Source organism: Humulus lupulus, chromosome X (assembly GCF_963169125.1).
Source record: "Humulus lupulus chromosome X, drHumLupu1.1, whole genome shotgun sequence".
Taxonomy (NCBI): Eukaryota; Viridiplantae; Streptophyta; class Magnoliopsida; order Rosales; family Cannabaceae; genus Humulus; species Humulus lupulus.
In genome coordinates, this window is record NC_084802.1 from 135,658,823 (window position 1) to 135,730,911 (window position 72,089).

Consider the following 72,089-nt stretch of genomic DNA (forward strand, 5'->3'; position numbering starts at 1 on the left):
TCATTGATTTTTGCTAAAGGAATGGTATTATAAAAAGTTTTTCATCAGTTGCTCATCCACAGGCCAACGGACAAGTTGAAGCCGTTAACAAGACTCTAAAGGACACGCTAAAGAAAAGGCTAGAAGAAGCAAAAGGGGCGTGGCCAGAGCAATTTCCATAAGTACTCTGGTCGTATAGAATAACTCACTGAACAGCAACAGGCCATACACCATTTTCTTTAGCTTACGGGTAAGAAGCCATGTTGCCTGTTGAGCTAAATCCACCGTCGCATAGAAGGCTAACATACGACAAGAATACAAATAACCAATTATTGATGGAGTCTTTGGACTTAGTCAATGAAAGGCGTGAGCAGGCTCAACTTCGAGTAGTAGCTTACCAACAAAAAGTTGCTCGATATTTTAACTCTAAAGTACACGAAAGAAAGTTTAACATGGGAGATTTGGTGCTTAGAAGAGTTTTTCTTAACACTCGCAACCAGAATGCTGGAGTACTCGGACCAAACTGGGAAGGTCCCTATCAAATTGAAGAAATCCTTCACTCAGGCACGTATAAACTTGCTCGCTTAAATGGAGATATCGTTCCTTGCTATTGGAATGGAGAACACCTGCGCAAGTGTTATCAATGAACAATTCTTTTTAAAGAATTGGCTTGTATTAAGTTTACTTTTTACAAGTTTATGAACAAGGGCTAGTCAGTAAAAGGACTGGTCGCTTATAAGTGTAAGATCAATCTTTGATCACTCGTACAGACACGATTTTGTCCATTTTATTATGAGAAATAAAAGGAACTGCGCAGCCAGTTATTCTTGCCAATTATTGTATTTATTACAAGTATTTTCTCATTACGTGTGATGTTTTCCTATATTGTCATTAATCTTTTATAAGTACGCGAGCAGAAATGTTCGAGCAGGACTTGGTCATGGCAACTGACTGAGAACCTTAAGCTCCTTGATCACTTGGGGGGCATATAAGATACTAAGTAAGCAAAGCATATCAACAGACATATGTAAACACACGAGCAAAATAAGGGAAAGCATATTACGACACTTAGAATATTTTGCACAATTTTAGTTAATTTTGTGAAATATTAATAAATTGTTATGCTAATTTCGGTCATACGAGCAGATGTTATAATAAGTATGTTATAATATCACAACGAATTGTCTTTACACCGTGAGCAATTGCTGCTCGGATGTAATTAAAATATTAAAAGGAAAAGCCGCATTATGCAGCAAAATTGTCTCAACATCACGAACAGCTGTTCGCGTGTTTTAATTACATAAACAAAAAATTAAAAAAATTATTGTACAACTGGAGGAGGATCTTGTTGAGACTGCTGGTCGACTGTTGTTCCAGCATCTTCTTCAGCCCCATCGATGCCTGTCGCCAGGGCAATTTCAGGAGACTCCTGAGCATTCCTTTCCTCTTCTAGGTGAGCAACGTATTTCTTGAGTTTAACCTGCCTCATCTGCTTGGGAAGATAGTCGAAAATGCCCCTGGATTGTTCTTCCATAACAGGTAGAAGCAATTAAAAGTTTCTCCTCTGAACCTCTCTAGGTTTTGGGAATTTGTTTCCTCGAGCAGCTTGACCCGCTCCTCTAGCACAGTAGCCTCCTTCATGCTAGCCACCAAATCCTCCTGAAATTTGGCTGCTTCTTTGAAGTTGTTCTCCGAAGCTTCCTTGAACTTCTCCTTGGCAGCAATGGCTTTGGCCAGCTCTTCTTGGGTCCTCTTTAGCTCCTCGGTTAAACTGGCGACTTTGCCTTCAACTGCCTTAATTTCCTCGGCGTGTATGTCCTCGATCTCCTCAGCACGACGACAACCATTGCTCATGGTCAGGATACCCTGCGAATAGAGAAAAAGTGAGTTAGAGGCAATTAGAGAAAATGTTGCTTGACTTAAACAATGTAGAAAAAACACTTACACTGAGGACTTCAGTAATCCTGCGACTAAGGATCTGGCTGTGCTTCAATGGGGGAAGATAGGCAAAGGCTTCCTGGCTGCGATGATGCTTGGACAATTTTTGCAGTTTCTCGTAGGTACAGTTAAAAGCATTGTTCAGCAAGTCTGCGACCAAGGGTCTCCCTACCTGCTCGGAGGAAGGGAAACTGCGAGGAAGAGGAGGAGGCATTCTAGTTCTGGACGGAGTAGGAGCCGGAGGGTCCTCTGGTCGAGCCTTTTTCTTGGAAGGCTCACTACTGTTCTCCCCAAGATGTTTTCTGCTCGACTTTTTCTTGCTCAAAGGAGCTTCAGCAGAGGCGTACATATCAAAAGCGTCTTCAGATGGCATGACTACAAAACATAAACAAACGAGCAAATATGTTTAGAAGTGGTTTGGAGCGATAATGGAATAATGTAAAGAGAAATACTAAGTAGTATACCCAAACTATTATTACTGATCGATATATTATCTAAAGAACTACAACTACACTCACTATCTCTCTCGAATAGGTCCAGGTTAAAATTACTGGTCGTAAGTTTAAAATTGTCATCCCTATCAAATAAATGATAGGGGATGGGCAAAGTATCTAGAAGTGAGAAGTCTATATCGTTCTCATCTGAGGACTCAAGTATAGGATGGACATGTTCTGGTAGTTTTTGTTTTCCCCTCCCATGGTGGGCAGGGACAGCGGTAATGAAAGGGTTGCTGGATGGCTCTCGGATGGTCACTCTCGTTGGTCGTCGCCCCTGGGGTTGTGACACATGTTGCGGCTGCTCGGGGATTTCCTGTGACGCCCCACGTCACTATGGCTCCTTTCTGGAATGACGACTGGCCGTACAAACCAACACGAGTCTTTTCAGCGTGCTTTGTCCTCACTCACATGCTTCCTAGGAAAACTTCCCAGGAGGTCACCCATCCCTAGATTACCCCAGGTCAAGCACGCTTAACTTTGGAGTTCTCAAGTGATGGGCTACCGAAAAGAAGATGCATCTTGTTGATATAGGTAGTACCCATCAATCTATTTAAGCCCTCTTCAACTGTGTAGTCCCATACCTACACAGTCTTAGAATCATCACACTTGACCTTCCCCAGGCAGTGTGGGATTGCACAGCTTACCCGGTCTTTCCCCTTACGGATCACGGGATTCTGACTGTCACATTTCCTGTCCTTCGGTGCTCTCTCCAATGGCACTCCCCACAATGGATTCCCTCACTTCTTGATGAGGTTCCAAAAGGCCAACCAGCCTTAGGTTGCTCTCCGTGACCAGCTCATTGAGGCTCTTTTCTATGTTCTTCATGTTGGCTAGGGCGATGGCCCTTATCTCCATCTTTGGAGTGGGGTCTGGTCGATTCCATGGACCTAAGCGCAACACCAAATTACTAAAGGACAAGAAAAAAAATGAACGAATAGAAGTTCTGACCAAAGATTGAAAAGTTTACCTCCTCGTGTGAAGGCCAAGTTGTCAGCAACTAGGTCTGTAATCAGGAAGTACTCTTGGAAGTATTTTCCTACGTTGGAATTATGGGTAACATCACTCAGGAATATGCGAGCAGATTCGTGGTGGCAGAAGTGGAAAAACTCCATGTTGTTTTGGTTTGGGTTGGATTTAAGATCGAACATATATTTGATCTCATGTGGGGAAGGCACAAGCCATTTTTTGTGGTTATAGAGGATATAGAGTGCTGATAGGACTCTATATCCATTGGGTGTTATTTGGAAGGGGGTGACCTCGAAATAATTGGCCACCCCTTGGAAAAAATTATACAAGGGCAAGATTGCCCCTGCCTCTATATGATACCTTGACCAGGCGCTGTAGTTGCCTCCAGGCACGTTTGCCCTCTGGTCGGGTGTGGGTTTGTATAGGGTAATCCTAGGAAGCCCATACTTCTTGAGATATTTTGCCACCATCCTGGCCGATATGGCACTGGGAGGGGCAATGTACCAGCCAACTTCTGCTTGAGGGCCATCGCGAGGATAGGCTTTTGGCTAAATGTTTGGTGGTGAAAAATTTAGAGGTTGAGGGTTGTTTGAAGGACCCTCGGTATTGGTTGTAGGCTGGTTAGAAGGTGAATTTGTCGTTTTCTTTTTCTTACGAGCAGTGTATTTGACATTACCCATGTTTGGTTGACTGGCTGAAGGACTGGTGTAGGATTTTGTTGTGAAGATAAAGGCTCGGGAAAGGGAAAAGAAGTTTGTGCTTGGTCCTCGAACAACAACGCGAGAAGATCGTCATCGATTGGTCTCTCACCTCCCCAGGGATCATGCATGAATATCTAAGAAGAGTAAAGGGGAAGTGAGAATCTACGACCAGTAGTTAGAAGAAGGAGAAAAGCAAGGATAACGCTACTCGTGTATAAAAGTTAAGCTTTTATACGACCAGCAGCATCCTGATAAAAAAACACAATAAATGTGCGAGAAGTTTGAAAAACATATCAAAAAGAAAAAGTAAAAAGTTTTTCAAAAAAACTTTTCAACTCCGAAAACAGGCGGGAAAAACCCAGTTTTTTCGAAAAACTTAAAATCGAATTTTTACTTCGATTTTGGACCCAAAATCAGTACTCCTATATCCCACATTTATTTCTAAGCATTGCCTAGTATTTTATACTACCTAAAATCCCTATTCTAGCATAATTTTTTTTTTATGTATCTTTGTCTAAACTAGATTACCCAGAAACTTTTTCTCAAGAACAATGGAGACGCAATAATAAAAATTCATGAAAGCAATTCTGGATTACATAAAAGAGAAACTGGGTTCGAAACTTACTTGGAATATGAGTTGTAGGAGAAAACACAAAGATTTTTGCTCAGAGTTTGTCGAGGAAGTCTCGGATCACAGAGGTTTTCTGGATTTCCCTGGAGGTTTTTTCTGAGTTCTTGAGGAAAGAGAAAGTTTTGGTAAAAAATGAAAAGGCTGAAGAGTAACTGCTCAGGGCGTTATTGAAGAGTAATGATGGGGATGGGATTTCGATGTATGGGGAATTGCAATAACCATCAAAATTAATTTGGGAAACTGTAAAAATCATAATTGCTTGCTTTTTCGAAAAGGTGCTGACAGACATGACAAGTCAGATGGGTTGCTGGTTGAGTAAGTTTATTAAATGCTGATTGCAGTAAAATAAACTTCGGGGGCAAATATTTATCCTAAAAAATACTACTCGCTAACGTGGCAAGATTTGTGTTCACGTGGGTTGCACGTGACTACTTAGTGACTACATTCAGGTCGACCAACGACCAAGATACTCGACCGTGCGGCAGAGGCTATGCTGATATGTACGACCAGGCCTGGTCGTGGTAAGAAAGACACATTTCAAATACAGTTACATATAAGATATTTGATCCTATTTTTATGTAAAGATGATGTTTTCCATTATTTTTAGATATGCTAAAATAAACATGTATGTAAAGCCCATATGTATATCCTGGAGCCTATAAATAGGACTCAAGAAGCTCAGAAGAAAGGGGGATCGATTTTGGAGAGAATCAGTGTTATTGGTATACTAACTTTTGTACTTTTTTGGAGCTTGTGAAACTCAGTAAACCCTTATTTGCTTATCGAAATTTTCATAATACGTCAATATAAACACTAAGTGGAAGTAGGTTATTACCAATATCTGGGGCCGGACTACTATAAAATTTGGTGTTTATCTTCTTGAATTCAATTGATCTTATTTCTATCGTTTTGATTGACTCCGCGTCGTTGACCAAATTGAGGAACTACAAATAGAAAAATAAATTTTAAAATTTTTATAATTAAGGGAGGCATAATTTGGTAGTTGACAAATTTGGGGGGGGGGGGGGGGGGGGGGGGGGGGCAAAAATGCTAATTGTTTTATGCAAATCGTAACATAGGATGCAATCTGATAGTATTAACAGTTCATGATGAAATTTTAATAGATTGTATATTTTAGAAGGCACAATCTAATAGTGTTAAAAATTCTGGGGACAAAAATATAATTTATTCTAAATTAAATTTCAGCATTATATACTATTTACATTTTACCAAAAATAAAATAAGAAAAACTCATGCATATTGAAGACTAGACAATAGACATTGAGCACTGTGAATTCTATCTAGCTAGGAATTTTGATGTCAATATTATATATCTAGGTTGTAGCTTTTTTAAAAAAAACAAAAAAACTTATATATATATATATTTTGTAGGGTCTAGAAATTTCATATATATATATATATTCTATATAACGGAAATTTTTGGTTTTAACGATTTTTTTTATTTTTTTAATGTTAATTTTAACTGAATATTCTTATATTTAATAGAATATTATTATATTTAATAGTAGTTTGTAAACACTTAAATTTAAATAAAATAAAATAAATAATTAAAAAATTAAAATAAAATATTTTTGAGATATTTTACAATGATAATTATTTAAAAATAATAAATAATTAAACAAATTAAAATATGATATTTTTCAGATATTTTACAATAATTATTTTAAAATAATAAATAATTAAACAAATTAAAATATGATATTTTTGAGATATTTTACAATAATAATTATTTAAAAATAATAAAATCATACGTTTTATAACTTAAATAAAATTTAATTAAATTTAAACTCACTTATTAGAATAATATCATATTAAACAGAATATAATCTACCGTGAATTAGTAATAAATTATTTTATTTTAAAAAAACTAGCAAGAAACTTAAATTTAAAATCCACGTACAATATTTAATACTACATTAAATATATAATATATAATCTCTCGTTGTCACTCCTAAATTAAAAAATAGAACAAACATAGACTTAAACAAAAATAAATAAATTATTTAATTAAAATAGAATATTTATTTCAAAATTTATATAATATTAATACAGTTTTAATAAATAATTAATATAACACTAAAAGATATAAATATATATATATATATATTTATAAATTAATTCAATACCTTCTTATATATCTAGTTATGTATCCGTACCGCCCAGCTAATACATGGTGGATTAACAGATCTCAAGAAAATTAAAGGAATTGAAACACGTATAAATATTATTGACCACTAAGAGAAACCCAATTATATATATATTTATTTATTTATACTATATACAAATAAGGTGTAATATGCATTTGTTTAGTTTTATTTATAGAATTTATTAATTATTTTTATTAAATTTATATCAATGTTATATAAATTTCATAAAAATATCATATTTTAATTAAATAATTTATTTATTTTTGTTTAAGTTTATGTTTGTTCTAGTTTTTGAATTTGAGAGGGACAAGAAGAGATCATATATAATATATTTACTGTAATATTAAATATTATGCGTGGAATTTAAATTTAAGTTTCTTGCTACTTTTTTTGAAAAAAGAAGTAATTTCTGGCTAATTCACAGTAGATTATATTATATATTTAATATGATCTTATTCTAATAAGTGAGTTTGAGTTTAATTAAATTAAGTTATAAAACATATGATCTTATTATTTTTAAATAATTATCATTGTAAAATATCTTTAAAATATTAAATTTTAATTTGTTTAATTATTTATTATTTTTAAATAATTATTATTGTATAATTCTAAAAAATATCTCATTTTAATTTTTTAATTATTTATTTTATTTTATTTAAGTTTAAGTATTTACAAACTACTGTTAAATATAAGAATATTCTATTAAATATAAAAATATTCCATTAAAATTAACCTTAAAAAAATAAAAAATTGTTAAAATCAAATTTTTTTATTATCTACACACTTATTATATAAAATATAAATATATATATATATATATATATAAGCAAGACAAATCTTCTCATTTACTTCGAGTACTCATGAGGACTGATAACGTTTATATTAACGCCAGTAGTAGAGAATTTCTTCGCACTGATGGAAAATGTCAACTTATTTACTTTTTGTTTATAATGTGAGATTTTGTCTTGCTTATAGGCCAACACACTTTGATTTTCTTGATTAATACAGCTACATACTTACCCAAATTCAAAACATGTCAACCAATTCATCCTAACGAAACATGGCCATATATATATATATATATATATATGGGAATTTTTTAAAAATATGGCTTTTATACCACCAATGTGCAAAAATATGGGAGTTATACTTTTCTTAATTTGTATGAGAAATTTATTAAAGAAAATGTTAAAGTATGGAAACACAATTAGTAGCTAACTAAATATATGGAAATGTCATATTTTTTTTATCATAGTTATGTTTTCTTTGATTTTGAATGTAATTTTATTTTTATTTTTTTCCATCATTTTTTCTTCCAATTTTTTTCTACCAATTTTTTCCTTTCTATTTTTTCATTCATCTTCTTCTTTTTTCCATTTTTATTTATTCATCTATTTTTTTCTTTCATTTGTATTATTTTGTTTTTTCTTCATTTTTGTATTTATTATTTTCTCCTTCTATTTTTTTTTTCTTTTTTCACACATATGAGATTTTTTTTCATTTTTTTCTACCAATTTTTTCATTCATATTTTTTTTCTTTTCATTTTTCCATTATTTTTCTTCTTCTTCTTTTCATTCTTATTTATTCATCTATTTTTTTTCATTCATCATTTCTTTTGTTTTTTTTTCATTTTTGTACTTATTCTTTTCTCATTCTATTTCTTTTTTTTTTTCAATTTTTTCACACATATTTTAACATTATATAATTATTCTACTATTTTTTTATTTATTATTGTTGACCCCGTTTTTCGTCAACAGTGAAAGAAGAGCACGTAAACAATAAACAGTGATGACCAATATAAATATGATAATACAAAACACGATTTTTACGTGGTTCAGCAGTTAAATCTGCCTAATTCACGAGTCTTTGTTATTAAACTCAAGATGATCTCTGAAAATTCTTCAAGCATGAATTCTTCAGAGATTTCTCCCAAGATCCAGAAATTCGGTCCTTTACAATGGTGCATGATTTCTCTATTTATAGAGAAAAATGCAGAATACTATCCCACATATTTTGGGTAGTTACTCTTTATTTGCAAATAAATCAAATGGCTTTAAATGCCTATAATCCGATATAAAAGGAAACGTTCCCTGAAGACCAGGGAGCGTATAACTAATCAAATAATATCCCATGATTTCAGGGGATTTACATCAATAAATGTACACCACGTCTCTTATGGACAACACTTGAAGATGTTCAAGGTTATTATCATATATCTCCAAGGCCGTATTCTCCCAGGTCTCACATCAACTTTCGAGCTAATGACATCTCCCGAGGTCACATGGCTTTCGAGATCGTACTCGCGTCAGGCTTGGAACCCCTGATCCGAGGTCATCCCTGAGGATAGATGCATCTCGGGTGCTACCCTTCGAGATCGTGTGGATTTCGAGGCCACCATATTCGAAGTCGTCTCAGCTTTGCAGGCTCGATGTCTAATCTTGAAACATACTTCAGACTTTACGAGTTCATTCGCTGCGAATCCAGCTTTCGAGGTCACATTTAACATGGCTCGAAATTTGGGTATAACGATTATATTTTATTATTGTAATTTTTTTATAGTGTTTTCCACTATATGTAAAAAAAATTCAAATCAATTACTGTAACACTTATAGGAATACCAAAATTTGGAAAGAAAACTAATAAAAATATGACAACGTGAATGGGTAACTAGTTACCTTCACATTCTTTGTGTGTATATTATGAGGATAACTGGTTACTTTCACGTTCTGGTGTGTGTATATTTATGGTTTCTTTATGGTAACTAGTTACTTATGCTACTGAAATCATAGTTACTTCTTCTTCATTTTTTAATGAAGTGTTCTTCCATTTTTTCCTTCAAATTTGATGTTTCTTTTCATATTTAATATGAGTAACTCGTCACCCCTCTTAGGTAACTGGTTACCTCTCTTATGACAGAAAATTACTTATCTCAGGATAACTGGTTACCCCTCCTGGTGTATGTTATTTAACTTAGCTCTACGATTTGTTTTTTAAGATCAATCAAGTAACTGGTTACCCTACCCAGGATTTGAAAAAAAAAAACGTACAATCTTAAAAAAAATGTTTATAATAAATAAATAATAATTTTAAAAACAATACATATTACAAAAAAAAAAATTGTAAAATAACCAAAGAAAAATTTAATATAAAATTAGTAATATAAAAACAATATAAAAAACAAATAACCTAAAAAAATAATAATCAAATTACAAACATACCCTTCCAAATTTGATTAAGAGTAAAACTATGACATAAACTAACTTTTATACAAAAATATGGGAAAATAAACCCATAAAAGTGAAAATTCTTAAAAAAAAATCATAGATTAACTTTTTTTGAAAAAAAACCATATTTTTGCACACTCTATTAAAAATCTCATATAAAGTGTAATTTCCTCTTTATATATTACAACTGTAATCAATTAACCACATTGCATATGGTGAACCCATTATCAATTCTCTATAGTCAGCTCCATTAAGGAATTACCATCATCTTCTCTCCTAAACGCCAAGCTAGCAAATATCTCACTCTCATTCTTTTTAATCCAAAATAAATTTTAAACAAAATATAATATCTTACATATAATATATATACTAGGTAGAAGTAACGTCCAACACATTTGATTAGTTTTAAAGTTGTAAACCTTCTCTATAATTTTAATAAAAACTAGTTCACTATTTTTTTAAATATATATATATATATAATAGAATGAATTATAGTTCTATAGTATATATAAATATTTATATCACATCTAAACACAACATTGACATAGATATATATTTACATAGCTACATGAAATATATATAAAATACAACAATATTTAAAAAAAAATTAATAATAGAAATAAAATAAGAATAGAAAAAGTTACAATATAAATAGTAGTATACATGCATAAACTATTTTTAGATTTTAATGTATCTTACAATGTACTTTGGTGAATTTGATGAAGAAAAATAGTTCTAATTGCTTGATAAAAAAACAAACTATCATACAAATTTATAAGATAAAAAAAAAATGATATATGCATTTATTATTTTTAAATAAATATGATTTAATTATTTAAATTATCTTAAAAATATCATATTTTAATTAATTAATTTATTTCTTTTTGTTTAAATTTATGTTTGTTCTAGTTTTTTAATTTGCCAGTGTCAATAAAAGATTATATATTATATATTTAATATAATATTAATAAGTTTAAATTTAATTAAATTTTATTTAAATTATAAAATATACGGTTTTATTATTTTTAAATAATTATCATTGTAAAATATTTAAAAAATATCCTATTTTAATTTGTTTAATTAATTAATTATTTTATTTTATATAAGTTTAAGTCACATTTATAATCTACCATTAAATATAAGAATTTCTGTTAAATATAAGAATATTTCGTTAAAATTAAGAGAAAAAAATAAAAACCGTTATGTACGCCCTAATTTTCCACGGGCTATTAGCGAGCTGAGATATGTAATAATAATATCAGCCATGTGGGTGCCACGTGGCCGGAGCTGCTGTTGTCAGGTCCTACCTCTTTAGCTCGAGGTAACCAAAGGTTTACCAAGATTATTTAAGGGCCGAGTCAGGAATATGAAGACCGAAGGTCAAGAAGGCATCCAACTCGAGGCACGAGTTGGAGTTGGAAGCTGTGACCCTTTATAAAGTCAACCACGCAATATAAACGTGCATATATCAAACATCACGTGTCTGATATATCCCTGAATTCTCGGACACGCAGCATGAACGTGCGTGTTCAGGCACCCACGACTGGGTTGGGTCGTGCGGCCCATTATCCCCCTTACCTACTGATTAGACCACACTTCATTTGTCAGGATTTAGGAATTAATCATGAATGTCACAGATGTGACATGATGGGTAAGAAGGTCACGGGATGACCCCCCTTACCAACTTCCAGGTGCCCTCTCCTATAAATATGGAGATCCTGGGAATTGCAAAGGGTTGGATTCTATTGTATAATGAAATACCTTGTAAGAAATACCAGAAATATAGCAATAATATTGGCTGGTGGAGTAGAAGGATTTTAACCTTTGAACCACCTAAAAACGTATTCGTGTCATCAGTCCATTTTAAGATCATTCATCTGTTTCGGTTCATTATTCAGCACTAATCCCTTTCTCTTATTTTCTTAATTACCTGTTGGCGAAGAACCGCGTCAACAGTTTGGTGCTTTCATTGAGAGCTTGTTAGATTGGTGCTATCGTAGTTATCCAACTATGGTGACCACTCGATCAAGACATGGTAACGAGGCGGAACAACATGATGGGCAGGAGGCCCATCATGCCGCCATCTCCGGTGAGCAAAACCTTGAAGTTCAGCAGCAGCCGGGCAAGCAGCCAATAAGCCAGGATGACACTGGAAGTTCGGCACCCCGGCCACCTAATCCAAACCCGGATTTTTACACGGCGGTAGAGATGGAGAATGCTCATCTGAGGAGTCAACTGGCGAAATCTAGTCAGCAAATTAAGGAGATGTTAACCCGACTACCCCCTCTTACAACCGACGGTAACGTCGGAAAGAGGCAAGGCGAGACTCATAAGTCCCGCCGGGGTAATCGGTCCAGGCCTAGCCGCTCGGCTAGACCTCCGACATCCAACTCTACTCCCTCATCGCACCGCCGAGAGGCAATCTTCGAAGAACTACCCAGGGCCGAGCAACAGTATAGCCGCTCGGTCTGAACTTCAACTCCCAGCTCACAGCCAGCCTCGAGCACGCCCAGGAGGGCTCGAGGGAATTCTAGAAGGAGATCCGGGGAGGGCTCACAGCAACAGCCCGTCCCGGCCAGCCATCCTGCGCCCCGCTCAGATCGTCAGGTGCAAGGCCCACAAGTTGGCAGGGTCGAAAGGCCCCTACCTAACCTGATCCGCCGTGACGGAACCAGGATTGCATCCCCGGTCAGGCATCCTCCTTCACCGATAAGACCCGTCTCCTCCTCGGCCTATCCGAGATATTTCAGCTTATGGGAGCAACAGGAGAAACTCGCCTTCCGCAGGACCTTCCCATCGTAGCAGGGCACCCAGAGAAGTCCCGGATCCTCACCCCCAGAGATGGGCTTTGAGCTTCTCTAACGGGAGCTACTGGACTGGAAGTCGCCGGAGTGACCTTTCTGGTGGAGACCTGCGCCAACGCCTAAGCCCAGTGAAAAGTCCTCAAGCCACCCCGAGGGGCGACCTACGAGATCGCCTTAACTCTCATAGGGGGGACCCGGTAGGAAGTGGCAGCCATGCTCGCTCAAGGGGAGACCTGTCCGAGGTACGTAACGGCGAGAATGTCCCAAATAACCTATCTCAAGATAGGAGGGGCAATAACACACCAAACGTATACAATGGATCCGGAGCTGTTGAACAACCCCGAAATAACCAAGGAGATCAGGACAAAACCCTTGAGCGCCTGGCTCAGATGGAGGAGTTAATGAGGAAGCTCCTGTCGGAGAAAGAAAAAGACGAATATGATTCAGGGGACGAGCTTGAGCTCTTCACCCCCAGTATAGCTGCAACGGCATACCCGCCCGGTTTCCGTATGCCGCACCTGTCCAAATTCAATGGAGATGGAGATGCGTCAGATCATCTGGGTATGTGTCAATACCCTGATGATGGCCCATAACATTGGCCCCGAGCTGAGGTGTTTGATATTTCCCTCCACACTGACTGGGCCGGCCAGACAATGGTTCAAACAAAGCAAGAAGCAGTCAATCAGCTCCTGGAAAACTTTCTCTACTGACTTCAAAAGAGCATTCCGAGCCTCCCAGGCTGCCCGCATCAAGGCTGACTCTCTGGCTAACGTGAGGCAACAACCCGACGAGCCTCTGAAGGCTTACCTGAGCAGGTTTGCGAACGTCGCCACTCGGGCTAGAGACGCAGATGACAGCTCCAAGCTCATGGCTTTGAGGACTGGAATCCTCGTCGGAGGGGGACTCTGGAATGAAATACAAAGGAAGGGAGTCAGCTCAGTAAACGAATTCCTAAATAGGGCCCAGGGGTGGATAACTTGGAGGAGGCCCAAGCCTCAGCTACAGGAACCAGCCAGGTCCCTGAGCAGCCCGCTGGAGTGGGAACGGAGGTCGTGACAGCGACCCCGAACGTTACACAAAATATCCAATTCGGTGGAGGCAAGAGAAAGGGGAACGGCGAGGGCAACTAGCACGGCCCAAAGAAGAATAAGTCCGTGGAAAAATTCAAGCCAGTCTACGCGACTTATATGGAGCTCACCCACTCTAGGGAGAACATCTTCCTAGCAAACTCTGCTCACCTCCCTTGGAAGAAGCCGGAGCCGTTAAAGCACCAGAAGGGGAAGCGAGACCCCTCCAAGTTTTGCTGTTTCCACAACGACGTTGGCCAAAATATCGACGATTGTAGACACCTGAAAGATGAGATCGAGACTCTCATCAGAGACGACCCCTTGGTTCAGTATGCGCGGAACAGGGTTCCAGCAAGCCGACCTGCTCCGGAAGTCTCGGCCAGTCAGCCCGGGTCCCGGGTAGATCAAGACATCCCTCCTCCAGTGATAGGAGGAGAGATATCCACAATCTTTGGAGGTCCTCATTTGGCTGGCACGAGCAGAGGTGCCCAAAAAAGGTACGTCAACGAACTCAAGGCTCATAATGGAGTAGAGTTCGTCCCCGAGCAACACCTGCCAAAGCAGCAGCGATTGGAAAGGCAACCAATCATTTTTACTGAAGAAGATGCCAACCACGTTCAGTTCCCTCATAACGATCATCTGGTCATAGCCGTGCAACTCGCTAATCGGAGGGTTAGGAGGGTGCTGATTGATAATGGGAGCTCGGTAAACCTTCTATTTCGATCCACGCTGGAGAAGATGGGTTTTGCTGTCGCCGAGCTGAAGGCGACCTCCATGATGCTTTATGGTTTCTCGGGAGAAGGATCAGCGACTATAGGGATGATCGAGCTGGTGATCACCTTAGGAGAGGGACCTCGGACAGTCTCAAAACTCCTTGAGTTCGTGGTCATCGATTGTCCCGCCGCATACAATGCCATTTTGGGTCGACCTACAATTATAGCTTTTGAAGCCATCACCTCCGTCCGCCACCTTGCGCTGAAATTCCCTTCTTCCACAGGGATATGCACGGTCTGTGGCGATCAGCTTGCTGCCAGGGAATGCTACATCATTTCCATGAAGGGAAAATCGAAACCCGGGCAGCTAACAATGGCCGTCCAAGGTGGAGAAGAGGAATCTCAAGAACCTTTGACTAATCCTGAGATTGAAAAACCTTAGAGTGCCGAAGGGGAAAGTATCGTCCTAAGTGAGGATATTGACACCTGAATAGGCGAGGACAAGTCCGAGCTCCAAGCTATTGAAGAGCCCGAGGAAGTAAATATCGATCCACAAAATCCTTCACGGATGGTTAAGCTCAGGAAAAACCTCTGTGGCAATAGGAAGGCGGAGCTGATTAGATTTCTGCAGGAGAACCTGGATGTGTTTGCATCGTCACATGGAGACATGGTGGGAATCAGTCCAAATGTCATCATGCACACTCTTCATTTGGATAAGAGCGTTCCTGCAAAATCCCAGAAACAGAGGCTCCTGGGAACAACTCGGGCTGAGGCCTTAGAAGAAGAAGTAGCCCGGCTCAAGAAATGCAGCTTTATTCGTGAAGCCAAGTTTTCGGTTTGGGTGGCCAATCCTGTGCTGGTCCCGAAGCCCAATGGGAAATGGCGGACCTGCATCGACTTCTCCGATCTGAATAAAGCCTGCCCCTAAGATTGTTTTCCCTTGCCAAGGATCGACCAATTGGTGGACGCCACTACGGGGCACGAGCTCATGTCCTTTATGGACGTGTACTCAGGCTATAATCAGATCACCATGAACTCGGCGGACTAGGAGCACACGAGCTTCATGACCCCAACTAACGTCTATTGTTACAAGGTCATACCGTTGGGACTAAAAAACGCCGGCGCTACATACCAGAGATTAGTGAATAGAATGTTTTCCAACCAGATCAGGAAGAACATGGAAGTGCACGTTGATGACACGCTGGTCAAGTCAAAGACTGCCGATAACCATGTTTCCGACCTGGAAGAATGCTTCAAGATACTAAGAGAATACGGCATGAGGATTAACCCTCAGAAGTGCACTTTCGGGGTCGCGTCTGGAAAATTCCTGGGTTTCATTGTCGACACTAGAGGAATCGAGGCGAACCCCGATAAGATCAGCTCATTGCTTGAGCTTCCCTCACCCAGGTCACGTAAGGACGTTCAAGGGCTGACAGGAAGGGCGGCAGCCCTTAATCGGTTTATTTCAAAATCCACCGGCAAGTGCTTTCCATTCTACAACCTGCTTCAAGGAAATAAGAAGTTCGAATGGACAGAGGAGCGCGAGAGTGCTTTCCTCGACCTGAAGGCACATCTGGCCGAACCGCCCGTATTGTCCAAACCAAAGGCAGGAGAGCCTATTTTCCTTTACCTAGCTGTCACAGAAGATGCAGCTAGTGTCGTATTGGTCCGTGAAGAAGACCGGATTCAGAAACCGGTCTACTACATCAGGAAGAGACTTCTCGGGGCCGAATCTCGATACCCGTTGATGGAAAAATTGGCATTCTGTCTTATCACGGCCTCCCGAAAGCTCAAACCATATTTCCAGTCCCACTCAATACACGTCATGACCGATCAACCTTTAAGGCAGGTTTAGCAAAAACCTGAAGCATCGGGATACCTGTTGAAATGGGCTATCGAACTCAGTCAGTTCGAAATTTTGTACACCCCCCGAACTGCTATAAAGAGTCAGGCCCTGGTCGATTTTGTGGCAGAGTGCACAGGATTCAGGGAGGATCCTATGGAAGGGTCGCCCCAGGTCACCTCGACCCAGGCGTCATGGAAGATCTTCGTGGATGGCTCATCTAATGAGAACGGCTCCGGGGCTGGAATCATTTTGATATCCCCAGAGGGGCATAGATTCCACTCGGCGCTGAGATTCAGATTCAAGGCCTCCAACAACGAGGTCGAATACGAAGCTTTGTTGGCCGGGCTAAGGGTAACCCAGGAGCTGAAAGCCAGCTCCGTTCAGTGCTTCAGCGATTCCCAGCTCGTGGTAAACCAGGTGCTAGGTGAATATCAAGCACGGGGAGCCAAGATGGCTGCTTACCTGGCCAAGGTAAAAATCGAACTGTCCGCATTTGAACGAGGCTCAATCGAGCAGATACCTCGAGAGCAGAACGCTAACGCAGACGCCCTCGCCAAGCTCGCTACCTCTGGGGAGACGGAGGCTTTGGGGTTAGTACCGGTAGAGTTCCTGGAGAAACCAAGTATAGAAGAGGTCGGGGCAGAGGTCGAGATGATCGACGCCAGACCAACCTGGATGACCCCCATCCTCGAGTAACTTACCGAAGGAAAGTTACCCGAGGGGCGTAATGACGCACGACGGGTACTGTACCAGGCTCCAAGGTATACGATGGTAGATGGGGTGCTGTACCGACGTGGGCATTCCCTACCCCTCTTACGATGTGTTCTACCAGGCGAGGCAAAGGCCATCTTGCAGGAAGTGCACGAGGGTTTTTGCGGGGATCACACTAGGGTGCAAAGCTTGGCCCTAAAAGTCTTAAGGCAAGGGTATTACTGGCCCACTCTATCAAAGGACTCGATCTCGTATGTCAAGAAATGTGACAAGTGCCAGCGATTTGCCACAGTTGCCTGAGCTTCCCCAGTCGAGCTGAAGATGATCTCGTCCCCATGGCCATTTGCGGTCTGGGGAATCGACTTGGTTGGTGCCCTCCCTACTGGAAAGGGCGGGGTCCGCTACGCCGTGGTGGCTATCGACTACTTCACAAAGTGGGCTGAGGCAGAACCTTTGGCAACAATCACTTCCAAGAAAGTCCTCGACTTCGTGGTCAAGAGCATTATCTGCCGGTTCGGGCTACCGAAGAAAATCGTATCCGACAATGGGACTCAGTTCGATAGCGACCTCTTCACCGAATTTTGTGAAAGGTACGGAATTGTGAAAAGCTTCTCATCCATGGCCTATCCCCAGGAAAATGGCCAGGTCGAGGCTGTCAATAAGACGCTAAAGGCGAGCCTTAAGAAGAGACTAGACGAGGCCAAGGGGGTCTAGCCAGAACAGCTCCCCCAGCTTCTGTGGGCATACCGGACCTTGCATCGGACTCCTACGGGTCATACTCCTTTCTCCCTGACTATTGGGAGTGAGGCAGTCCTCCCTGTCGAGATTAAGGTATCTTCGCATAGAGTCCAGGCATATGACCAAGACCGCAACCACGAACTACTTTGCGCATCCCTCGACCTGATTGATGAAAGACGAGAAGATTCGCAGCTTCAGCTCGCGCATTACCAGCAAAAAATCACTCGTTATTTCAACTAAAAGGTCAAAAAACGCGCCTTTAGCATTGGCAACCTGGTCCTCAGGAGAGTCTTCTTAGCCGGTAAGGATCCCAAAGATGGAGTATTGGGACCAAACTGGGAAGGGCCATATCAAGTCACCGAGGTCATAAAGGAAGGAACTTACAAATTAGCTCAACTTAATGGAGAAGCAGTCCCACGAACTTGGAACGCCATCCATTTGAAGAAATATTATCACTAGCACCCTTGTAAGGCTTAAAGGCCACTTTTTTTTTGTTAAGCAATGAGAATTAAATCTTTGGTTATTATTGTGAATATTTGCGGATGTAATCTCAAGTAACCACGAAAGACCCTTTCCTAGTTACTTGGGGGGCATATGGTGCTTGGATATAACCAGGTCGCCTTAAAGGCTTAGAAGTTGATTCAAATCGATTGATCGATATTTTTCTTAAAAAACACGAGATATTGATAAAGGATTAACGCGAACTAAGTCCTATCCTGGATGCAACCAGGTCAGCTCAAAACTTAGAAGTTGATTCAAATTGATTAATCGGTGTTTTTCTTAAAAAGCACAAGATATTAGTCAAGAATTAACACGAACTAAGTTTTCAAACTAACGTCCTGGACATAACCAGGTCCTAAAACTTAGAAGTTGATTCAAATTGATTAATCGGTGTTTTTCTTAAAAAGCACAAGATATTAGTCATGAATTAACACGAACTAAGTTTTCAAACTAACGTCCTGGACATAACCAGGTCCTAAAACTTATAAGTTAATTCAAGTTGATTGATCGTTGTTTTTTCATAAAGAGCACGAGATATTATATCAAGAATTAACATGAAATAAGTTTTCAAGACAATGTCCGGGGAGCAACCAGGACTTATCTTAGAAGTCGGGTCAAGATTGGTTAATATGTTTTTCCTAGAAAAATATAAGAGTATCAATCATAGCACCAACAAAAAGTAAAACAAACTAAGAATATTACCGAAGTGCATAGAGGCAAAAGGATATAAACCAATTAAAAGCAAAGATTGATAAAGCCAATTGTCTCAAGGTGAAAAAACCTCATACAAAAGTTACAAAATATATATATATATGTGTTCGAAAAAGAAAAAGAAAGGCCCTAGGCTCCACCGGGCTGCTCCGTCGAGGTCGCCGTCTCGCCCTCCTGCTCGGCCGCTGTGGAGGTCTCCCCAGTCTCAGGGGGCGCCTCCTGCTGAAGACGAGCTTTAAACCCCTCCCGGAGGGCTCCTAGACATCCGCTCTTAGGAAGGAGAAGTCGCCGTCCGGGTTGAAGACCCAGCAGTGGTATAGCATGTCCTCCATGGCGGAGCTGGAACTCGCCTTCTCCTTTTTCAAGGCGGCCTTAGCCTCCTCGGCCTCAGTTTTTGCAAAGTCTAGTGCGGCCCGGGCAGCCCTGGCCTCCTCAAGTTCCATCGTTACAGCGGCTAGGGCGACCTTGTTAGCCTCGGCCTCTTCCAGCTAGGGGCGGGACGCGTCCAGCTCAGCCCGTGCGGCTGCCAAGGCATCCTTGGCCTCCTGTTCCTGCTTTTGGGCAGTCTTCAGGGTGGCCAAGGTCGTCTTCTGGGTGGCCAAAACAGCCTGATGCTCGCCCCTCATGTCCTCGAGCCGAGCTTTGGACCTGGATATGCTCTGGTGAAGAGCCAAGGCACCCTACAAGACAAAGAGGCAACTGCCTTAGAAAAAAAAGAGAGAGCGTGTGATGCATGATAACCAAAGAGTACAAAATGTAAAGCCAGCTTACCGTTAGAACCATTCCTAGTGAAGACTCCATCACGCTCTCCGGGCTCCTTGTTTCGATCGCCTGTAGGTCTCTTTCGGTGGCGGTGTAATAGTGGTCGACGGTGTAGGTCGCCGTCTCGTACACTGTCCCCCGAAAGACGTCAAGAATTTTCTCCAAGGCCTAGGGATCCACCGGAATGCGCACCTCGGGGACTGCGGTTGCCAAAATCCCAGGCTCCGCCTCCATATCCCGAACAAAGGCGGGAGCTCGTGGAGGGGGCGGGGGCATCTTCTCCACTGCTGCAGGAGGTGGAGGTACCTTGGCCTGGATAGCTGGGGTCTGGTCTTTCCCCGTTGCAGGGGACTTGGATGGTGTCCCAGCGACTTTCTTCGCCACCCGGAGCTTCTTCATTTTGGGCCCAGAGGCCCCAGCAGAAAAGTTCCCTCCGGTGAACATAGTTCGCTGGTCTTTGTTCCCGGGCTTAGACATCTCCTCTGGCAAAGCAAAGACAACATTAGTATACAAGTAAGCATTTATACGAGAACAACAAAAATAAGAGGGAAAAAGCGGAACTCAAGTATATATATTGAAAGGGATCCTACCCCCCGAGCTAGAAGAGGAATCTATGGTCACGACCATCGGCCCCGGAGCTTCTGCGGGGGGAATCTAAGACAATGAATTCGCGAGCTGGAACAGGTTCTGGGTTCGAATTTGGTTCGCGACTAGACTCTTCTACATATTTCCTAAGACCCGGAGCTACAGTACCCTCCCGAAGAGAGGGCCACGACCGGAGATTAGTCCTGTACTCCTCAAAGAAGGCTGACCTAAAGGCTAAGGTGTTGTCTACGACTACAGTACCCCTAGGGTGGCTACTCTCGTAATCCAGCACGAGCCGGTCGACACACTAGATTAGGGTTACGTCGAGGTCTGGGTCATTTCGATGGCGTTGGACAGGCTGTTTGCGATTAAACCTAGCTAACCAAGGGTCGGCGGTGGCCCTATCTAAGCCCCTGAACATGTAAGGATTACCTTGCCCAGAGGGACCTGCGGCTGCTCCGGACTGGATCCTCTCCTCCTCTGTTCCTTGGGCAACCTCCGGCGCCCGCTTCCTCTTCGTCCTTACGAGGGGCACCTCGTCCTCATCCTCTCCTTCCCCCGTGGCCTCCTCCTCGGGGATGGGCCTCATCTCGTGAGCTGGGGGAAGCCCCCAGGGTCTCCTCAGGGCCAAAGTCTTGCTTGGAGAGATCAATTTTCATTCCAACATTGTCTCGTTTGTCAAGAGCTGGCGATAGTCCTTTTCACTGAGGGGCAGACCCATCAGTGTCTCGTACTGACTCCCGAGGATCACAGAATTGTCTGTCCTTGCGAAAATGGCTGCAGAATTGCTCTAAGTCAGAAACTGATAAAGGAGAGCTAATCAATACTTAACTTACGAGCTAAGGGTAAAAGGTACTTACGAGGACGGTTGAAGTAATGAAGTTCGCAGTTGCGAAACCCCTTGGACATAAAGAACTGGTCTTTGAAGTCGTTGGGGTGGCTGGGCAGCTCGATGACCGCAGCTGTGTTTGGAAAGCAGGTCAGGTAGTAGAACCCGTCGCCTTGCCCCCGCTGCTCTAGGCTGGCCTCGAGGCAGAAAAAATATAAGATATCTGCCGGAGTGGGGACCTCCCATTCCTGTTTCAGGAACAGATATCTCAACCCCGCCAACAAACGGTAGGAGTTGGGGGGGGGGGGGGGAACTGGAAAGGAGCCAACTTCATATAGTTGAGGAAGTCGGCGAAGTATTGGTCCAGCAGGAGGAATGTCCCAGCCTTGAAGGGCTCGTCACTCCAAGCCATGTATTCCTCGTCGAGCGGCACGCAGCTCCGCTCACCTTCTAGGGGAGGTCGGGCGATCAGGGCGCCCCTCCCCAGCTCGATATTGTGGGAAAGGAATATTTTATTCACTTTCCCCTGGTCAGTGATCTTCGAGACGATCTTCTCAGCCTTGAAGAAGGCATCGGCCGCCACCTCGAGCTCCCGCTCCACGTCCGGCCCGAAAGCGGGGATCGGGGAGTCTGTCACCACCTCCTTTCCTTTGGATTGTTGGGAGGACGAGCTGCCTGTGGTCTTTTTAGGGGCATTCTTCTTGGGTCCCATCTGGTTGCCTAGCGAACAAAAGAAGAAATTTTAGAAAGAGCGACCTAAACATAAGAAAGAATATGAAGAGAAGTGTTTCCTTTGCACGGGCTGAGGTAATCTCAACACGTGGAGAGTGAGACCACGCGGTTCTATGAACACGCGCCTGTGCTCCCAACGAATCCCTGATTACTCGGAATTCGTGTGTCAGGAGGGTCAGGATAAAAGTTTTCCTTAGAAGGAAAGTTTCAGTAGGCAAGAAGTGCAAAACCACCTGTGAGGCGTGTCCCCTAAGCTACCCGGTTTTGCACCCAAAATGCTGGATATTTTAAACAAGCATACCAAAAAATCCTACCCAGAAGATTTCCCCAGAAAGCGCACCCTATGAGCCATGCTCCTAAATGGTTTTCTTCTACAATCGATGCCCTAAAATAAAAACCTACACCCTTCATACCCACAAAAAACCAACAGAATATTGCATGCAGCTACAGGAACTATTCACCTATGCTACAGTGAAAAGAAAATTTAAAGCATGCACAGTCAGAAAACTTACAAAGTGTTTTGCTGTGAGGGGGATGAAGGGGTCGTCTGGGTTGGGGCCTCGACGAAGTAACTGGTACCAAAACCTCAAAGGAGCCCTTGCACCTGATCCTCTGGAATGCTAGGAACGGTAACCGGGAGAAAAAGAGGGTTTCTTGAGGATGAGAAGAGAGAAGAATATGGGAAATTTAGAAAATTTTCAAATAAACGGGTGCCCCATGCGTAAGGTGGCCACCCCTTTTATATACGTGAAAGGCTATGTGAGGAGGGCCATTGGATTGCCCTGATGTGGGATCTGAGGCTCTCCACTCGAAAGGCGAAACGACGGCAGAGTATAGGCTAGGCCATTTAATGCGGTTCTCGGAAGACGTACCGTCACCAACCACGATACTCCACGTATTCAGCGCCTGCGTAATAGGTGGAATATGGAGGGTCCATGGAGAAGCCTAAAGGCCCCCACTGTGGCCCCAGATGATGTCGTGTGCCACGAGCAGAGGCTTGGGGGGCAAATGTACACCCTAATTTTCCACGGGCCATTAGCAAGCTGAGATATGGAATAATAATATCAGCCACGTGGGTGCCACGTGGCCAGAGCTGCTGTTGTCAGGTCCTACCTCTTTAGGTTGAGGTAACCAAAGGTTTACCAAGATTATTTAAGGGCCAAGTCAGGAATATGAAGACCGAAGGTCATTAAGGTATCCAGCTCGAGGCACGAGCTGGAGTTGGAAGCTGTGACCCTTTATAAAGTCAACCACGCAATGTAAACATGCATATATCAGACATCACGTGTCTGATATATCCCTGAATTCTCGGACACGCAGCATGAACGTGAGTGTTCAGGCACCCACGACTAGGTTGGGCCGTGCGGCCCATTATCCCCCTTACCTATTGATTAGACCACACTTCATTTGTCAGGATTTATGAATTAATCATGAATGTCACAGAAGTGACATGATGGGTAAGAAGGTCATGGGATGACCCCCCTTACCAACTCCCAGGTGCCCTCTCTTATAAATATGGAGATCCTGGGAATTGCAAAGGGTTGGATTCTATTGTATAACGAAATACCTTGTAAGAAATACCAGAAATATAGCAATAATATTGGCTGGTGGAGTAGAAGGATTTTAACCTTTGAACCACCTAAAAACGTATTCGTGTCATTAGTCCATTTTAAGATCATTCATCTGTTTCGGTTCATTATTCAGCACTAATCCCTTTCTCTTATTTTCTTAATTACATGTTGGCGAAGAACCGCGTCAACACGTTAAAATTAAGATTTTTCGTTATCTACACACTTATTATATAAAAGAGATATGCACCCTTGTTTATTCTCCTAACACTTATAAAATCATATTTTAAAGTGATTTATATTATTTTATTTTATTTTTTGAAAAGGAACAACTAATTATTATTCAATAGTTGAGTGGAACAAAATCGTATAGATCAAGCAAAACTGAATAAGTTGCACAAAATTAATTTATATTATCAATAATACCACAATCTTTTCCTAGTCCTTTTCTACCCTAAAACACTTTCTTTCTCTCTCTAGCTAGTTTGCTTCCATTTATCCATGTTCTCTCTTTCTTTTTTTCCTCTTCTTCTTCTCACCACTTATATAAACATATATATCTTCAAACTGGTTAAATCTCTTTTTATTGGTTAAGCTAATTATTTTCTATTTTAAAGTTTTTTTCTTTCTTTCGAATTGGGATTTATGTCACTATTTTCTTTAGTTATTTGAAATCATATAACAATATAAACTGATAAAAAAATAGGTATAATTATTTTCTCATATTGTTTTTTTAAAAAAAATCAATCATCTCATTTTGAAATTACATTTTAAAAGAATCTATTTATGAGAATAGCTGGGGAAATTGTAATAATAATAATATAAAGGGGGTTTACAATTTTTTATACGTACTATTACTACAATATACTTTCAACAAGGTATAAAGTTAAGGAAAAATGAGAAATGTTACCCTTGAAAAGTAGACCCAATGGTGTGCGATCTTCTGTTTCGGTAGATTGATAAATTAGAGTCCAATTTTTTTATATGATAGTGTATGTTGTAGTTATAGCAGACCTCCTACTAGTTTTCGAGAAATTGTGAATAATTTATTTCGTTAAAATCAGAGTCAGAACAACATGTATCTCGTGATTGTTTTTTTTCCATACCTGTGTGAAATATGTTGTTTGAACTCTGATTTCGACATAAAAATTGTTGTACCCTATATTTAGCACGAGTTCAATTACTCAGCTCGGGTACAGATGGCAGATGAATACGTGAAAAAATAACCAAGTAGAATATCTGATTATAAACCATGTGAGCAGCTCGAGGCTCAATCCAGTTCGTACACGGTATACAAGTCATTATCTGACCAACACTGAAGGTAATAATCGAGTTCGAGACTCATAATGGTCAGACCGAACTTTAGGCGTTCTGAATCTACTATAATCTCGAAGTCAAATAGTTGTCAAGCACAAGCTCAAATAAGATATTCAGCTTGTGAGGACCTAGATATAACACATACTGAAGGATCCCAGGAGATTCGGGAATTCTTTGTGCGCTCATTAATAGCTAGGCGGTATCATATATCTGTCATTTATTATCCGAGATAGCAAGACCGTATTTAATATGTTATCAAATCATATCCCAATGTAAATGGGAATAATCTGTATTGATTATATACCATATATATTATTTACACAGTGACCCAAACCTCTCCATGGAATTCCCCTATAAATACTAGGAATGTTGGACAGGGAGGGGGGATCATTTTTTGTATTACCGAAACTCTGCAGAAATAGAGAGAGAAACAGTAATAATATTGACTCGTGGACTAGGTGGAATTTAACCAATGAACCACATAAAAATTCTGCACTTTTGAGTGAATGCCTAATATTTCATTGCGGTTTATAATCTAGCACTAATCTACCCATTTTATTTCTTAGTATACTGTTGGCGAAAAACCGCGTCAACAGTTTGGTGCTTTCATTGAGAGTAAATTAGTGCTTCACAAGTTCCAGTCAACTTTCATCATGGTGGTCACTCACTCAATGTATGATAATGAGATAGAACAGCCTGGTGGGCAGGAGGCCCATCATACCGTTGTTCCCAATTAAAGGGGCCCAGATGTTCAACAACGTTTGGGAAAACAACCGGCGGGTCAGGACGATACTGAGAGTTCGGCGTCGCTACCGCCAAATCCTAATCCAGGTTACTTGACTACTGTCGAGATGGAAAACATCTAATTGAGGAGCCATCTTGCTAGGGAAAATAGGTAGATTGAGGAGGTCTTGGCTTGGTTACCCCTACTTGCAACCAACGTTAATGTCGGAAAGAGGCAAAGTGGGTCTCATAAGTCCCACAGGAATAACCGGCCTAAACTGAGTCGATCTGTCAGAACTGTCACTCCGAGTTTTGTGCCTTCAGGGAGAAATCACCAAAATACTCAGCCCATTGATCATCACAGGGGTCATTAGCATGTCATTCAGTCAGTTAGGACTGTGACCCCAAGCTCGATGCCTTCTTCACAGATTCCCAGAAATGCCCATAAGAATCTGCGAGGAGGGGCTGGGACAAGCTCACGAAGGCATAATGCTCCAGCAAATCCTTCTGTGCCATGATTGGAGCACCAGGCACAGAGAACTAGGGACGTTGGAGTATAACCAAGGCGAGCTAATTTAGTCCGTCCTGATGGAATGAGGATAGCCTCGCCAATAAGGCATGATCTGCCACCTGTAAGACATTCAACACCACCTCGTCCTCAATGATATATTCCAACTCATGGGGATAGTAGGATAAATCCTCCCCCGTCCGCAAATACTTTTGTCCCACGAACGCGTGGTGAGAATCTAGGTCCTCGATCTCAACCGCGAGCTGTAAGTTTCACAAACGGAAGTTATTGGACAGAAAGCCATCATGGAGGCAGGTCCAAGAGCGACCTGAGAAATCATTTGAGTTCAGCACAAAGCCCTCGATATGATCCACAGTCCGACCTGCGAGATCATCTGAACTCGCAGAGAAGGTATCGAGCTCGGGATGAGGATATTAGCTATACTCGACATGAGGGAGGTCTGTCCATAGTACGCGACAATGGGAATGTCCCACATAACCAAGCTCAAGCTTGGATAGACAATAACCCGTCAAATACGTATAATAGGATGAGACCTATTGAACAACCCCCTGCTAAACTAGGGACTAGAGACCAAACCTGTAACAACCCAAATTTACTAATAAGGCTTAAGGGCCTTGATTAGTGTGCTGGGAGGGAATAATTAGAATATATGTGATTTAATGATTAAAAGTATGATATATGACTATTTGAATATTTGAGATGTATGACTATGTGTATTAGTATGCATGTGGGCCCTGATTAGGTTAGAAGGGGCATAACAATAATTTTGGCCCGTTGAGGGCATAACTGTATATATATATGTGATAAATGTTGAGACCACATTATTATGTGGATATATTTATAATCTGTGAGTCAAGATGATCCTAGTGAGCGAGTTAGCAAAAAAGTCACGGTGGGGATTTATACCCGGCTCGGGGCGAGCCAGGGGGTATTTCTGGGAATGTAGGTAATATATTGGCAATTATTTGGTATAGAGGAATATAATTGGAGATTAGTTAGGTGTCAGGAATTAAGCGGTGAATACTAGAGACATTCGAGGAATAAGCGGGAGTTGGGGTGAAATGACCAAAATGCCCTAGATGCACTTAAAGGTTTAAAATTAAAAGGGAGGGCATTATGGTCATTTGGCTTACAAGAGATAAGTATGCTGAGGATTTATACTTAGTGGAAATGGCAGAATAATGTAGAAGTCTGAGGAAAGAAAGAAAAAGAAAGGGAAGAAAACAAAGCAGTTTTTCTAAGAGTCGGTTGGTGATCTCCTTCACCATTTTCTTGTGTTTTTCTTGGAGCAAAACTCAGAGGGGAGTTAGGTTAGGCTAGGCTGAGCAACAAGAATTCTGAACTAAGCTTGAAGGGTTGGCAAGGGATTAGCAGGAATACACCAATACTTAAGGTAAGACTTTGGAGTTTTCAGTTTCTGGTTTGGCTTGTTTAAGCTATGGGGTCTAAGCTGAGCTGATGGGAACTTTAGGGGAATTCAAGCCAAGGAATTGAGGAAGAACAAGCTAAGGAAGTCTAGAGGCTAACTTGAAATCTAATTTCCATCAAAGGTATAAAATTCTAAGCTTTAAACTTTGAAGTTTTGATTGTGTTTTGCTGAATTCTGAAGTCCAGGAGCAGCTATGGTGAATTTTGGGATTAGGGGTGCATGTGGTTAGATTTTGTATGATTGTGATGCTTGGGATGAGTTAGACATGTTAGTGAGCTTGAATTTTGAGTTTGGTGAAAGTTTGGGGAAGTTTTGGTTAAGTCTGGCTCGGGAGAAATCGTAGGAAGAAATTGAGCAGTTTGGCAGTCTGTGACTAGCGCTACAGCGCTAGCCTTTGGGTGCTGTAGCGCTAGGACAAGTTTGCTGAGGGCATTTTGGTTCTATTTTTAGCACTGTAGCGCCCTCCAATGAGCGTTGTAGCGCTACCCTGTGTTCAGAAAGGGATTTTAGGGTTATTTTCAAGGGTTTTTGACCAAGGGTTCGGGGTTCGATTCCACCACCCTGTTTGGTGGAATTAGGACTTTCCGAGGGCTCGTGATTGGTCCCGAGGCTAGGTTATAGACTTGAGGGTTGGTAATGACTTTGGTCTATGTTTGTGGCTAGGTTCGTGCTAGGGATCGGGAAGGATCGTGCTTGAGGATTTCATTGAACAAAGCTAGCAAATTCAAAGGTAAGATAACTGCACCCGGTTATATGTTTGTGATGGGACTAAGAGCTCCTGATATCTGTACAATGTCAATGATGGTATTATGCCATGGGACATGTGATAGCAACCTAAGGGTGCCATACACAATATTTATGCACAAAGTGCGGCTTGGCCACTGGTAGCCGAGGACAGCTTAACATTCACTGAGCTTGGTTTAAGCGGGCCGGAGTTAGTGGGATAAATAGAGGGTGCGACCTTAAGGTGTTAACCCTAATTAACATTGAAAATTGATGATTGATATGAAATGATATGTTTAGTATGTTGAATACTTGATTATTGTGAATGTTTATATGGATGAGGACATGCTTATGTGATATGAGATATTGGATTGTATGTTGGTTGTTTATGCACTGTTGTTGTGTTTTCTTGCTGGGCCTTGGCTCACGGGTGCTACGTGGTGTAGGTAAAGGCAAAAGCAAGTTGGACCAATCCTGAGATGGAGAGCTGTGGGGTTGAATGTACATGGTCAGCTGTTCGGTCGCCTTGGCCGAGGAGTGGATCAGAACAGGGATTGCCTAACTGTCTGTTTTGCCTCAATATGGCTTATATTGTATTTAAACCTTATGTCTTTTGTAACAGTCTTTAATTCAGTTATTTTTGCGATCCCGCGTACATAGAAACAGTTTATTAATAAGAAATGCAGTTTTTGAGACCAAAATCTTTTAACTCTAGTTCCGCTATAGTTTCAATAACACGATCTTAATTAAAATGACTTGATTAGCAAGTCTAGCACTTTTAAAAACACACAGTGTAACGGTCTTGGCTATCCAGGGCGTTACAAAACCTTTGAGAGGTTGGCTCTAATGGAAGAGAAAATGAAAAGACTCTTGTCCGGGAAGGAAAAGGATGATTGCGACTCAGATGAGGAGCTCAAACCTTTTGCTCCATACATTACAGTGGCAACATATCCTGTAGGTTTCAGGATACCACACATGTCAAAGTTTGATGGAGATGGAGATTCGTCTGATCACCTCAGAATGTTTAACACCATAATGATGGCCCACAATGTTGGGCTCGATCTAAGGTGTACCTTGTTCCTTGCAACTCTGGTCGGGCCTACCAGGCAGTGGTTTCTAACAATACAAGAGGCATTCCATAAGCTCGTGGAATAAATTTTCCTCCGATTTCAAAAAAGCATTCCAAGCTTCACAGGCAGCTCGGGTTGAGGCCGATTCATTGGCAAACATAAAACAACAACCTGGCGAGACACTGAAGGCATAACTAAGTAGATTTGCCAATGTTGCTACATGATCTAGGGACGCTGGTGACAACTCCAAGCACATGGCAATGAGAACGAGAATCCTCGTCGGGGGCGACCTGTGGCAAGAACTCCAAAGAAAATGAGTTAAAAGCATAGATGAATTATTGGCCTGAGCTCAGGAATGGATAAACCTGGAGGAGGCATGAGCTTCTGTCATAGGAACCAACCAGACCCATGTCCAACCCATTGGAGTAGTAACAGATGTTGTAGCTACGGCTCAAGCCATTACCCAGAATAATCAAGGGGGGAACAACAAAAAGAAGGGGAACGATGAGGGCGACCAGAGCTGGACAAAGAAAAACAAGTCAGGAGAAGTTCAAGCCTATCTACGTTACATATACCGACCTAACGGATACCCGAGAGCGTATCTTTCTGGCTAATTCTAATCGTCTCCCATGGAAGAAGCCAGAACCTTTAAAAATCAGAGGGCGAAAGAGATCCTTCAAAATTCTATGATTCCATAACGACATCGGTCATAACACTAATGATTGTCGACAGCTGAAGGATGAAATTGAGACTCTCATCCGAGATGGACCGTTGGCCCAGTACGCCCGAAATTGGGTAGTTCCCAATCAGCCCGCCAGGCATAACTCTCAGTTAGTTTGAGAAGCTCCGATAGGCCAATCTGGAGCTCAGGAAAATCAGGTTGATCCTCCTCCAATAGTAGGGGAGATATAACCACTATTGCAGGAGGACCTCATTTGGTGGGCATGAGAAGCGAGGCTCAAAAGAGGTACATTAATGAGTTGAAGGCTCATAACGGGGCGGAGTTCGTCCCAGGGCAACGATTATCGAAACAACAACGATTGGAAAAACAACCAATTATTTTCACGGAAGAAGATGCCATCCACGTCCAATTCCCATATAATGATCCGCTGGTGGTAACCGTGCAGCTCACCAACTGAAGGGTCCGAAGAATACTGGTGCGTAATGGAAGCTCCGTAAATTTACTTTTCAGGTCCACCTTGGAAAAAATGGGACTGTCCGTATCCGATTTGAAGGCGACCTCGATGACTCTGTACGGGTTTCAGGTGAAGGAACGGCGGCCATAGGGACAATCAAACTAGTGGTGACATTAGGAGAAGAGTCACGAATTGTCTCCAAAATACTCGAGTTTGTGGTAATCAATTTTTCGACCACATACAATGCGATTTTGGGCCGACCCGCGCTGATGAAATTTGAAGCCATAACATCGATCTGACACCTGGCAATAAAATTCCCCTCAGCTTTGGGCATATGCACAGTCAGAGGCGATCAACTCGCTGCCAGAGAATGCTATAGCATTTCTATTAGGGGAAAGTCATAGCCCAGGTAGCAGGCAATGGTCATAAATGTCGGAGGTGAGGAGTCCCATGAAGTAGAAGTCACTTGTGGGACAGAAGAACCTAAAATAGAAGAGGATAGTGAGGTCGCCCAATGTCACAACATTGATCAGTGAATAGGTGAAGACAGATCAGATCTCAAAGCCATAGAAGAGCTCGAGAAAGTGAACATCGACCCCAAAGAAGCTTCAAGAGTCGTAAAAATTGGAAAGAATCTTGAAGACAAAAGAAAGAAGGAGCTGGTTGATTTCTTACAGAAGAACCTGGATGTTTTTGCCTAGTCGCATGAGGATATGGTGGGAATCAGTCTGAATATAATAATGCACACATTAAATTTGGAGAAGAACGTGCCTACAAAATCCTAAAAACGGAGGCTTTTGGGAACAGTTTGAGCTGAAGTACTAGAGGAAGAAGTAGCTCGATTGCTAAAATACAAGTTTATCCGGGAGGCAAATACCCGATCTAGGTGGCCAATCCCGTGCTAGTCCCGAAGCCAAACGGGAAGTGGATAATCTGTATTGACTTCTCTGACTTAAACAATGCTTGTCCCAAAGACTGTTTCCCACTGCCAAGGAGCAGTTGGTAGACGCCACGCCAGGTCACGAGCTAATGTCCTTCACGGACGCATACTTTGGATATAACCACATCGCGATGAACCCTGCGGACCAAGAGCATACCAGTTTCATGACCGATCATAACATATATTGTTACAAAGTTATGCCGTTCAGATTGAAAAATGTCGGGGCTACATACCAACGCTTGGTCAACAAAATGCTCGCTAACCAGACGGGAGAAACATGGAGGTGTATGTCGATGACATGCTTGTCATGTTAAAGACTATCAATATCAATGTATCTGACTTGGAAGAATGTTTTGGAATCTTAAGGAGATATGACATGAAGCTGAATCCCCATAAATGCACTTTTGGGGTGGCATCTGGAAAATTTCTTGGGTTCATAGTCAACATAAGGGGAATAGAGGCGAATCCTGAAAAAAAATCATATCGTTGTTAGACATGCCTTCACCCAGGTCGCATAAGGAAGTTCAATGCCTAACTGGAAGGGTAGCAGCTTTAAATCACTTCATTTCATAATCCACTGACAAGTGTCTGCCATTCTACAACTTGCTCAGGGGAAACAAGAAATTTGGAGGACCAAAGAATGCGAACATACATTCCATGATCTGAAAATGCATCTAGCTGAGCCCCCGATATTATCCAAACTGACATCTAGAGAGTCTCTGTTTCTTTATCTAGTCATGACAAAGAATGCAGTCAATGCCGTGTTAGTTCAAGAAGAAGATCGTGTTCAGAAAATAGTGTATTATGTAAGCAAGAGGCTTCTTGGAGCTGAATCACGGTACCCACTGATAGAGAAGTTGGAATTCTGTGTAATTTTGGCTTCCAGAAAGCTTAGGCCATATTTCCAGTCCCATTCTATCAACATCTTAACCAACCAACCTTTAAGGCAGGTATTGCAAAAACCTGAAATGTCGGGATGCCTCTTAAAATGGGTCATCGAACTTAGCCAGTTCGAGATATTATACATGCCACAAACTTCAATCAAGAGTCAAACCCTTGTTGATTTTATGGATGAATGCACCGGTTTTTAGGATGAGCTCATGAGGGAGCTGGTGCAAGAATTATGGAAAATCTTCATTGATGGATCGTCAAATGAGAATAGATCAGAAGCTGGGATAATCTTAATCTCGCCTGAAGGACATCGGTTCCATACAACTCTTAGATTCGGATTTGAGGCATCCAATAATGAAGCAGAAAATGAGGCCTTAATAGCAGGGCTGAGGGTGGCAAAAGAGCTGAAGGCAAAAGCCATCCAATGCTATAGTGATTCCTGTTATCCAGATTTCCGGATAGCGTTTAGATGGATAGCCTTGGGGAAGCAGAATTATCAAAATCTTTCACGAAGGGTGACCAGGGCTCGCGGATGGACAGAAAGGCTTCGCCTCTCCCGTTTAGTGTCTAGCACACTCTTTCAAGAAACCGCGACCCAGAAGCTCGTCAATTCTCCCGGACTCCCGAAGGGATATCCTTCGGGGAAGGTCCTTCCAGGAGAAGCACTTCAGGTTACCTTCGCGGATACAGTTCCGTGCCTCGCACGGAAGAAGACCAAGCGGTCGAGTCACGGAGGAGGCATAGTTGGAATGATACTCACTTGACACAGGATCCCGCCTGATAGGTCGAGGCCGCACACATCCCAGCACGCCTAAAAGTGCCTTTTCGCCTACTGTTCCGCTGACAGCCTGGAAAATACAGCTGCCTTTTGACATTCCCCATATTTTCATGTAATTATACCTACGTAGAGCCTTGTAGCCATGCTACTATGGTAATTGTATCCCCTATTTACGGCTGGTGTAATTAAGACTCATAGAGGCAGAGTAAAACCCTAATCCAAAACCCTAGCTATAAAGACCTCCTCATTTTACGATAGGAAAAAAGGCCAAGAAATGACAGAGCAAGAACTCTGCCGAAAATCTCTCTAGCTTCATCTTCTTCAAGAGAACCCGAGAGAAACATTGTGAGTTTGTGAGGTTTTTGTACACCAGCCATTTTACTGTAATTCTCTACAAGTATAATAACATCGATTCGTGGACTAGGGCTCGTTAACGCCTGAACCACGAAAAAAACCTGTTTGTCTATTTATATTTCTGCACTTCTACAGTTCTTATCTTTTTATTATTTTGTTTGTATTCGTTTCCGAAAAACTCGGTAAACAATTCCCAACTCATGGTAAATCAGATATTGGGAGAGTATCAAGCTCGAGGCATCAAGATGGCGGCCTACCTGGCTAAGGTAAAGGGGGAACTGTCTGAATTTGAGTGTAGCTCTATTGAACAGATACCCAGTGAGCAGAACTCTAACGTTGATGCTTTGGCACGACTTGCTACAACCAAAGAGGCTGAAACATTGATTGTAGTACCAATGGAGTTCTTGGAAAGCCCAAGTGTAACGGGAGAAATGATGGAGGTCGGAATGATTGACATAAGACCGACCTGGATGACCCCTATATTGGAATATCTCACGACTGGAAAGTTACCAGATGACAGAAAAAATGCGAGAAAGCACCTTTATCAAGCTCCACGGTATGTAATAGTTGATAGAATCCTATATCATCAAGGTCATTCGTTGCCCCTCCTACGGCGTGTTTTGCCCGAGGAAGTCTGAACCATTTTGCAAGAAATACACGAAGGTTTTTGCGGATATCACGTAGGGGGAAAAATTAGCACTGAAGGTACTGAGACAGGGCTATTTCTAGCCCACTTTAGCGAAAGATTCAATCTCGTATGTTTAGAAATGCGACAAATGCCAGCGTTTCGCCATAGTTGTCCGAGCTGCTCCAGTCAAGCTAACAATAATTTCATCCTCGTGGCCATTTGCAGCATGGGGAATTGATCTGATAGGCTCCCTACCTATGGGGAAATGAGGAGTTCGATATGCGGTGGTGGCAATCGATTACTTCATGAAGTGGGTAGAAGTCGAACCTCTGGCAACCATCACCTCGAATAGAGTCCTGGATTTCGTGGTAAAGAATATCATCTGTCGATTTGGACTCCCTAAAAGGAATGTATCACACAATGGGATGCAGTTCGATAGTGATCTCTTCACAGACTTTTGTGAAAGATACGACATAACGAAGAGTTTCTTGTCGGTAGCATATCCGCAAGCCAATGGGCAGGTCAAGGCTGTAAATAAGACCCTCAAGGTGAGCCTAAAGAAAAGGTTGGATGAAGCCAAAAGATTATGGCCCGAGCAGCTCCCGCAAGTACTTTGGGCCTACTGAACTTCTCATAGAACCTCCACCGGGCATACTCCTCTTTCCCTAACTTTCGGAAGTGAGGCCATCCTTCTGATTGAAGCAATGGTGGCTACTCAGAGGAAAAGGACATTTGATCAAGAACAGAATAATGAGCTAGTTAGCACATCTCTCGATCTGATCGAAGAAAAATGAGAGGAATCGCAATTACAGCTCACCCGTTATTAACAAAAGATCACTCGTTATTTTAATTCAAAAGTCAAGGGACACAGACTTGGATTAGGCGATCTGGTGCTCTGAAGGGTCTGTTTGGCGAATAAATATCCCAAAGATGGTGTGTTGGGCCCGAATTGGGAAGGACCGTACTAGATCGTAGAGGTCTTACGCGAAGGAACTTTTAAGCTAGCTCGACTAAATGAAGAAATAGTCCCACGAACCTGGAATGCTCTTCGTTTAAAAAAGTATTATCAATAGTATTCTTATCAATGTAAGGCTTATTTATAAAAGTCATTCCAAATAAATGACATATATTATTGAATAACCATTTCTTAGTTTTATTATTGCAAGCTTGTGCTCTCACATTATAAAAGCAACTAGGAAAGTTTATACGTTCTGTTTACTTCGGGGGCACATAACCTAGGTGAGTTTTTGAGAAAATTAAGCTTACTCGGATAAGATTAAAAACTTAGAAGCTTGGAGAAATTGATTATTCAACAAGTTTTTAAAGCTCAAGTTTTCAATAAACCTAACACGAGCTAAGTTTGAAAAATCATTTAAAACCCTAGATATAACCAGGTCCGAAGCTTAGAAGCTTGGAGAAATTGATTATTCAACAGCTTATTAAAATCTTGAGTTTTCAATAAACCTAGCGCGGACTAAGCCTAAAAAAAGTTTATTGAAAACCCTGGATATAACCAAGTCTGAGGCCTGAGTCCTAACACGTATAATGCTATTAAGTTTATTGAAAACCCTGGATATAACCAAGTCCGAGGCCTGAGTCCTAACAGGTATAATGCTATTAAGTTATTAAAAACCCTGGATATAACCAGGTCTGAGGCCTGATTCTTAACAGGTATGACGCAAATAAGCGAGCAAAATCTTGGATACAACCAAGGTTGATAAAATCTATCTCGATCTAAAAGTCGATCCCTAAGATTTTGAATGTACAAGAGTCTAAGGATTTATAAACACAAGAAAATAATAAAGGAAAAAAAAAATAGATCAAAAGTTAGATGTATATTCAAATAAAATAAAAATATTGTCACATCGAGGAGAAGAAACCTCGAGCTAAGCCTAAAGCCAATCGTTTTAATCCCAAGGGATTGTTACAGAAATTTAAAAAAATAACGAAAATCTTGAATAAGTCATTGGGCTCCGTCAGTACGCTCCACCGAAGTCACTTCCTCACCATCTCCTTCTGCAGCTCCGGAAGCCTCACCAGTCAGCGAGGGTTCCTGTGAAAATCGTATCTTGAATTTAGCAAGACACGGATCCCACAGATCGGGATGCATGAAGGAGAAGTTCCCATCCTGGTTAAAAACCCAACAACGGTAAAGCATCTCCTCCATTATCGACGAGGACATTGTAGCTTCCTCCTTGGCCTTAGCCTCAGTCTCGATCAGCTTCGCTTTGAGTTCCTCATTCTCAGCCTGAAGCTAATCAGAACGGCGACTTGCCTCCATGACTTGAGCCTGAGAGGTGGAACATGCGGCCTTCGCAGACTGCTCGCCCTCTTGAGAAGAAATGAGAGCAGCTTTGGCAGCATGCTCACTCTCTTCAGCAACACTCAGGGCGGCTCTGGCAACCTGCGCATTCTCTTAGGCAATAGTTAAGGCAGCTCATAGTTCCTCGCTCCTGGCTTTAACATGAGATATGCTTTGATATTGAGCCAAGACAGACTACAGAATAATGAAGCAAATCAACAAAAAAAACACGTAATAAAGAAAAAGAAGAGGAAAGGTTAGAAGTGGGAAAATGACTCACAACGAGGTTCATCCCCATAGTAGATTCGAGGACATCTCCCGAGCTGCGCTCTTCTATGGCCCTTAGATCCCTTGCACTATCTTCGTACGCATGGCCCACCATGTGACTCACCGTCTCATACACGATACCTCGAAGTGCCTCAGGGATCTTGTCCAAATCATGTGGCTCGACTGGTATCTGGACGAGGGGAATCTCACTTCGGACGAGAGCCTCAGTTTGAATCACTTGGGGATGTGAGGAAGGAATATGTCGAGGAGGGGGAGGAGGAGCTTGCTAGACAGTGACAGTTGTTACCGGAGCTAGGGGAAGCTCTCTTACTGGCTGCTCCCGAGCTATGCTCGCTCCTTTACCCTTGGGATGTGACTTTGTAGTACCCTCTGTCTTAGGGGTGGTCTTCTTTGCCACCCTGGGCCTTTTTACCACGGGCCCAGCTCCGAACCCTCTGGCCCTGAAGGCACTCCTTAAATCTGGAGCTCTTGGAAATTCCATCTCTTCACCTGAAAAAAGAACGAATAAAAGATTTAATTCATAGGAGTAATGCTTCAAAGGTATTATAAAGGCAAGGAAAAAAGAACAAGGATCCTACCCTCTGGGCTAGGGGAAGAATCTATTACGATCAGCTCAGGTGTATTGACCGAGCTAGGCATAACCTCCAACTCTGGGAGTAACAGAAGGGAGGGGGAATCTAAGGCTACGATCTCTTGGGTCCTAGGGGGTTCAGGTCCTTCCTCAGGACTGGACTCATCTATGTACTGCCTTAACCCATGAGCAAATGCACCCTGGAGCAGGGAAGGCCAGGTCCTACGGTTGGTCCCATACTCTTAAAAGATGGTGGATCTAAAGTTCAATGTGTTGTCGACTACAATGGTGCCTTTAGGATAGCTATGATCATAGCATACAACCAAATGATCCACACGTTGGAGAAGGGTTACATTTATGTCTAGATCGGTAGGGTGACATTAATGAGCTGGTTAGGGTTAAAATGGATTACACTATAGCTGGCAACAATCTGATCTAATTCTCTGAAAAGGTATGGGTTACCTTGGCCGGAGGGGCCGGCTGCTACCCCAAGCGCAACACGTTCAGGATTGGGCCCCTGATTATCTTTAGGAGCTCGTCTTTTTCACACCAACGATGCCACATATTCTTTATCCTCGGTGGTTGGCGAGGCCCCTTGAGAAGAGGGGAGCTCGGGGATGACAGGAAGTGGAGCTCAGGTCCTTAGAGCTAATGTCGGACCCTTGCTGATTAATTTGCATGCCACCATGGTGGCGTCGTTCATGATTTGGTGATAGTATTTTTCCCGAGGAGGAAGGCTAGACAAAGTCTCGTACTGACCCCCGAGGGTCTTAGATCGTCCCGTCCTCACGAATATAGCTGCACAAGGAGCAAACTTAATCATAAAACATATAAAAAAATCATGATGGTGATAAAAGTTCACATGCAGAATTCATAAAGATAGAAGACTTACGAGGACGATTAAAGTATTGATGTTCACAATTCTTGAACCCATTCGACATAAAGAATAAATCTTTATAGACATTTGGGTGGCTGGGAAGCTCGATGATAGAAGTGGAGTTCGAAAACTGAGTAAAGTAATAAAATCTGTCACCTCACCCTTTCTGGTCAGGACTCGCCTTAAGGCAGAAGAAGTATAAGATATCTGCTAGAGTGGGGACCTACCACTCGTACCTCAGAAACATATATTTTAATCCCGCCAAAAGCTTGTAGGAATTTGGGGGTAGCTGAAAGGGAGCCAATATAACGTAGTTAAGAAAATCTACTAATTATTGGTCCAATGGGAGGAAGGCATCGACCTTCAGGTGTTCATCACTCCCAGCACCGTAGTCGTCTTGGAAGGGGGCACAACTCCGTTCCCCCTCAAGTGCAAGTCGGGCGATGAGACCATCAGCTCCCATCTTGATATTGTGACTTAGTAGGGTCTTGTTCTCCTTCCCCTGAGTTGTTATCCTCGAGACTATATACTCAGCCTCGAAAAATGCATTGAGGTCGACGACAACCTTTCTCTCCACCACAGGACCAAATTGTGGGATGGGAGAATCAGAGGCGACCTGCTTGCCTTTGCCTTTGTTTTGGGTAGATGAGCTCGTGGCATTCTTCTTGGGAGGCACCATGATTCAGATCGCCTGACGACAAAGCAGCCTAATTATTAGACGACCTAAGATGTTCTATAGCAACGATTGTGGAGATACGAGAAATGAAAAGGCCTAAATGGATTACTTTCAAAATTTGAAAGCTCATACGAGCTAAATTTTTCCCTAGCTTCAATGCGTGGTCCCACGTGGTATCCTAGGCCACACGCCTTGATTTCTTAAATTCCCCAGATACTTTGGGATCTGCGTGTCAGAGCCGTTAGGCCCATTACTTTCCTTTTGAAAGCGGTTTAATGCAAAACCGCCTAAGGAATCGTAATCCCTAAGCTACCTAGATTAAACCTAAAACCCTTTTATTTTCCACACCCCAAACAGGTATTCAAACCGGTTTGCCATTAGGGTTTTCCCAGATTAACCCAGAGAATTACCCCGATTTATGAATATCTTATTTCTAAAGAAGTTTGGTTTCATTCGTGTGACGTAAACCGAAGACTATTTCTTATTTGCACTCAGAAATAGCCTAACGATACTAGACATCGAGCATTTTTCGAAGTAAAAAACTCACTGGAAATTGAAGAATAAAAAAAATTTCAAACCAGGTGATGAAATACTTACAGAGAAGATGTTGATATATCCACAGGAAGCGCCTTGAAAGCTTCTGAAGATCTGAGAGGCAATGAAAGTTTTTGGGGATTATGGAGAAGAAGAAAGAATGCTTGAGTGTTTGAAAGGGAATTTTTTTTAATACAAAGGTGGTGAGGTCTCAGGACTGATCACCCTATTTATACGTAAACTACCGAAATTAATCCGGACCATTCGATTAGGTTAGCTTGAGATCCAAGGGTCAAGATTAAATAAACCATACGGCCGAAAAAAGTTGACATGACAGTTGTTTCAGTCCTCGAAACCCGAACGGACGCCAATTGTAGGAAGCCACGTGTCCAACACGTGCCCACTACTCAAGTGTTGGACACGTGGCTTCCTGCAATTGGTGTCCATTCGGGTTTCGAGGACTTAAACAACTGTCCTGTCAACTTTTTTCTGTCGTATGGTTTATTTAATCTTGACCCTTGGATCTCAAGCTAACCCAATCGAATGGTCCGAATTAATTTACGTAGTTTACGTATAAATAGGGTGATCAGTCCTGAGACCTCACCACCTTTGTATTAAAAAAATTTCCCTTTCAAACACTCAAGCATTCTTTCTTCTTCTCCATAATCCCCAAAAACTTTCATTGCCTCTCAGATCTTCAGAAGCTTTCAAGGCGTTTCCTGTGGATATATCAACATCTTCTCTGAATCGAAGTTGGAAAATGCTGTCAGCTGCTCAGGCCGCGGCCTGAAAAACATGAGCCACGGCCCACGGTTTGTTTTTTTCCTCTTGGGCCGCGGCCTGAAAAACATAGGCAGCAGCCCAAGTGATTTTTTCAGCAATCAATTTTCCAAATTTGCCAAAACGTTCCAAATTCATTCCCACTTGATTTTGTAACTTCCATACACATTATGAGAGTTAAAATCACATCTCTAACAGCCATATTTCACATATGGCTTTAAGAAATTCAAATCAAAATGTGTAATATCAAATCTACACATTATTTGGTAATATTTGGGAATTACAAGTTTGCAACTCCAAAATATGTCACATTTGGGCACATACATGTGTCCAATTTTGTGACTTTCAATAATATGTTACAAGGTGTGACAAATCACATTTGTGTGATGAATCACATTATGTCACATTATTTAATCTAACATTATATTATTTAAAATAATATAACATTCCCCCACTTAGATTAAATAATCACTTTTTGTAACACTTATTTAATCAATCAAAACATTATATTAAAATATAATATTCCCCCACTTGATTAAATAATGACTCTCTATAGAAACCTTTGCATTGGTGCATAAAGTAAAATGTCTTTCAACTTGAATTTTACCTTAGGGTAATTATCACAAAGTTTGTTGAAATTTTGGTTGCCGAAGCATTGAACCACTATCCCTTGATAACAAACCGGTGATAACACACACACCTTTGCTATGTTCACTTGAGACCTCATTGTCTCGCTTTTGCACCGTTAATGACCATGTGCACATTCCATTCATAGACTTTTCTTGAGAATGACTCCCAATTCTCATGAGGGGCAGCACCACCCCTAGATCTATATAGGTAGAACTTTTACAGTATTTTGTTACTCTAAAATACTTGTCTTTTGAAGACTGAGTTATATTTAAAAACCTTTCGGTTTTAACCCTCATTTTGGTAACACTCTAGTACTCATATCTCAGATGGGACAAAATTTTGAGTACTACTATTATTCGCTTGATTGACTTGTTATTACCTATTGAACCTAATACTAGTTTGGTTACTAGTAGTAAGATAGGTTACTATCAATCGTGAATCTCTTTAGGGAGTCTAAGTCCCATCCCTTGAGATGTAGAAATGATTCCATTTGAATCATTTCTTTTCTCATGTATGCGTACTTAGACACTCTTCATTATTTTATTCAAACTTTGTTGCTAGCCATAGTTTGATTAAAATAGTTACCCCTTCAAAATAGTGATTTTAACCATAGTCAACACCCCCACTATTTTATAGTTCAATATCCAAGATAAACATTTGAATATAAATTCTAGAAACCTCTTTGTTTCTATAATTTATGTTTTAAATTGATTCCTTCTTGAATCAAAATATTACAAATAATAACTTTAGACACCAAGCATGTCTAGATTTTTTCATTCTATACACATATAGCCAATATGATTTAGAATGTGGAATTCCAAATCACCTATTTGATATGATGACCAAATTAATCAATTATTATCAACAAAATAAATTGATTAACTTTGGAACATCACCCCCACATTTCTCCCATAGTGATAATCACTTTAAAATAGAAATTTCTTCATTTCTATCAAGTCATTTATCCTCTAAGATAAATCTAGACTTATAATTCTCAAAGTTCATCATGAGTCATCTAAGCCACATGATAAACTCTCATGATAAAACCTCAATGTTTATCTTGATTTATTTACTTGCTAAAGCAAGGCACACTTCTTTCAAAGCAACTTTTACTTAGTTTCTTTCTTTTATGTATTTCACAAAATAAAATGTGAACACAAATGTAATGTGAGAATTTCTCAAACAAATAATCACATTATGAAATAATAGGTCTACACTCTTACCTATTATTTTAACAAGTTCATTTTGAAACTTTGTTAATATCTCACACAAATGTCTCATAGAAAAATAAAGAATTATCATAGAATAATACTTTAATTTTATTGATTGCTTTCAAGAGTACAAGCTTTATTACAAAAACAATTTTCCAACAAGGCACATAAACATGGTAATCATGCTAGGATCTCTTCTTCCTTTTCTATAGCATTTACCTCATTCTCATATGGGTCCTTTCGGTACCTACATACTCTAGCATAGTACCCAGATTTTCCACAAACAAAACAATGACCTCTCATGTCTTTGAATTGTCCATGATCTTTCTTTGGGCCTAAAGGGTTCCCACTACCCTTTTTGTTGTTATTGCCCTTGGGATGCTTGTGTGAAACCGCATTAGCCTTGGATCTCTTCTTCCTTTTCTAACAAGGCACATAAACATGGTAATCATGTTAGGATCTCTTCTTCATTTTCTATAGCGTTTACCTCATTCTCATGTGGGTCCTTTCGGTACCTACATACTCAAGCATAGTGCCCAAATTTTCCACAAACAAAACAATGACCTCTCATGTCTTTGAATTTTCCATGATCTTTCTTTGGGCCTAAAGGGTTCCCACTACCCTTTTTGTTGTTATTGCCCTTGGGATGTTTGTGTGAAACCGCATTAGCCTTGGAAGTTTCATCTTTAGACTCATTCACACCCTTGTCTCTTATTCTCGATTCCTCTTTAATTCTAATGTGTTTTTGGATCTCTTCCAAAGTGTAATCCTCATTCTTATGGAGGATTCTTTTCCTATAGCTCCTCCAAGTTGGTGGTAATTTTGTCACTATTGCACCAACTTGAAAGGCCTCGGGAAGCTCAATCTTGAGAACTTTCAACTTGTTCACAATCACTTGTAACTCGTGAATTTGAGGTAAAAGAGTTTTCCCATCAATGAAAGAAAATTCAAAATATTGAGAAATTAATAACTTTCTTGTACCTTCTTCCTCGGCCTTGTACTTACTCTCCAAGGCATCCCAAATCTCCTTCGCGGATTTGGTATTGGTATAGAGGTCATATAGCCTATCAGATAGGGCATTAAGGATATGACCCCTACAAAGAAGGTTGTCCTCTTCTCTCTTCATTATTTTCTCCACCTCCTCGGGAGTGTCTTTGTCGGATGGCTCGGCTAGAGGTGCCAAGGATGACTCAAGGATGTAGGCTATCTTGAGTGTTGTCAAAAGGAATTCCACCTTGTCTTGCCACCTAGTGAAATTGGATCAATCAAACCTATCCAACCTCACTAGGTCTTGGTTCATGATCTTGATGGTCTCACCTTCCATTGGAAAAAGAAAATTAAGCTTTTGATTGTTAGAGAATATATTTTTATACTCTATAGAAATATGGAAAAACCAAAATACAACTCTATGCAAAAATACAATAGACAGGATAATATTGATTAAAGAAATATTACAACTCAATTGCTCCAAATACAAGTAAATAGAAAGATGTAGAAGAAGAAGATTACAAACTCAAAACAATAATAATACAAGTAAATAAGATCAACAAGATCAAAAGAATGAAAATAAAACCAATAAAAAGAACAAAACACAACCAAAGTGTAGAGTAGTGGGGATCACGTAGTAGGGATCACCAACTTGAACAAGGTTCAAAACCTTTGTCCAAAAGCTTATTTCCCCCTATTCTCTAAGCACTAAGGGATCTCTCAAGGAAATAGCTCTCTGGAATTATCAAGCCTCAATGGTGTATTTTCCAGCCAAGTGCTTTGTGGATGGAAAATGGTGTGTCTTACAAGTGAGCATTAGGCTCCTATTTATAGAGTTTTGAGACACCCTTTGAATTTCAAATTCCACCAACCCCCATGGATGTTACCAATGATTAATTGGATGTTTATGGAATTAAAATAGAGATTTGGGAGTTACTTGGCTGTTGGAAACATTCAAAATTGGATAAAACCGAAGTTGGAAAATTCTATTAGCCGCTCAAGCCACGGCCTGAAAAACACGAGCCGCGGCCTAAAAAACATAGGCAGCGGCCCAAGTCGTTTTTTCAGCAACCAATTTTCCAAATTTGCCAAAACGTTCCAAATTCATTCCCACTTGATTTTGTAACTTCCATACACATTATGGGAGTTAAAATCACATCTCTAACAGCCATATTTCACATATGGCTTTAAGAAATTCAAATCAAAATGTGTAATATCAAATCTACACATTATTGGGTAATATTAAGGAGTTACAAGTTTGTAACTCCAAAATATGTCACATTTGGGCACATACATGTGTCAAATTTTGTGACTCTCAATAATATGTTACAAGGTGTGACAAATCACATTTGTGTGAAAAATCACATTATGTCACATTATTTAATCTAACATTATATTATTTAAAATAATATAACAGAAACAACTTCAAAGCATTCGAACGAAGGAGGAAGACGAATCGAGTTGCAGATGTTGACGGTGATCACTGTGGCGAAACGTAGGGGGACCTAACGACCCACCACCGGCGTACGATAAGTTTGCTAGAACCCATTTCAAATTTTTTGTCTGTGTTTTGGGGTTTCTGTTTTGGTGGTTCTAAATGAGTTAAATTTTTTTACATTTTTTATATCAATTTTGTCGGGGTAAAGGGGTTAGTGGAGATGCTTTAAAGCCTATTTAAGAATAGAAAGTGGGGTCGATACGTATGGATTTTTGTGGGAATCTCTATGTGACAATTTTGAGGTTTTGGCATTTTTGTGGAGTAAAATAGTGCATCTGATTCTTTGTTGACTATTTTATCCACTATTACTACTTTTGACTTGGTTTGCTTCCCCTGTGTACTACTGCTTTGATGCATATTGTACTTTAATTTACACAGGTGAAAATTATGGGTAGTTTACAGTCAAATTGCATCATATGGGGCATTGGTTCACGCCCTTTGGTAATAAAAGATATGAGAAATGGCAAATAGACTACTTTGACAATGTTTCGAAGAGAAAATTCAGCAGGCTTGTGTTAGAGGATATTGCTAGCAAATTAGGCTATTCTATGCCGTTTGGGTTTCTATATAAGCCACATGGGAAGCATCTTAATGCTGGGAAGATGGGTGTTGGGCCTAAGGAAGCTTCAAAAATACTTAATGAAATGGATGTCAAGAGAATATCAGAGGTTGAAGTGTATTTAGTCCTACATGAGGCTACATTTGGTTTGGAATGGAAGGAAGACCCCACTACAGTACCCCATATACCTGACCCTCCTCCTAAAATATTAAGGAGATGTGTGATTGAGGAGTTACCACCCGATACTAATGTGGTGGGTATACTTGTAGTGGAACTGTCATCAGATAGTGAGAAAATTGAGTATGGTGATGATGATGAGGAAGAACATTGGAATGAGAATGAGGATGATTATGAGGCTGCAAGTGATGAAGGTAATGAGGAAGATTTTTATGTCCATTTTGCTTCGGATAGTGAGGAAGCAGCTATTGAAATGGATGCTAGGGATGATGCACCCATACCTCAAGTTGACACACAAAATGAGGAGGTCTTGCCAGATGAAGTGAATGATGTATGATAACTCTACAAAATAGAGTTGTTTTACCACATTTTTTATGCTAATTGTTACTTAGTCTTTGAGTTTTTAAGTAATTTATTAAGCTTTTAAGTAATTTTGAATTTATTAGTCTTATCATGATTTTATATACTTTTGTGTGTTTTCATAGTTATTTTGTTGTAAAATGTTGTAGTTAATTATTTAAATTAATGTTGTTTAGTTTGAGGTCAAAAAATGTGTGTTTTATTGAAACTAAATGTTAAATTAATTTAAGTTTTAATTAATATTTTCAATGAATTAATATTATTTATTTTATAATTGAAAATATTTTATCATGACTTAATTTATATTTAATTTGTAGGAATTACGTGGTATTTTTTTTAGCTCTTGAAAGCAAGAAAAATGAAAGAAAAATGGTAGATTTGAAAATAAATAAAAGGAAAGAAGTAAAACAAAGGAAGACCTGCTCGCAGCCAGGCCCACGCCACTTCCTTCAGCTCCAACCAGCCAAGCTCGTTTGCCTCCACTCGGTCAAGCTTCCCATCACCTTCCCAGCCCGCCTGGGCCAGCCAGCTTCCCATCCTTTGGGCCCGTGCCCTTTCCCAGCCACCTGGCCCAACTGCTCCAACCTGCACAACCATTTCTCCTCCGGCCACCAGCACCTCCTGGGCCGCCTGCTCCAACAACCCACCAGGCCCCTGCTCAGGCCCAAGCTTCACCAGGCCCACCCAGCTGCCCCTTCAGTTCGGCCTGCCTACCAACTATCCCAGCCTTCAGCAGCCTTCCTCCCAGCCGGCCCAGCCCGTGCCACCAAAGCCCCCTGCAGCTCCAACAGGCCTGCCTCCTTCACCATCTCCTTCACCCAATCTGTGCCTCCCTGCCTTTCCAGCCAAGGCCCACCCGTGCATTCCTTCAGCTCCTTCCACCATGCCAACAGCTCACCAAGGCCCAGCCAACCGAGCCTAGCAGCTCTCCTGCCAGACCACAGCCACCTGCCATCCCACCAAGCTAATTTTCCCCTTTTTGAGCCCAACAATTGAAATTTTGTCCCCTTGTCGCTAAAATACCAATTTTTACCTAAACTTTTCTACACATTTTACCCCAAAATCATCATTACACCAAAAATTTACCCCTATCTGCCATATTATTATTAATTTAATCAATTTAATTAATTTAAATTGATTATTTTAATACTCTCATTTTGGCTATAAAGAGGGAATTTTCAAGGCCATTTAGGGGTGCTTATATTGGGAGAGGTTACACTACACATTCTACACTTTCAAGAACCTCCCTTCTCTTCATCTTTTTGGTCATTTTTCTATGAGATTTTAGAGGAAAATTTTGGGGGTTCCTCCTCTAAATTTTCCTATTTATGTTTGTAATTTTTGAGTTTGTAATTTCTATTCTAGTTATGAGTTTCTAATCTTTTTAAGATTATTAAGGTGATGATGAAACAATATGTAACTAGATAATATTTATGTTGTATGCTGATTTCCCATTTTGTGCAATAAAGTTTATGGATTTTCTTCTTCAATTTTTTTTCCCATCTTCTTTCTACCAATTCCTCTCTACCATTCTCTCTTCTATTTTGGGTTTTCCAAGAGCATTTTCAAGTATATATTTTGTTTATTTTGTAATTTCTATTATAGTTATGTGCTTCTAATCTTTTTCATAAGATTATTAAGATCATGATGAAGCAACTTGTAACTAGATAATATTTATGTTGTATGTTGATTTCCCTTGTAATGCAACAAATTTTATGGATTTTTCTTCTTCATATATGTCTTTCATCTTCAATATCCCATATTTTGGATTGTTAGATAATATGCACTTTGTTCTTCATTTTGCAAAACATAATATTCTTTGTGTAAGATGTGTTATTAAATTGTACACATCCAACGCTTAGAACAAAAATATTATGTTTTGCCTTATAAATAATGTTATTTGATTTTTTGTTGTTTTATTAGGTTCATTCACATTAAATACTTTGAAATTATACTTTTTTGAAAAGTGAAGAAAATCCTATCTTTTTAGAAGTAATTTGTGCTTAAAATTATAAATCTATTTGGAAAATGATAGTTTGATTTATTTTAACTATCACTAAAACTTGGAATCAATGTACTTATAAATATTACTGAACTTGTATTTTGTGGATTCTAATACCTTAATAATCTTCTTTTACCATCTTGATTTCTACTATTAATTTATTTTTATATATTGTCTTTAATTTCTTTATTATTATCTTTTATTTTATTTTCATTATACAAAAATCTCATCAATCTTTGGAGCTAGGTTAGAATTTATTAATTTTGATTTAAAATAGTTTTCTTTTTTATTTTAGACAACTCCTTTGGGTTCGACATCCTTGCTTACACAATCACTATTCTATATGAACGATTCATGCGCTTGCGATATAAATATTTATTACATACCCGTTTTGGGTCTATCAACGCAAGACATGAGATGCCTGAAAGTTCTAATTAGAGGCAGTCAAGAGGGTGTCTGCAAGAGGAAGACTTTGAGTTAAACGATGAGGAGTATGAGCAAGAGGTTGAGGTAGAAAAAGAGATGGGTAGGCCATCTGATCCAACTAAATGGTGGGGCAGTGTGACAAATTTTTGTAGCCAAGGTGTTCAGGGAGATGAGCCAAATGGGGTGGACACAGAGGACTTGCAAAGTATTTGAAGTGATGGTGAAGAGGCTGGGCCTAGGAAGTCAAAAAAAAGATTACAACATTAGGTCCAACTTTAAGGATTTAAAATTTGTATTGGGAATGGAATTTGGGACTGCAAAACTACTGAGGACTGCTATTAAAGAGTACTTTATTGAAAGTAATAGGGAGTTTAAATATGTAAGCAATGACATGAGAAGAATTAGGGTCAAATGCAAAGCTAAACAATGTCCTTGGTTGTTGTATGCAAGTGTTTCAAGAGCTGACAACACTACTTTCAAAGTGCAGAATTTAGTAGATAACTGCAACTGTGATTTGCTCCTTAATAATAGTCATGCCGATGCTCCCTAGTTGTCTAAGTATTTTTTTAGAGCAATTTAGAATCAATCCAGATATGAAGTATACGACTTTTAGAGAGATGACAACTAAAACCAAGTACTCACATGTTTCCAATTGGATATTCTATAGGGCAAAGGCCAAAGCAAAAATATTGCTTGAAGGTAGTGTCTCTGAGCAGTATGCTATCTTGGAAGACTACTACAAAATGATCTTGGCTACAAACCCAGGTAGCACTGCCATCATCAAATCAAATATGGTAGAGGGAAAAATGATATTTGGGAGGGTATACATCTGCTTAAAAGCTTGTAAGGAAGGTTTCAGATCATGTTATAGACCACTCATTGGTCTTGATGGGTTCTTCCTCAAAGGGTATTATAAATGATTGCTTTTGGCTGCAGTAGGAATAGATGCAAATTGCTTATGCAGTTTGTGAGAAAGAAAACACTACCACTTGGTCTTGGATTTTAAATTTTTTGAAGGAAGATCTAGATATTGACAAGCCTTCTCAGTTTGCTATGATGAGCGATAGGCAGAAAGGGTTGGAGAATGCTATTGCTTCTATTTTTAAGGGTACAGAGGTGAGAAATTGTGTTAGGCACTTGCATTCCAACTTCAAGAAAGACCACCCAGGTTTGTTATTGAAACAACAACTATGGGTAGCAGCAAAGACAACCACTATTCCAGAGTTTCAAAAGAGGATGAGAGAGTTAAGGGAAACTAGTGAAAATGCTTACAACTGGTTGGCACTAAAGACTCCATCCGAGTGGTCTAGGTCACATTTTAGTGAAATGATGAAATGTGATATGTTGTTAAACAACCTGTGCGAATCTTTTAATGCTGCAATAGCTGATGCCAGAGACAAGCTGATAATTACTTTGTTGGAAAAGATTCGTTATTGGCCAATGAGTCAGTTTTTCAATAAGAGGGAAAGTTTGAAGAAGTGGATACATCCCGTGGGGAAAAGATTATTGCAAGTTGTGGAGAGGAACAAGAATATTGCCAAGAATTTTCTGACTACTAGGGCTACAACTTATCAATTTCAAGTTGATTGCCCAAACAATGAGTCATTTGATGTTGGTTTACAAAAAAGGACTTGCAGTTGCCAAAGATTTCAACTCACTGGTATCCCGTGTGGTCACGTACTGGCTTCCATATGGACAAGTAGGGCAGAGATAATGGACTATATCCATGAATGTTATAAGAAAGAGACATTTCTGAAAGCTTATGCAGGAATCATATACCCTATGCCAAGCCCAGTTTAGTGGCCAGAGACTGGTTTGAACCCTATATACCCACCTTTTGAAACTAATCTGCCAGGGAGACCAAAAAAAAGGTCAGAAGAAGAGAGTTTGATGAACCACCCCTAAGTTCAACAAAAACTCAAAGGTTTGGTCAGATCCACTTGTGTAAAAAGTTCAAATAGCCAGGCCACACAAGTAAAACATACCCCAACCCAACAAATGCTTAGGTAATGCATTATTATAACAATTTCTACATTGCTTGGTCATGTCTTTTGATAAAAGATTACACCAGATTAACTTCACGAATTTTTTATTTGTTAGGTTCCTTCTCAAAAGAAAAGGGGTAGGTCGCCTACTAGAAATCCCACTAAAGCAACAAAGAAAAGAAAAGAACGATTGACAAAGAAAAACAAAGCTTTTCTCAGCAAGGGGGTCCTAGAACTCGAGCCAAACAACATGACCTTTCTCAGCAAGGTGGTCCTTCAACTAGGTCCACACAACATGCCTAGACAACCTGCTAGAAGAAAGTTCACTTTTGACAAAGATTTTGAAGATAGGGAATGAACCAATTTATGTCTAGTTAGGGAATTTTGATGTTTTTGTGAATACATGACTTCACTAGGTCTTATTTTTTTGATAGCTATGGGCAACATGGCCTTTACAATTGATGTAAACCAAATAGGCATTAGATCTTAGTTTGTTTGCTAGTTATGGACAACATGGCCTTTAAACTTGATGTCAATACTATCTGGTTCTGGTTCTTACTTTGGTATTGCATCTTAATGAAGTACACTTGTTTATTTTTTTACTTTAGGAATTGCACAATACAAATATAAAACTTAAAACCACCAGATTAAACATAAACCATCAAATTCAATTTAAAAAAATAACACTTACAAAAGGGTCTAGCAAATTGGATCATAATTGACAACAAAACATTACAATGATATCCCATAACTTAAAACCATTTGTTGATACATATTAAAACTACTACAATGGCTACAACCCATAATATTTTTATTACTTTTTACCACCCTAACTTCATCTTCATGTTGTACTCCATCCTTGCAATCAGCATTAGATACAAAAATCATATCCTCTCCCACAGAAAGATCACTCAAAGCTTGCTGTTTGCTCCAATCGGCATGTGTGTTTCTAGAAACAAGTTCATCCTCCAACTGTTTAACTTTTCTCAACAACCCAGGTATGACCACCTTGCTTCGGGCGCACATATGAGGGTCTAACCAGCAGAAATGGCCACAGCCACCATTACTCTGTAAACACAAAAGAAATCATCAAACTAGTAGAAGTTAAGAAGAGATGAACAAACCCAAAATTTTCAAAAAAAACTGCAATTAACCACACTCGATGCTTATGGCAACACTTGAATCTTCTTCCAGGATTATCGTTGGTCCAAGAAGTCTTGATGACGACTGCTTTCGATGGCCGATAATTGCAGATCCATTGTTCCATGGTCACATTCGAACTCTTATGCCCTAGACCTTCGTGTTCTTCAAATGATTCACAAAGGATGGGGTTTTTAATTTTTAAGTTTTTCCAGTGGGTAAATTTTTAGTTTTTATTTATTAGTTTTATTTAATTATGTCAGGTTTATTTTTAAGTTTTTCAAATAATAGTGAAGTGGCATTCATTAGGTGACTTGGCCCGTTTAAAATTGCGTGGACCAATTATAAATTTCCACGTGTACCTCTACAATGGCACTTGATGGTTAGGTACCAACGGATGCCAATGATTGTTGACGAAATGTATTTTCACAGCAAAAAAAAAAGAGTTAGGTATTTAAGTGTTATAAAACTAACAACTTAGGTATTTTTGTCGTAAATATCTCTTTATAATAATTATTTGGTGTATTAATCAAGTTAATATTTTGTTGTTGAAAAAAAAAACAAATTAATATGTTGTTGTTATAAAAAAAATAAATCAAGTTAATATTTTGTTCAAAGAGTCATTTGTATAAATATGTTTTAATAATTAGTTTGTATTAAATATTAAATATGTTTGGTACAAGTTATATATAAACTCAATAATTTAATACTTTATTTTTGTTTAAACATTTTAGGACAATTATTGTTTTGGCGTTATTTTGGTTTTGAACTGGCGGTTACTAACTTGAAGATTAAATTGAAGGTGAGTAAGTATTTTAGTTTTATTTATTACTATTGTACATATTTATGTAATTATAGTTAATTTATATTGAATTTAGTGGAAATTAAGTTTGAAAACTAGTGAAGTATGTTCTGGAAAATTTGTGTGTTGCGGTGGTATAAAAATGGAATTATGCATGTTAATTGTTGTTTTTCATTGTATTAAATTAATATGTACTTATGAAATTGAGATATGTTATAGAAACAAAGGAAACTCTGCCCAATTTTTTAGCATTTATTAATTGAACATGTTTTTAAATATGTAGTATTTATTCATAGAGTTGTAATGTAAACTTTTTAGGATTGGCAGTAGGTTTTGAATAGAATATCGAGAATTTGTGTGTTGCGTTGATAATCAGAAGTCCTTAGTTTGAAGTAAACCTTATCATGCATCTTGATTAGATAAAGTTACTTTGAACTACATGTTTGGGTAGTCCTATTTATATGAAAAATTCTGCTAATTTTTAAAAAAATATTTAATACATAAGAAATTTTAATATTTCAAATAATTACTTAGGTGAACTTCACATGTTTAATTGTATGAACACTTTAGATGTTTATGTGGTACTTAGTTTTATTTTAAGTTTATTGGAGTGTTCAAATATATGTATTAATATTAAAATAATTGCAAATTTGAATGAAAAAAATAATTATGAAAATATTTTATAAAAACCAAAATAATAATAAAAATATTTTTTTTTAGGAAAACATACATTTAACTTCGGTTATTATGTAATAATCGAAGTTAAATGGTACCATTTAACTTAAGTTATTATGTAAAAACTGAAGTTAAATGGTATCCTTTAACTTCGCTTATTATGTAAAAACTGAAGTTAAAGGGCTTTAACTTCGATTTTTACATAAAATATGAAGTTAAAGGGTACCATTTAACTTCGGTTATTAAATACTTTTAACTTCGGTTAATATCTCCACGATATCCGAAGAATAACAAGTGAAAAAACCAAAGTTAAAATCTATTTTTGTAGTTGTGTAGGTTCTTATTATTAATTGTGGTAAACCATTTAAATGTTGGAATAACAACGGTAAGAATATTGTAATTTTACTTGTAATTAAGTAATTTTTCTAGTCTTTATGTGATGCATAAAAAGAGTACCTCTTATAATTTCTTTTGTTCTCATTTTTTAAGTATGCCAAAAGGAGAGTGAGGTTAACTAATCGCAATTTTAAAGTCCAAAAGCCGTTTAGTTAAGTACAGCTAGCACACCTTTGATAAGATATGTATATATTGACTAATTATCATGAATAGCAAGAAAATGATAATACCTATATTGATTAAGTTTGTTATAGGGGAAGAAAAAATTTCAGTTATATATTCGATCTTTTTTACTATATTAAATAACTACAGATACTCTAAGATTATATTAAAAAAAATCTGAAATTTTATAGCTCCAAGCATCGAATAAACTACCCAATAAGTTGAGCTATATATCGAAAAATTAGAATGCTTATAAAATAGATTAATTTAATTAATAAAAGGAAATTTCACTTTTTATATATACTAATATTTACAATTACATAACAATTCTAGCACTATTCACAATTTCATATTGCATTCCCTTATTTCCCAAAATACCACTCTCATTTTTCCACACCCTAAAAAATCAATCTCTCTCTCTCTCTCTCTCTCTCTCTCTCTCTCTCTCTCACACACACACACACACACACAAAACCCATAACTCGTCGAGCCCCCAACCCCGTCGAGCCCACCTCCGTCGAGCCCCTAACCCTATCAAGCCCTCAACCTCGAGACCCACGGCGAAACCGAGACCCCCTCTCCCATCTCTCTGTCGACCTCGAGACCCACGGCGAAACCGACACCCACGTCAACCTCAAGCCATTATTTCCTCCAAAGTTTGACAATCAAAGGTAAAATCTTGAATCCATTTCAATTTTTGATAAAACATATTTGTTGACCCTGATTTTGGTCAACTGACATGGAGTCAAAATACGCTTGACGTGGATGAATGCGTTGAAAAGAACGTAATGACGAAAAGAATAAGAACACGATATTTTACAGTGGTTCGGCCCCATGATCTGGTAATAACCTACGTCCACTTAGATTGTTATTGATGTGAGATTCAAAGGAGTGATCAAAGAACTAGGGTTCAATGAGTTTCACTAACCTTTGCAGAACAATACAATATGAGTGATATGATAACTCTGATCTCAAGCGATTTAGAAGTCAGAAAAGAAAAAAGGATCGGATCCCCTTCCCTGAGCCCTCTTCTTCTATTTATAAGCTCAGGGAAGATTTTACATTGATTTGTTACAGATATTATTTCCTAAATAATTGGATACTCAGGAAATCATGGGAGAGAATTTTGGATTCCATCATAACTGCCTAGGATTTCCTCCGCGTGTTACGTGCATACGACCAGACTGGTCGTATGAAGAGACCGACCGCATAATGCCGAATATCTTCCTAGTCGATAGTCGAGCACATGTTTTGCCAGGTTTCAGCCACGTGCAATTAATTCCTGCCATGTCATTCACTTCTGATTTTTTGGGATAACATTTACCCCCCAAGTTTGTTTAGTGCAACCAGTAATAACGAAACTTAAGGGAAAAACCGTTCGTCTTCCCACGTCTGTCAGAGTCCCCGTGCATTTTTCGAAAATCATGTCATAATTATGTTTAATCAAGCCTTTTCGGTTTCCAAAAAGGCAATCTGACGGCTTGTCCACTTCCCCACATTTCGAAAGTGGGAAGTGATGATTACCGACTTTAGGCTGTCCCTTTGATCTCTATAAGTAGGCCTTTCTTCTCTTTCAAGAAATTTTTACCCATCAACTTTGCTAAAATCTTCAAGAACTCGCACCAGTGTTCAGAGCTTTGAAAACCAGTCCGACGTCGTGCCGCAGGTCTTCCGCCTCAAGTTTTCATTTTCTTCCGAATCTCCTCCTCCTCTCAGGTAAGGATTCCATCCTTTAAGCTCTGTATTACGCCATGCATGCTATTTGTGTGCTCTGATATGCCTGCGTTCTTGAATAGGATTTTAGGGTTTTGGTATAAACCATCTTTTGCTGGGTAAAAATGTGTTTTTATGCTTTGCGTAGATCAGGACCATAGTTTGATAGTGAGGATCTCTGGTTTAGGACGTTAGGTTGACGAAAGATTCAACCTTTAAGCTAGGCGAAAAGACTGAAATTTTTTCCCGCCCTTTAGGAGTTGAAAAAAGTTCTCTTCAGAAAACGTTCTTTCTTTTTTGTTTCTATCCGTCTTTTAAACTACCCACGTTGAAGTTAGTGTAGGACTAGGATGCTGCTAGTTATTTAGGCACGAGCAACGTTATCCCAGCTTTTCCCACTACTTTGCGGATTGTCTTATCTCCTCCATTGTCTGTTTGCAGTTCATATGCAAGACCCTTGGGGGGGAGAAAGACCTATCGAAGATGAACTCTTGGCCCAACTGCTCGAGGGTGAAGAAAATCCATCCACACTAATTCCAGAAATTCCATTTTCACGTTCTAACCCAAATCCTCCACCAGCTCCTATCCAAAATATGGCCAGAACAAAAACTAAGGCCAGAAAAAGACGCAACCCTTCTCCAAGTCAGCCTCCTGCTGATGCCCCCTCGACCAGTGGTCGAGGAGAATTCCCTCCTGAGACCGAAGTTCAGGCACGTGCCCGTCCTCGTCATGTCAACCAGCCGGCTATCGAGTGGCACGTGGTATCTCCGAGCACGGTGACCATTCGCATGGTCTCCAATTATTTAAATAAGTATAATCTGACGGGGATAACACTAGTCAGACCTTCCATCGACCAGCGAGCCAACCTGCCAGGGGGGGCTTATAGCGCCTGGTCGAGTGATAACTCTACAAAATAGAGTTATTTTCCCACATTTTATGTGCTAATTGTTGCTTAATTCTTGAGTTTTTAATTGATTTATTAAATTTTAAAGTAATTTTGAATTTATTGGGCTTATTTTGATTTTATATATATTTGTACGTTTTTATAGTTATTTTATTGTAATATGTTGTAATTTAATTATTTGAATTATTGTTGTGTGTTTAGTGGTAAAAATAAATGCATATTTATTCAACTTAAGTGTCAAAACAAATTAAGTTTAAATTAATATTTTCTTTAAATTAATGAGATGTATTTGTATGTTGAAAATATTTATTTGAAGTTAATTTATACTATTTTATAGAAATTAATTTGCATTTTTGCATTTTTATTTAAAGGAAATCAATGATAGAAGTGGCATTTTTGAAAAGAAGGCAAAGAAAATGGCTCAGCCCAGCCATGGCCCAGGCCCAGTCCGCCTGTCCCCTGGCCCAGCCCGCCTGGCCCAGTCCGCCTGCCATCTTCAGCACTCCACATTTCCTCAGCAGCACCAAAGCCAGCATCACACAATTCCAACTCCCTGCAGCCGAGTCTCACTGCCCAGCCGCCACCTGTCCCATTTTCTCTCAACATTCGGCCTCTCCAGCACTCAGCGCCTGCCATGCCACAATTCCAACTCCCTCCAGCCTTCATTCCAAGCATATCTCCACAAATAGCATCACGGGCCTCTGCCCCATTCAGGCCCAATCTGGGCCCGTTCCCTTCCTGCCCAGCTGCCAGCCCAACCGGCCCAAGTCCCCAGCAGCCTCCAACTGCCCAGCCGTACACTGCATTCATGAAAATCCTCTTGAGCCCATCAACATACTCTTTTGTCCCCTATGTCAAAATGCCAACCTTTTTACCCTTTTGTCTACACACTTTTACCCCAAAATCATCATCACTCCTACAAATTACCCCTATTTACCATCTTATTATTAATTTAATCAATTTACTTAATATTAAATTGGTTATTTTAATAATGTCATTTTGGCTATAAATAAGAGTTTTGAAGACCATTTTAGGGTGCTTAATGTTTTGGTTACCATCTTTTTCTCTCATTTTCTCTCTACCATTCTCTGTCCATTTGGGTTTTTCAAGAGCATTTTGCAAGTATGTATGTCTTTTATTTTGTAATTTCTACTCTAGTTATGTGCTTCTAATCTTTTTCATAAGATTATTAAGATCATGATGAAGCAACTTGTAACTAGGTAATATTTATGTTGTATGTTAATTTCCCTTGTAATGCAACAAAGTCTATGGATTTTTCTTCTTCATATATTTCTTTCATCTTAAATATCTTGTATTTTAGATTGTTAGAACATATTTACACTTTGTTCTTCATTAGTGCATAAACATAATATTCTTTGTGTAAGATGTGTCATTAAATTGTACACATCCATGCTTAGAACACAAATATTATGTTTTGCCTTAGAAATAATGTTCATTGATTTATTTGTTATTTCATTAGATTGATTTACACTAAATGCTTTGAAATTACAATTTTGAAAAGTGAAGAAAAATCCTATCTTTTTATAAGAAATGTGTGTTTAAAATTATAAATCTTTTTGGAAAAGGATAGTTTAAATTATTTTAACTATCACTGAAACTTGGGAATCAATATACTAATAAATATTATTAAACTTACATTTTGTGGATTCTAGTATCTTAATAATCTTTTCTTTTAACACTTATTGTCAAACCATTATTGGTTTATTTTCATTCTCTTAAATAGCTTTATTTTACAATCTTTTAGTTTATGTTCATAATATTAAAACTCATCAATCTTTGGAACTAGGTTAGAATTTATTACTTTTGATTTACAATAGTTTTCTTTTTGATTTTAGACAACTCCTTTGGGTTCGACCTCGTGCTTACACGAAAACTATTCTATAAATACGATTCGTGCGCTTGCGAGTATAAATTTTTAAACATACCCGTTTTGGGTCTATCATCGAGATATCACATTGAGGCGGGTGCCACCTTGCCTCTGCATTCATTTTTCCAAGGGGTGGTTAATTACTTCGGGTTGGCCCCTTTTCAAATTACTCCGAACGGATATAGGATGATGACCGCGCTCTATATCCTTTACAAACTCAAGAAATGGCCAGCCCCCTCCCCTCATGAGGTCAATTATCTATTTGACCTCAAGTCCAACCCCAACCAAGACGGTACGGGGTTTTTCCACCTTTGCCACCAGGAGACCGGACGCACCTTCCTATCCGAGACCACTCACATCTCCAACGTGGGGAAGTATCATCTGGAGTACTTTCTCACGCCTGACATCGCTGTGGACAACCTGGCCTTCACCCGAGGAGGTAAGGGAAATAACGAGCCTTAAATCAGTAGTTCTTGCCCTTTAAATCTTCCTTGTCATAATACTCTACTGTTCCACTGTACTCCAGGTCCATGGTTGCGCCCGACCCCCACTCCAGGAATGGAGTCGAGGGCAGCACTCTTAGCCAGCATGTCCAATGCTGCTAAGAGTGTGAAAAACTTGATCACTGAGGCTAACCTTAGGTTGGCTGGCCTTAAGGGCTCCCCTCCTACGACCAGCGAACCTGCGGCGGGTGTTGTCCATGCTGGCATGGGACGTGAGCAGGGTCCCGAGCAGCAACCTCAGGCACCTCCTCCTAGGAGGAGGCCAACTGGGGTTACAATCAGGGAGCCTGCTGTTCCCCAGCGAGCAGCAGAACTGTCGGTCACCGAGGGCAAGGGGAAACAAAAGGCTACTGAGCCTGCCGAACAATCTAACGACTCGTCGGATGTATATGGTACACCATTCTCGTTTTTAAATAACTTGCCAATTCCCATCCACCTATTTGATGGGGAAGGCAACTTTAGGAACGCTCCTTCTTTAAATTAAGATTTCTTCCAGGAACTAGGTAGTTCAGTAGATAATGTTACGACCAGTAGGTGTAGCTCGGGTACCTTACTTTTGCAATTCTTATACTCTAACCTCTGTTTCTCTGCGACCTTTTAATCTCATCGTTTGAAATGTCATTCTTTGTGCAGGCATGGACTCCGGGGACTTCTTTGCACACTACCAAGCTGCTGCCGAAGCTTCTGTCCCGAAGGACAGCAAAAGTGCTCGTGGGGAAAGTACAAGACCCCTTCGAAGAAGGCCCGAACAAAAGATGCTCCCACCGATGCCCCTTCCAAAGAGGACTTAACACATCTGCCTGTCCCCGAACAACAAACTCCCACGCCTGCCGATCCTCGGTCTTCCTCAAAGGCCGTAGACAAAGAGACCACGGACCACTTGTCCGAAGGCTCCCTGCCCAGCCACATAGTTGGCATGGCCAGGGAGAGATTATATCGGATTTCCAAGCATAAGCACTCCCAGGTCGCCATCAATGACACTGCCACAATGGATATCAACGAAATTATTAACAGAGGGTTGAACGAGATAGCCAGTGTAAGTCGTATTTTGCTGCTTTGTCATCTATGCTAAACTTCCTTTCTTAACTCATTTTTTCTTCTGGGGTTTTTGTCCTTGACTGCTAGCTGGCCCCGAGCTGGGGCAATGGTCTTTCTCAAGAGGAACTTTGACTCCAGGCTTGCCCAGGCTACGCAAGCGCTTGAGGATGAGAAGACCAAGTTGCTCGAGGAGAACAAGGAGCTGGCTAAGCTGAACGAGAAGCTATGCGAGGACCAATCCACTCTTACCCGAGAGCTTCAGGAGAGTGAAGCGGCCCAGAATAAATCCATCGACGAGCGGCACAAATGGAAGGAGAACTGCAAACTCAACACCTAAGAGTGTAAGCAGCTCACGCTCGATCTGACCGCCAGCAGGGATGAGGTAAAGAAGTTTGAGGAACGGGTGCGCGAGCTCAAGGAGGACAGAGTTAAAACTCTGAAGAAGTATAAGGAGGCCACCTTCCTCTGTTTCTATGACTTCTTGAAGCACAATCGGGAGGCAGACATTAGCTATCTCTCCGAGCATTTGCAAAAGACACTGATGGCGCAGTGTGTTGCTCGGCTGGAGGCAGAAGAGAAAGCTAAGGCTCAAACTCCTGCTGCTGCTGCTGTGGCTAAACCTCCGGCTGATCAAAATGCTCCAAATCCAAAAGACCCTCCTGCCCCCCAGCAAAATTAATATTTATTTTTTCAACTTTATGGCCCACGGGGGTCTTTTTGTAAAGACAATCTTTTTTCTTTTATTGCTGCAAGGGCAGCTCTTTTGCTTATGCTAGAACAATTACATCCGAGCAGTACTGCTCGCGGTGTAAAGGTTTTTCCTTTTAATTTTATATTTACATTCGAGCACTAATGCTCGCGGTGTAAACGATTGCCTTAATGATATTATAATATTTCTATTATAATACCTGTTCGCATGATCGAACTTAGCATAGTACTTTGGTTTGATTTAACAAAATCATAAATTTTGAAAAATACTCTAAGTACTGTAGCATGCTTTCACTCATTTTGTTCATGTGTTTACATACCTCGTGGTATGCTTTGCTATCAATGTACCTTATATGCCCCCCAAGTGATCGAGGAACTTTAGGTCCTTGGTCACTTGCCTTGACCACGACCTGAGCGAACATTACTGCTCGGTGCAAAATTTAACACTTGTAATACAACAAAACAACATACGTAATGAACAAATACTTGTAAAAATAAATTTACAAAAGTTGGCAAGAATGACTGGCTGCGCACAGTCCCTTATAATCTCGTATTAAAATGGACTAAACATGTCTGTACGAGTGATCTTAAAAAAGATCTTACATTTATAAGCGATTAGCCATACAACGTGGCTAAACCTTTTTGCTAAACTTGTAAAAAGTAAAATTTAATACAAGCCAGTCCTTTAAAAAGGACTGTTTATTGATAATACTTGCGCAGGTGTTCTCCATTCCAATAGCGTGGAACGAGATCTCCGTTTAGGCATGCAAGTTTGTAGGTGCCCGGGTGAAGGACTTCTTCAATCTGGTAAGGTCCTTCCCAGTTTGGCCCGAGTACTCCAGCAGTGGGGTCGCGGGTATTCAAGAAAACTCGTCGTAGCACTAGCTCTCCAACGTTGAATTTTCTTTCTTTCACTTTTGAATTAAAGTACCGGGCGACCTTTTGCTGGTATGCAGCTACTCGGAGTTGGGCTCTTTCTCGTATTTCATCAATTGAGTCTAGGGACTCCATCATCAGTTGGTTGTTCTGGTCCTGGTCGTATGTTATGCGTCGATGTGAGGGGGGATCTAACTCGACTGGCAACATGGCTTCATATCCGTATGCTAAAGAAAATGGAGTATGACCTATCGCTGTTCGGTGTGACGTTCTATACGACCATAGGACTTCAGGCAGCTGCTCTAGCCATGCTCCTTTAGCGTCTTCAAGCCTCTTCTTCAGGGTGTCCTTAAGGGTTTTATTCACAGCCTTGACTTTCCCGTTTGCCTGGGGATGCACAACTGAAAAAAAGCTTTTAATAACTCCATGCCTTTCGCAGAAGTGGGTAAATAAGTCGCTGTCAAATTGGGTTTCGTTGTCTGAAACTATCTTTCGGGGCAAACCATATCGGCAAACAATGTTCTTGATGACGAAGTCAAGAACTTTTTTGGTCGTTATGGTAGCGAGTGGTTCATCTTCGGCCCATTTGGTGAAGTAATCAACTGCCACGACTGCGTACTTTACTCCGGCTTTCCCCGTTGGCAGGGATCCAATCAAATCTATCCCCCAAACCGCAAAAGGCCACGGACTCTGCATCTATTTCAACTCGTTTGGAGCTGCTCGTGGAATTTTGGAGAACCTTTGACATTTATCGTATCTTCATACAAATTCCATCGAATCCTCGTTCATAGTTGGCCAGAAGTAACCTTGCCTTAGAAGCTTTTTTGCCAAACTCTGCCCCGCAGCGTGATCCCTGCAGAAACCTTCATGAACCTCTTTCATTAGTTCCTTAGCTTTTTCTGGTGTTACGCACCTGAGCAGTGGCATGGAATATCCTCTTCGGTACATAACACCATCGACCAGTATGTATCTAGCGACTTGCCTTTGCAGAGTTCTGGCCTTGTTTCTATCTGTTGGTAGTATACCTTTTGTCAGATACTCCAAGTAAGGCGCCATCCATGTATCCTCCATTCGAATTTCCATACTGGCTTCAATTGCTCGTATGCTTGGCTCACTCAATCTTTCTACTGGCACAATGTTCAAGGTGTCAGCATCTTTCGCACTCGCGAGTTTGGCTAAGGCGTCTGCGTTTGAATTCTGATCCTGCGGTATTTGTTGGAGGGTATACTTTGTGAATTGGGCTAGCAGGTCTTTAGTTTTATTCAAGTAGGCCACCATTTTTAGGCCTCGCGCTTGATATTCCCCTAGAACTTGGTTCACTACCAGCTGTGAATCACTGTAAATATCAAGCGTCTTTATGCCCATGTCTTTGTCCATTCTCAATCCAGCGAGGAGTGCTTCGTATTCGGCTTCATTATTTGACGCAGTGAAGTCGAACCTAATGGCGCAGTGAAATCAATGCCCTTCCGGCGTTATCAATATCACTCCCGCTCCTGCGTGGGATTCGTTGGACGACCCATCCGTGAATAACTTCCACGATGGAGCTTTCTCTTGAGGCTCAGGCGCACTAGGCTGTTCGCACTGTTCGCTGTCTGGGAGTTCGGTGAACTCTGAAATAAGATCAGCCAAGACTTGTCCTTTTACTGCTGCTCACGGTGAATATGTGATATCGAACTGCCCTAGTTTGACCTCCCATTTTAATAAACGCCCAGCCGCTTCTGGTTTCTGGAGGACTTGCCGAAGGGGCTGGTCGGTTAAAACTGTGATAGGATGGGCTTGGAAGTAAGGGCGCAGCTTCCTTGAGGCCAGAATTAAGCAATATGCTAGCCTTTCGATGGGCGGATATCTCAGTTCTGCTCCGATGAGCCCCTTGCTTACATAGTAAACCGCTTTTTGTACGCCTCCTTCCTCTCGTACTAGTACCGCACTAGCAGCAACTTCAGTGATCGCTAGGTAAATGAACAAAGTTTCTCCTTCGATTGGCTTGGAAAAAATAGGAGGCTGTGCCATATGTGCCTTCAAGGCCTAAAAATCTTGCTCGCAGTCTCCTGTCCATTCAAACTTCTTATTGCCCCTAAGTAGATTGAAAAAAGGGACACACTTGTCCGTTGGCTTCGAAATAAATCTACTTAGGGCTGCGATTCTCCCGGTTAAACTTTGTACATCCTTGATCTTCTCTGGCGATTTCATGTCGATCAGGGCTTTTATCTTGTCGGGGTTGGCCTCGATTCCTCTTGAATTTACAATGAACCCCAAAAACTTCCCTGATCCAACTCCGAAGGAACATTTGAGAGGATTTAGTTTCATCTGGTACTCGTTCAATACTTCAAAACATTCTTGTAAATCCTTCACATGTCCTTCTGCCTTCTTAGACTTTACCAGCATGTCATCCACGTATACCTCCATGTTTACTCCAATCAGCTCTTTAAACATGTGGTTGACTAGCCGCTGGTAAGTCGCACCTGCATTTTTCAGTCCGAAGGGCATTACTTTATAACAGTATAAGCCCGTATTGGTCCGAAAGCTGGTGTGATCCTCGTCAGGGGGATGCATGCTAATCTGATTGTAGCCTGAATATGCATCCATGAACGAGAGGATCTCGTGTCCTGCAGTAGCATCGACTAACTGGTCGATTCTTGGGAGTGGGAAGCAGTCTTTTGGGCAGGCTTTATTGAGGTCTGTAAAATCCACATAGTTTCGCCATTTGCCGTTAGGCTTGGGAACCAGCACTGGATTGGAGACCCACGATGGATAATACGCTACCCTGATGAACCCATTCTCCTTTAATCTTTCGACTTCTTCTTTTAAGGCTCTCAACCGATCTTTATCGAGCAGCCTTCTTTTTTGTTGCACGAGTGGAAAAGTCTTGTCTATATTCAGGACATGGCTGATAACTGCAGGGTCTATCCCAGCCATGTCTTTGTCCGACCATGCAAAGACTTCCTGATTCCTCCGGAAAAATTCCACCAGTGTATGCTTCGTGGTTGGTTCCAGGTTTTTCCCGACCTTCACGACTCTGGTCCGGTCTTTTTCGTCGAATTGGACCTCTTCCAGGTCCTCGATGGGTCCAACGTTCTCTTCAAAATTCCCAAAGCGAGGATCTAGATCTCCATCCTCACTTTGGGCAACACCCTATTTGGTTACTTCATCACCGGATTGGGCTTGTGTATCAATTTCCATCTGCAACCTATCAGAGGTAGTGCTCTTCGATGTTCCCTTTTTTACCTTCATAACTGAGGCGTTATAGCACTCTCTGGCCTCCCTCTGGTTTCCCAACACGCGTCCTACCTGTGCGTCTGTCGGGAATTTCCAAGTGCCACATGGAAGTGACGACCCGTAGATCAACCAGTATGGGTCTTCCAATGACGGAATTGTACGCCGAAGGACAATCGACTACTATAAAAGTAGCGAGCAATGTCCTGGTAGCAGGCGCTGTACCTGTCGTCACTGGCAGTCTGATTGATCCGGCAGGGGCGAGTCCCTCACCAGAGAAGTCGTATATTGTTTGGCTGCGGGGTTCTAGGTCCTTAACGGACAGTTTCATGCGTTCCAGCGAAGACTTATACAGGATATTTACCGAACTTCCTGTATCGACCAGCACTCTCTTCACCATCATGTTGGCCATTTGGATATCCACGACCAGCGGATCGGAATGTGGGAACCGGACGTGTTGGGCATCGATATCAGAGAAGGTCATCTCACCCTCTTCTGATCGAGCCTTTTTTGGCGCACGGTCCTCCACAGTCATCATCTCGATGTCTTGGTCGTGGCGCAGAGTCCGAGCATATCATTCCCTGGCCTTTCTGCTATTTCCCGCGAGGTGCGGGCCTCCACAAATGGTTAAGAGTGTGCCAGTCACGGGGGCAGGCTGCAAAGGTGGCGAGCGTTGGCGTGTGGGCGCTTGCTCATTACCACCTGGAGCTTCTCGTTGGGAATTTCCCGAGGCCCGTACGTATCTTCTCAAGTGTCCTTGTCTAATAAGGAACTCGATTTCATCCTTCAGCTGGTTGCATTCGTTGGTGTCATATCCGTAGTCGTTATGATAACGATAGAACTTGGTAGTGTCTCTTTTCGAAATATCCTTTCGAATGGGGGCAGGCTTCTTATAAGGTACACTGGAACTCATGGCCTGATAAACCTCTCCCCGAGACTCAACAAGGGCAGTATAGTTAGTGAACCGAGGTACATAACGATTACCCTTGGCTCGTTTATTGTCGTAGGTGGAAGGCTCATTGTGTGGTCGTTTTCCACCATTCTTGCCATTGCCGTTACCATTCCCGTTGCCGTTAGGTTTGGACCCATTGGCGGCTTTGGCGGGCTCGACTGCTTTCTTATCCTTGCCTGAAGGCTTTCCATCGTCGACAATGGCATCTTCGAGCTTGATGTAACGATCAGCCCGGTCCAAGAATTCCTGGGTAGTTCTAACCCCATCCTTTCGGAGGCTTTTCTAGAGGCGGGTGCGACGCTTAACCCCTGCGGTTATGGCCATCATTTTGCCTTCGTCCCCCACCATTTTTGCTCCAGCGGCTGCTCGCATAAAGAGCTGGATGTAGTCCTTCAACGATTCTCCATCCTGCTGGCGAATTTCAACCAGCTGGTTTGCCTCGGTCGGATGCACACGACTTGCGTAGAACTGTCCGTAAAACTCCCTTACAAACATCTCCCAGGAAACTATGCTTGCAGGAGGGAACTTAAAAAACCACTCCTGCGCGGCATCAGAAAGTGTTGCAGGGAAGATCCTGCACCGAGCGTCTTCGGACACTTTCTGAATGTCCATTTGTATCTCAAATTTATTGACGTGAGATACCGGGTCACCGTACCCATCAAAGTTCGGAAGCGTAGGCATTTTAAACTTGCTAGGAGTCTCTGCCATAGCTATCCTCTGGACGAAAGGAGTGCCTTTCCTCCTGTCGTGGTCGATATGAGATGTTCTTCCCCCGACCAGCTGTTGCACCGCCTGGTTGAGGGCATCTATCTCGGCTTGCACAACGATAGGAATCGTTGTGGCCTCTGTTTCTGGGGGGATGTTCTCGCCATGCCGCTCGCGGCGATTGTTGAGCACATCTCTCAAGTCCTCGTCTCTTCTCCGCTGCTCGCTAGCTCCGAGCCGGTTGAAGACGTTATTCTGCCTGGATTGCCCCCCAGCGTCCCGTCTGCCGGGTTGGTCATCCTGAGGTGGTTGATTCCTGTTTCCACCTCTTTCGTCATTCCTCCGACCGGCATTTCCTCTGCCGGAATTGGCCTCATCATAACCATTGCCATCTCTGAATCGCGATTAGCTATGACGGGATCGACTGTTTCCTCGATTTCCTTCCCAGGCTGAAACGTCGCGAGCGTTAGAGGGTGGCCTGCGTTGGTCGTTAGGTACCCGTGCATTATCATGCCGTGGGGGACCTCGGACCGCAAAGCCCAACTCTGAGTTCCTCCTATTACCAGGAGGATACTGTCCTCTATTCGGAAGGTTTGGCTTGTCGCCCCTATGGCGTCTAGGACTACGAGGCTGACGCTCGGTCCTATTCTGCCTCTGATGCGGGGGATTGCCACGACCAGCTTGGGATGGAGGCTATGCCTCAGGGTCCAGTTGGACATCGTCATGAGGCACCTGAGGCTGCTCAGGCCTTTGCGGGCTCGAGGGTTGGATAGACGGGCTAGGATTGGGACCCCTGTGCGGTGGCCCATTCGCAGGCTGATCAGGTTGCGAGGCAGGTGCAGCCTGATTCCTAGCCAATTGCAGGGCTGCCTCAAGGGCTGCCATGGCTTCGCTCTGGTGACGGTCCATCTCCGCCTGCCTCTCGCTTAACTCCACGCGCTGCCGTTCAATCTCTTGCTGCTGCCGCGCCATGATTTTGATAGCACTTTCCTGACTAGCCCTCAGATTGGCCAGCTCTTCATGCAACGCCCCCAGAGTACTCTTCAGCGTCACGTCATCCATTTCTTCCTCCTCAAAGTCCAAATGTGGCTCATCCTCAACCACACTTGTAGGAGGAGGAGGAGGAGGCGGGTTTGATGGTGCAGCGGCGGCCGCCTGTCCAGTTTTCCTTGCAGCTTTCGTCATTGGTTTTCTCAATGGTAATATGTCAAGCTCTCAATGAAAGCACAAGAATGTTGACCCTGATTTTGGTGAACTAACACGGAGTCAAAATACGCTTGACGTGGATGAATGCGTTGAAAAGAACGTAATGAAGAAAAGAATAAGAACACGATATTTTATAGTGGTTCGGCCCCAGGATCTTGTAATAACCTACGTCCACTTAGATTTTTATTGATGTGAGATTCAAAGGAGTGATCAAAGAACTAGGATTCAATGAGTTTCACTAACCTTTGCAGAACAATACAATATGAGTGATATGATAACTCTGATCTCAAGCGATTTAGAAGTCAGAAAAGAAAAAAGGATTGGATCCCCTTCCCTGAGCCCTCTTCTTCTATTTATAAGCTAAGGGAAGATTTTACATTGATTTGTTATAGATATTATTTCCTAAACAATCGGATACTCAGGAAATCATGGGAGAGAATTTCGGATTCCATCATAACTTCCTAGGATTTCCTCCGCGTATTACGTGCATACGACCAGACTGGTCGTATGAAGAGACCGACCGCATAATGCCGAATATCTTCCTGGTCGATAGTCGAGCACATGTTTTGCCAGGTTTCAGCCACGTGCAATTAATTCCTGCCATGTCATTCACTTCTGATTTTTTGGGATAACAATATTGTTGAATCTTTAATCTGTGGATTGTGCTCATCATTTTTTTGGGAATTTTTTTTTCTGGGTTTGAACCAGTGGCTCAATAGGTTTGATAATGGCTCGATTGATCTGTGGTAATAGATGAAACTAGCTCAATAGGCTCGTTTATGGTTCAGTAGTAAGCCGATAGGGTAGTTTGAATGGTTCGATAGTTGCTCGATAGGGTAGTTTAATGGTTCGATAGTAGACTTGATATAGTTAGGCTTGATGGAAGCTCGATATAAGATTGATGGTAATCTAAAAGATTAGTTTTAATAGTGACTCTATGGCAGTTCGATAGAGGCTCGATGTATAGCTCGTTAGGGCTTGATAACAACTCGATATAATCTCGATGACAGTGTTTATTTAAGTTTTTGATGAAATTTTTTAAATAAATTTCCCGATTCTGTTTAACATTATGTTTTCTTACCAATTTTTTTCATGTGTTGTTGTAGATGCCTAAGTTTCTTGTTCCGTTTATAGATCACTTTCCTGGTAGAGTCACGTATTGGGGTAGTAGTACTTTAAATCACATTAAGACTAGGTTTGTGGACCTCATGCTGATAGAAAAGGTTAAGGAATCCCCTTTCAAGCAGTTCTTTTTGGCTTCAGAGTTTAATTTCTCCGGAGTTTTTGTGCATCTGTTGCTTTTGAGGAAAATTTCCAGTAATAAAGAAGATGAGGTGCATTTCTTTTTGGGGTCAAAGTCTTGTAGATTCGACATGGGAGAGTTTGCCCTGGTGACGGGGTTGAATTCTAGTACCTTCCATCACCAGAAGAGTTGGAGGAGCATAATCTCAGTGACTGCTTGATAAAGGAGTATTTCAATGATGTTGAGAAAGTACAACTCTCACAGGTGGACAATGCTTTCAAGACTTGTACTGTTGTGGAAGATGTGTACAAGCTTGGTCTATGTTTGTTGGTTGAGGGGGTTCTAAATGCCATAGAGAGCAAGTTGCTTATATGGCGAGATATTCTGAAGATGGTTGAGGACGTAGACTACTTCTTTAGCTATCCATGGGGGAAGTACTCTTATGGGAGGCTTTTACAGTCTTGTAAGAAAGACATGCTGAAACAAAAGGAAAACTATGAGAACAAGAAGGATGCCAAGGTGCAACAAGAGTCCAGGTACAATATATATGGCTATGCCCCGACCTTACAGTATTGGGCATATGAGGTTATTCAGTAGCTTGCGACAGATTTTGTTGTGATCTCGGTAAAGATGGTCTCGAGGATGCTTAGTTGGTCCCGTCAAAAGAACAAGGATTTCACCAAGTATGTCCTCTCACCGATGTTATCGAAGAAGAATATTTGATTGACATTAAATAATTATTTTTGTCTATATGCTTATCTTTTATGATTATTTGAGTTAACCAAATGATTTATGTTGTTTGCAGTTGATCGTCCTCCCGATGTTGAAGCCCCGACCAACAGAAAAGGACAATTATTTATCGTTGACAGAGGGAGATCTTCCCCTTTATCTCGGCTTGGCCAAGATCCCAGGAGGCTGATGAGGAGGAGGAGGATGCGACTTTCGAGAAAGTTGCCGAGATAGTTTCTTAGGAAGTCAAGGCAGCGAAGTTATTTGATAATGTTGTCTCGGAGGAGGAGATTGCAAGTCCCACCTCTCCTGTTGCCCTAGTTGCAGTACCAACCTCAGTCCCTATTCTAGCCGAGTTGATCGAGCAGTTTGATAAAGTCGAGGGTTGACAAGAGACCCTCTTGAAGAACCAGTCAGTGATCATGGACACAGTCAGTCAGATCCTAACGTTTATTAAGAAGAGACCGAGGGTTTCCAAGACAGATTTAGACTCATAGTCACTTGATATTCCAGATGACTATGTTGATGATCCAACCACTCCTCCCACCATCATTGTGACACCTGATCCTACGACTCCGGAGTTGCTATTGTCAACCTTGAGGAAGTTGCTGGTGTTCGGTTTTAGAGGACTAGACACAAAAGATGAAAGCCAAAATGGTTTATGGACTACACTAATCCCACAAGGAAAAGACCTCGCACTGATGTAGCTGCACCTACACATGAGGCAATTGTGTTGGACCCTCTCAAGAAGCCAGATCGCAAACAATATAGGACAGTTAGCAAGTGGCTGCTTAGAGACATCCCCAACCAGACCCCGAGGGATGTGCAGACTGGGAATCACGGTCCAGCATGGTTTCTAATGTGGAAGATACCCTAGTCATGGATCAACGATGGGGTAAGCCATCTATTTAAATAGTTAACAAATTCTATTTTGTTTTTATTTTTAACAAGTTATGTTTTATTGACTCGATAAGGTTTGATGATAGCTCGATAGGGGCTCGTGGGAGTTACCAAGAGCTCAATAGGACTACTGTTTACTATTTGAGATTAACTCGATGGATCTCGATAGTAGATCATTGGGGGTGTTGATCTAGGGTTGTTGTTTAATGTTTGAGATTAGCTCGATGGGAGCTCGATATTAGATTGATGGGAATGTTGTAGGTTTATTGTTTACTGTCTGAGATTAGCTTGATATGAGCTCGATGGGGCTTGATGTGGACTCGATGCGCTCGATGTTTAGTATGATATAAGTTTGATAGTGCTCGATTATAACTCAATTCATTCGTTTCTGTACTACTTTTTTAGCCATTTATGATGGTCTTTTTGCTAAATTTTTATACTGTACTCTCTTTGTAGCATATTGATGCGGCACAACACATGGTTTATAGGTGTTGCCAGTTTTTTCCAACGACATATTACCAAAATGTTGTTGTGATAAACGTTTATTTCTCACAAGTGATACTTACCCAATATCATCAGTACAAGATGAGTACCGACAAAACAAAGTTCTTGTGCGATTCTGACGTGTTGTCCATGGTGACTGGCATCGAGCAACAGTTTATGGCATCTTTGGGAGGATTTCAGAGTGTATATTGGTGCAAGAACTATGAACAACAACATTAGTTTTCCATTGAGGCTTTTTTTTCTAGTTGGACACTCACTATTTATGATTCAGACATCTCGGTGATTAGTGACGAAAAGATGGAGGAAGTTATGAAGTCATGGTGCTTGTTGTTTCCTTCTCTGTTGCTGCAGAGTAAACTATTCACTGATAACTTGATGTTGAAGATTCCTACAGCAGGAAAGAAGCCGCATCAATTCATATGGCATTGCCTAAAGCAACATGAGCTCACTCAGTCAAAGAGAAGGTAAAAAACATCATCTTCATACTATATTTGTTACGAAGGAAAATTATAGTATTGTACACTTAATGTTTATATTTTTTCTACGCATCATTTTATATTGTACACACGAGCTCACTCACTCAGTCAAAGAGTGCCTCATTGCCAACATTTCATTGGAAACCATCTGCGATGAAGATGTAGAATTGTTCAGGAACAAGTGGACGACAGAATTATGGTATCAAAATGTGTGACCTTGACTAGCTTTTTTATGAAACATGTATATTCTAATTTTTTTGGACATATATTATAAGAGCAATTATGATATGCTCTTCATTTTTTGTTGGTGACTGTATATATACAGGGTCTTTACATGTTCAGTTTGTGTTTTGGGTTCTGTTTTTTACATTTTTTTTTTGTAACTTTCATATATCATCTATCGAGTTATCATCGAGCAATATCAAAATATTATCAAATAATGAAATTATACTATTATCGAGCAACTATTGACTTAACATCGAGTTCATGTCGAGCTACAATCGAGCTAAACATAACTTGTAAGAAAAAATTAAAGAAAAAATAAGAGAAAACAAGCTAAGTTAATAATATAACAAGTCCAAATGGGAAAAAAAGTTTATAGCCTAGCTTTGCATGTAGCCCTGTTGTGGCCAAGACCACAACACATACTATACTTACGCTCTTTGCAAATGATTTCACCATTCAATGGATAACAGTTTGTCTTCCTTCTTCCCACCTTTTTCTTATTCGGCCGATGGACTGGTTGTTTCTCAATGGGTACCTCAACTTGCATATTCTCTATGTTCTCGGGAACTTCCCACTCATCCTCGTTATCAGTTGGGTAAATTGTTTCTTTGTAAGACTCCCTCCACATCTCAGTAGTGTAATATGGGGAACACAGTGAGTAAATGTTGACATCGCGCAAGATGGCTTCTGACATCTCAGTAGTGTAACTTGGAGTACAATTTTTCAGGTGTCACTACAAGAAAAAGACTCTACAGTCGTCACTGTAGGTATACAGCGACGACATGGCATCGATGTAGGTCCGTATGTGTAGCGACCTACATCGACGACGAAATCCAATCGTGGCTGTGGCTGTAGTAAAATACTACTGCGACGACATGTCAGTCGTAGTAGGAAATCCTTTTTTTTCTGTTGGACTGGGATATTGCGACAACATGTCGTCGTTGTATGTGGTTACAAAATTTGAATATCCAAAACTTATACAACAACCACATGTCGTCACTATAGATCTGTCGATCGCCCCATCTACAGCGATGACATATCGTCGCTGGAGAGTGTGTGAGTTTATATGCCTTCAGTG